The 60948-nt window shown below is 43.3% G+C and overlaps 1 protein-coding gene and 1 long non-coding RNA gene across 2 annotated transcripts; both read left to right on the top strand.

Annotated features, from left to right (window-relative positions):
- Positions 1-19224: 19224 nt before the first annotated feature.
- MUC21 (mucin 21, cell surface associated) lies at positions 19225-27941 on the top strand. Its single transcript, XM_041748336.1, has 3 exons — positions 19225-19306; positions 26172-27172; positions 27753-27941. The coding sequence occupies exons 1-3, from the start codon at positions 19225-19227 to the stop codon at positions 27939-27941; spliced, it is 1272 nt and encodes a 423-aa protein (XP_041604270.1).
- Positions 27942-57887: 29946 nt separating this feature from the next.
- Positions 57888-60340, top strand: LOC121484602. Its single transcript, XR_005986078.1, has 3 exons — positions 57888-58023; positions 60054-60145; positions 60254-60340. It is a non-coding gene; the product is annotated as an uncharacterized LOC121484602 (long non-coding RNA).
- Positions 60341-60948: the final 608 nt, after the last annotated feature.

The following is a 60948-nucleotide window of genomic DNA, read 5'->3' as shown; positions in this document are numbered from 1 at the left end:
GACCACCAGTGCCACAGAAGGGCCCCCAGACCATGGGAGGAAGACCACTGCAGCGAGCGGGAAGACCACGAGAGCCCTGGGAGGACTCAAGAATCCTGGGGAGAAGACCACCACCGTCAGCGGGAAGACCACCAGTGCCACAGAAGGGCCCCCAGACCATGGGAGGAAGACCACTGCAGTGAGCGGGAAGACCACGAGAGCCCTGGGAGGACTCAAGAATCCTGGGGAGAAGACCACCACCGTCAGCGGGAAGACCACCAGTGCCGCAGACGGGCCCCCAGACCATGGGAGAAGATCACTGCAGTGAGCGGGAAGACCACGAGAGCCCTGGGAGGACTCAAGAATCCTGGGGAGAAGACCACCACCGTCAGCGGGAAGACCACCAGTGCCACAGAAGGGCCCCCAGACCATGGGAGAAGACCACTGCAGTGAGCGGGAAGACCACGAGAGCCCTGGGAGGACTCAAGAATCCTGGGGAGAAGATCACCACCATCAGCGGGAAGACCACCAGTGCCACAGAAGGGCCCCCAGACCATGGGAGGAAGACCACTGCAGCGAGCGGGAAGACCACGAGAGCCCTGGGAGGACTCAAGAATCCTGGGGAGAAGACCACCACCGTCAGCGGGAAGACCACCAGTGCCACAGAAGGGCCCCCAGACCATGGGAGGAAGACCACTGCAGTGAGCGGGAAGACCACGAGAGCCCTGGGAGGACTCAAGAATCCTGGGGAGAAGACCACCACCCTCAGCGGGAAGACCACCAGTGCCACAGAAGGGCCCCCAGACCATGGGAGGAAGACCACTGCAGTGAGCGTGAAGACCACGAGAGCCCTGGGAGGACTCAAGAATCCTGGGGAGAAGACCACCACCCTCAGCGGGAAGACCACCAGTGCCACAGAAGGGCCCCCAGACCATGGGAGGAAGACCACTGCAGCGAGCGGGAAGACCACGAGAGCCCTGGGAGGACTCAAGAATCCTGGGGAGAAGACCACCACCCTCAGCGGGAAGACCACCAGTGCCACAGAAGGGCCCCCAGACCATGGGAGGAAGACCACTGCAGCGAGCGGGAAGACCACGAGAGCCCTGGGAGGACTCAAGAATCCTGGAGAGAAGATCACCACCATCAGCGGGAAGACCACCAGTGCCGCAGAAGGGCCCCCAGACCATGGGAAGAAGACCACTGCAGCGAGCGGGAAGACCACGAGAGCCCTGGGAGGACTCAAGAATCCTGGGGAGAAGACCACCACCGTCAGCGGGAAGACCACCAGTGCCACAGAAGGGCCCCCAGACCATGGGAGGAAGACCACTGCAGTGAGTGGGAAGACCACGAGAGCCCTGGGAGGACTCAAGAATCCTGGGGAGAAGACCACCACCGTCAGCGGGAAGACCACCAGTGCTGCAGAAGGGCCCCCAGACCATGGGAGGAAGACCACTGCAGCGAGCAGGAAGACCACGAGAGCCCTGGGAGGACTCAAGAATCCTGGGGAGAAGACCACCACCGTCAGCGGGAAGACCACCAGTGCCACAGAAGGGCCCCCAGACCATGGGAGGAAGACCACTGCAGCGAGCGGGAAGACCACGAGAGCCCTGGGAGGACTCAAGAATCCTGGGGAGAAGACCACCACCATCAGCGGGAAGACCACCAGTACCTCTCACATGAAGCTGAGTTCCACCATGTCAGAGATCCCAGGCAATGAAAGCCATCCATATCAGAATGAAGATGGCTCACACAGAGGTGTTAATGCTGGAGGAAGGAGGGAGAATGATTCATTCCCTGCCTGGGCCATAGTTATTGTGGTCCTGGTGGCTGTGATTCTATTCCTGATGTTCCTTAGCCTTATCTTCTTGGTAAGGGACAGGGATGCTACAAGGAAGTGAATCCATCAGATAGGAAGTTGATGAGAGATTATAGATCTGAACCAGAGGGTGTAATAAGCTCAGAAAAAGAGACATTGTGGTGTGGAGGGGATGGTAATATAGGGGTAGTGGTGGCGAAAACGATGGGGAAAGACAGTGATGCATGGGGCATGAATAGTGGCATGAGAATAAAGGATGTAGAATAGGGAAGAACTGTGTATTTGAGATAGAATCTGGGATGTGAGAATAGGGGATATAAAGGTAAGGAAAACTGGACAGAAGAGGGAATTGGAGATGAAATCTGGAGCTTAGCGCATGGGATCTGGGGCTGGAATAAGGATCAAGGTTTGGATGGAATCTTGGGAAAGGAGGAAGCTAAACATCGAGTATCAGGAATAATAGAATCAAAGGGTTATGGGTGTGGAGGAAGCAAGTGACATAGCAGATGGAGCCCATTTCTCCTTTCTCCTAATCACAGGTCTCCTACATGACAAAAACACGCCAGGCACTGATCCAGAACAAGGAGGACAATGACCCAGAAGATGATGGAGGCCCTAACTCCTACCCAGTCCACCTGATGGAGCAGCAGACTCTTGGCATGGGCCAGATCACTTCCCCACGGTGATCCCTCAGAAAGTGCCCAGCTCTTCCATGCTCTTCCATGAGGAGTTAGACTCACAGTTTGTATTTCCTAGACTCCGGGAAGGGCAAAGTATGGAAAGTTAACGGCATTCACCCTTCATCTGCTGTGTTCTTATTGAAACTGGTCTAGGGATGAGATGATAAGCAAGAAGATGTGAGTCTGGGAGATATAAAAGAAGGAATGAATAATATGAGCATGTGTAGAAGATGATGGTTTCAGAATGAAAAGCTGTTTGATGGACATATGGGATGGGCACCAAAATAGGACACCAAGTCTTGGGAAGAGCAGCATAGCTAAGGGAAGTTTGGGGGCAATGCCCCAGATCTGATTGGAAGTTGGGTTTCAGGACCAATCTATATTTCTATCTACTATTACTCAGACTGTGTGTGTAGTAAGCAGGCTTGTCTCTCAGTTCCCAGGACACTTAACCCCCTCCTTTTTAAAATGAATAAGTAAGATCTGAGAAAAAAGGAGGACTTATTTCTTTTTTATCTTTTTTTTTTTTTTACATTTTTAAAATTTAAATTCAATTTGCCAACCTATAACACCCAGTGCTCATCCCATCAAGTGCCTAAGCAGACTTATTTCCTTCACCATCTTCCATACCTGGGAGAAAGGAAAAATTCAGAAAATATCATAAATATCTCTCATCTAGATAATTCTTCCCTCATCCCCCTGAATCCTTTTGCTTTTCTAAATGTCTACAGTAGGCATCTTGCCTGTTTGGCTTGCTGGGTTGTAGGTGGCATGCAGGGAGGGATTTTTGTTTGGCCTACAGTCTTACCCATTTATCCCCATCAGGACTTCCATGATGGTGTTCCCCACTCATCATTTATTTTCCTATCTGTTTTACCAAAAGCCAGTTCAGGCTTTTCCCTTTCCCTTTTCACCTTCTCCATTGCCCCCATTCTCTCTCTTCCTCACACATTCACCCCAGATTCTGATTTTCCTCTTTGTAGGTATCTCATCTGGATTTTCTCTCCTATTCATTAAAGCCCTTTTACCTATTAGTGTTTGGCAGAGGGGGAAAGAATAGACAGATAATAGATAGCTTCCTATCTATTGGTCTTTTTATAATAAGGTATAAAATATTTGTAAAGTAAGGACATCATAATTTCTGGACTATCAGTTGGGAGAAGTCCTGACTGGTGTTCCTGACTCTGGCTGTGACCTTACAGATGATCTTAAGCAGGAGTGGCTAGAGAACAGGAATTCTTTAGAGGGTCATGGAAGAGGAGGCTGAATTTCTATTGCTTCTAAGAGGAGTCACTCCTGAGTTCCTGCTGGGCTTAATTGCATGGTGACAAAACAGGGAGAAAATGTGTTAATTAATTAGCAAGTATTTCTAAGCACCTATTATAAATTCTGTTGAGGATTATAAAGAAGTATAAGACAAGGTTGCCAATCAGGAATATAGGAAATATTAATTTTCCTAATATAGGAAAATTAAAATTAAATACATAATAAGAGATATCACAAGGCAATACTAGAATAAAACAGAATAAAACAGCACTCTAATGAATTAAACCTGATATTTATGGGCAACTACTATATCCCAAGTTTATGTTAGGACACTAGCCCTGCTCTAAAACCGTTCCATGCCCAAATGTCAGTCCCAGCAGAACCATCGCTCATCATCCACGTAGCCTTGGCTCTCACTTATACAAAAGGAGGATCAGCAACCTCCCTGACCAGAAAGACATTTCAGTTTGTCACAGGCCTTCCAGTTTGAACTTCATTTGGAATCAAAACATAGTGGTTGGGATGCCTGGGTAGCTCAGTGGTTGAGCATCTGCCTTGGGCTCAGGGCATGATCCCGGGAAGGGGATCGAGTCCCACATTGGGCTCCCTGCATGGAGCCTGCTTCTCCCTCTGCCTCTGTCTCTACCTCTCTCTGTGTGTCTCTCATAAATAAATAAAAACTTTTAAAAAATGCAGTGCTTTTTGCTACTTTTGGCATTCTCATTTGCAGGAAGCTAGAAGTCTATCATGAACGGTGGTCCTAACACGGACACTCCTTGTCACTGAGTTATTTACCAGGGTCCACTCCAGGCTGGGTGGATACCTCTGAATCTCCCACCAGAGTTCTGCTCTGCTAAAGGCAGAATTGTATCTTGAATCAGAATGGTGGCATTCCAGATGTCAGAGGGGCCCCAGACTTAGGTCCCTGGAAGGAGCCTTGAGGCAGAGGGGGACACCTGGTTCTGGAAGAGGGCTGGGGTGCCTGAGAAAAAAGGACAAGGATGCCAGGTTTTTAGTCATCTGGGCAAATGTGACTGAGCATGTGTCAGCTGCCAGGACAGGAGTGTCACTGGTTCTCAGAAGAAGGCAGATACCGCCCATCCCTAGTTTCTAATCATTGAATTTCTGCAGCCTGGACCTAATTTAAAAAACAAAACCAAACTAAGCAAGAATACCTCTGAGCGCCCCCCACCAGAGTGTCAAACATCCAACCTAATGCCTTTCCACCAAGGCACCCAACTGGAGCATTGGGGGTCAAAGGGTATATGTTCTGGGAGTGTGGAAGTTTCTCCAAATGTAACAGGAAGTATGAGCCCAAACACAGTGGCTAACAGTCTCCCTTCTCCCTTCTTTCTCCCTGATGCTCACTTGGAAATCTAGGGAGAAACCCTCTGACAAGCTCCAGCGATGGGCTCACATTAGAGAAAAGTGAATGGTTGAGGGGTAAGGAGGGAATGGCTCCTTCCTTACAAGCTAAACGCCACACCCCACCCAGACCCCCTCAGGAGAGATCAATGCCCAAGACCCCTGGAGCCGAGGTGGGCGCCCAGCGTGAGGGCAGAGAGGTGAGGAGGTGAGCTCTGGGCCCTCGAAGCCTCGGCCCTCCCTTCCCTCTAGGCTCCACTTGGCCTAGGGGAGCCCCCAGCACTGCCCCGGGTGCCCCCCGCCGCCCCAGCACCGGAAGGAGCCTGGGCGCACCTGCCCATGCGGGCACAGCCTCAGACTCTGGCGGTGCGCGCCCCCCACCCGCAAACCTCCGGACTAAAGGGAAGTTTTCACCGCAGCATGGGTTTCAATCCTCCAAGAACTCTCCTTTAGTACACTTGTGTGACAGGTGGCAAAGCCAAGACTCAGGGAAGTACCTTGTTCAAACCCATACTCTGGGCTCTGGGATCAGAGTTCTCCTCCCAACTCCATTTCACTTCACTTTCAATTACACTTTGTTCCTTAGTGTAACGTGGCAGCGGGACCTGGATGGGTGGGATGTTATAGGGACCATCTAAGGAACAAAGTGTATTGAGGTTTGTGCAAGACAGCATCCAGCTCCTTCTTCCAGAGGCCAGGTCTCCCCTTTCAGCCCCTTGGACTTCCCAGAGTTCCGTTCTTCTGGCCCCACTGGGCCAGGGTCTGTCCTGACAGCCTCTGTTACTCTCTGAGACTCATTCACTGGACTCAGTCACAGTGCTCTGCCCTCTGTGCCAGCACCAGTGCCCCTTGCAGCTGACTGTGCCAGCACAACTGTTTCTGGACAGTGACTGCTGGTGTGGTAAGAAGATCCAATGACCTGGGGCCCAGTCATCCTCATTTTTCTCACTTCTGCCTCCTACAAAGGCCTCTGTTCCAGAAATAAGACATCCCCAGAGAAAACAGGTTTTTGCTGACTTCTGGTCCCAATGATGGGTCTCCTTTCCTCTGACAGGTTTGAGTCTCTTGCTCTCTCTCCTTCCCTGTTCCTACCTGTCTAAATTGTCAGAGATGCCCCTCCCTGGAGAGAAGGGGCCCAAAAGTTATGTACCTCCCCTGCCCCCAGCCGCCCCCAGCAGCAACTATAAAGCCCACAGCAATGGCCAAGTGAGACAGCAAAGTGAGCCGGGCATATTGTACAGAAAGTGTTGGAACCCAAGAGTCCAGCTGTTCCAGTCCCTGGCTTCCTTTACCATGTAACTTATCCCAACTGATTTTACTGATCCCACAACCCTGGCCCTAGTAAGCTTTTAATTCTTCTTGAAACTTCATGTCCTAATGAGAGTCCAGACATCAACTTGTCCTCTGCAGCCCAATCCTGCTGTAGAACCCAGGCATTCTGGATAACAATTCCCTTTTTTTTTTTTTTTAAGATTTTATTCATTTATTCATGAAGACACCCAGAGAGGCAGAGACACAGGCAGAGGGAGAAGCAGGCTTCCTGCCAAGAGCCCAATGCGGGACTCAATCCCAGGACCCCAGGATCACGCCCTGAGCCAAAGGCAGACACTCAACCACCGAGCCGCCCAGGTGCCTTCCCCTTTTTAATTATTAAAACCAATGCCAGAGGCACCTGGGCGGCTCGGTGGTTGAGTGTCTGCCTTTGGCTCAGGGCGTGATCCTGGGGTCCTGGGATTGAGTCCCGCATTGGGCTCTTGGCAGGAAGCCTGCTTCTCCCTCTGCCTGTGTCTCTGCCTCTCTGGGTGTCTTCATGAATAAATGAATAAAATCTTAAAAAAAAATAAAATAAGAAATAAAACCAATGCCAAATAACTTATAAAGGCTCTTCATTTCCACTGTAGGATGGAAAGCCTGAAAAGGGAGTAGGCCAGGTAGGTGTGGATTTGATAGGAACAGGCCTGGGTTAAATGAACAAAAGGACTTTTGGATGGTGTTTTTTTCTTTTTCCTTTGATATTTGTTTCTTTTTTAAAATTTAAATTCGATTAGCCAACATGAAGTACATACTTAGTTTCATATGTAGTGTGCAATCACTGATATTTTATTTTTCTTGTGCCCTCTCTCTGGTGTCTCCCAGTGACTGCCCTGGAGACTGTTGTCTTGCACATTCTATTCTCTTCCTCCTCCCGGTCTCTCTGCGAACTCCTTCAGCTTGAACCATTATTACTGCAGATAGCTTCCAGACTCATCTCCAGCCTGTATTTGCTCTGAAATCCAGTCCTGTATTTCCAGGCCTATTTTTCCCATAACAACTTCACTTAGATGTCATGTCATATTGAACATGTTTGTCCAGCAAACATTTTTGGAGCATTTCTTCCATGCTAGATCTGAAGATATATCAGTGAACAAAGCAACAACAGGTCCTGCCTTTAGGGATCTCACAGTCCACTGGGAAAGGCAGATATCACACAAAGAATGACACATAAATACAGAAGAGTTACAAGTGTGCAAAAATGCTAACAGGCACCGCCTCATCTTCCCACCATCAGGTCTCTACAATTTCCCTCATCTGCATCCATTCTCTCCCTCCCTGATCCCTCTTAACATTGGAGGAGTCCTTCTAACCTGTCTTGCCTTTCCGTAGGTTTCTAACCCCCTCCCCAACACTCTGTCTACTTCCCCTTCTTCTCCAGGTCCTTCCCATTGGCATCCACGCTCTAGAACAGTGAGTGTGCACAAGAATCACCAGTAAGAGATTCTATTTGTCTACTTATTTATTTATTAAAAATTCTTTTTTATTGAGGTACAATTGATATATAACATTATATTAGTTTCAAGTGTATAACAAAATGATTAGATATTTGTATACATTGAGACATGATCACCACAATAAGCCTAGTTAACATCCATCACCACATATAATTACAATTTTTGCATGTGTGTGTTGAAAACTTAAGATCTACACTCTGTGTAACTTTGAAATATACAACACAGTATTTTTTAAGAAGTTTTTTAAAATATTTTTTTAAATTTTTTAAATTTATTTATGATAGTCACAGAGAGAGAGAGAGGCAGAGACATAGGCAGAGGGAGAAGCAGGCTCCATGCACCGGGAGCCTGACGTGGGATTCGATCCCGGGTCTCCAGGATCACGCCCTGGGCGAAAGGCAGGCGCCAAACCGCTGCGCCACCCAGGGATCCCTACAACACAGTATTATTAACTATAGTCACCATGCTGTACATTACATCCCCAAGACTTACTTATCTTATAACTGGAAGTTGTACCTTCTGATCCTTTTTACTCATTTTGCCCACTCCCACCCCCTGCCTCTGGTAACCACCAATCTGTTCTCTGTATCTATGAGCTGTTTTGTTATAGCATCCACATATAAGTGAGATCATACAGTATTTGTCTTTCTTTCTTTGACTTACTTCACTTAGCATAATGCCTTCAAGGTCCATCCATGTTGTCACAAATGGCAGGATTTCCTTTTTTATGGCTAAACAATATTTCATTGCATATATGCGATATTATTTCTAAAATGTAGGTTTTGGCCCCTGTCCCTTGGGGTTCCTGAGTCAGTAAGTTTGGGGTTGGGGCTGGGATCTGCATTTTAACAAGCTCCCAACCAATCTTGAAGCCTCTGGGCCAGGGGCCACACTTTGAAAAGTTCTGTTCTTCCAGCATCCACTTAACAAGCCCATATTTTTCCCAATTCTGCCCTCTGTCATTGCCAAGTTTCTTGAAATCATTCCTAAAAACACAATCTCTATTTTCTCATCTTCTACTCACTGTATATATATTTCCTTTGCAAATTTTATCAGAGTAATTCATGTGAATAGTTTTAAAGTCCAGTTGTCCTATAGATTCATTACAAAAAAATAGCTATCTCTGATGCACCCGCCCCCTTCACATCTGATGTTTGCTATCCAGAGGTGGCAACTCTTAACTTTTAGTTTTTCTCCTGATATTTACACCTAAGATCAAGAGGGCCTCTCCCTTTTGGGCCCTGAAAGAGCCCTAGTTAGAGTTTTACAGATTTTTGTTTCTTTGTTTCTGATGTTACCTATTTACTTATTCATTGCCTTTCTCCCTTACTTGGGAGAGCTTCCTACCTAATTTTTTACCACTATGTCCCATGCCTGAAATACCACATGCCTTATGGAAGCTTCTTAAGGAATATTTTCGAATGAATGAATGAGAAGTTCTAGACACAGAGAATGCCTATCAGAGAGGAACTTAGAGCAATCAAGAATCTCCTAGATTCTTCTCTAATCCATTCCCACTGCTACTACTTGTTCTAGCACTTTATACTTTTTAAAAAGTAAATAAAGGAAAGAAAGAAACCATCCCAAGTATCTCCCCCTACCATTTTCTTGTGTCTCTTTACTAAGAGAACTTTTATTACTGCCTAACACATCAGTTCTGACCTTGACTGCCTCAAGAGACCCAGCAACATCTGGCCTTATCCAATTTGCAGCCTGACTGCCTTCCTTTCATGCATAACAACCCATAAGCTCTCCTCAGGCAGGGACAGTATAAGAGTCCCAGAGAGTGAAGGGGGTCTCTGCTCAAGTGCCCTCCCTTTTTGGTGTGACGTCTCCTTACTTCCACCTAGCTTAGGGAGTGCTTCTGAGATCTGTCCACATGACCTCTATGTTTTTGAACAACACATTTTCTCCTTTATCTGAGCTCCAAAAATCCTTAGTGTTAGAGAGATGATATGCAGTTTCTGTTTGTGTTGCCTCCTTAGCATGTGTTAAATGAGATGATTCACCTAGGCACATAGAGTGAGAAAAAACCCCACAAAAACCAAAACCTGAGGATTCTGATTAGTAAAATTCTTGAGGAAAGAGGAAAGCACAGAGATCAAATGATTCATTCATTCATTCAACAGCACAGTTGAGTCAGCAGTCATGCCCATGGCATCTGCATAAAAATAAAATTAAAAAAAAAGGAAGAGGAAAGAACTACCATAGCTTCACCCTATAAGGTGCATGCTTCCACATGCATGGGTAACATAGTTCTGCTGACTCAACAGACACAAGAATGACAAAGATGGGCAATGCTCCCAATTAAATAAAAAAAATGCACAAATTGGGGTGCCTGGGTGGCTTGGTCGGTCCAGCAGTCAGTGGAGAGTGCAACTTTTTTTTTTTAAGATTTTATTTATTTATATGAGAGACAGAGAGAGAGGGCACAAGCAAGAGGAGGGGCAGAGGGAGAGGGAAAAGCAGACTCCCTGTTGAGCACAGAGCCCACATGGGGCTCCATCCCAGGACTCTGAGGTCATGACCTGAGCTGAAGTCAGATGCTTAACCCACTGAGCCACCCAGGCGCCCCAGCATGTGACTCTTGATCTCGGTGTTGTGAGTTCAAGCCCTACATCAGGCATAGATATTACTTTTTTAAAAAATCTTTAAAATAAATGCAAAAGTGAGAATGATTCTTGAATAAAAATTAATATACTTTAAGGAGGACTATAGCTCCTGGGCCCAGCACAGCCTCTGAGCCCTCCGTGTCCCTTATCATAGCTTCTAGGCACACAACCAAGACCACTGCAGCCCCAGGGGCCACCACACAGTGGGTCTCCATGACGGACTCCTCCGTAGGCCTCAGAGCAACTCAGCCTGTCAGGCCATCGCTGTCTCCACCACAGTCTCTGTACCCACTATGACCTCTAACGCAGCCCCCGATACCACTGCAGTTTCCATTAAAACCCTTGTGACAAACACTAAGTCCGTGCCCTCCTTAGTCACCCCAATAACTGCCAAGCCCATCACAGGCTCTGAGAGCACCTCTTCCTCCATGATGACATATGTGCCCGCCACAGTATTCACTATGACCTCTGAAATCACCACAAGCCCTAGGGCCACCATAGATTCCACTGTAGCTTCAAATGCCACTGCAGAGTCTGTCCAGCATAGGCTCTGAGATCACCATGCCCTCCACAGCAATATGTGTGCCCACAATGGCATCCTCCTTCACCTCTGAAATCTCCATAAGCTTGGATGCCACCATAGCTTCTACCACAGCCCCTGAGATCATCCCACTTTCCACTACCATGTCTGTGTCAACCACTTTCTCCAACACTGCCTTTGAGATCACCTCAGCCTCTGAATGCACTGTGCTCTTCATCATGGTCTCTGGGACTACCATACCATGTCTTCCATAATAATGCCTGGGCCCATGGATACCCTTAAAATAAGCTCTAAGACCACAGCAGCCTCTAATACCACCATGGCCTCCACCACCAATGCTGAGAACACGTTGATTTCCATGGAAGCTTCTGAGAGCACTCTGGCCTCTACCACAGCCTCAGAGATGACTAGGGTCTTCACTAAAGCCTCTGTCACAGCTTCAGAGTCTGTGCCTCCCACAAGTGTGGCAAGACCTCCTGAAACCACTACAGCATCCATGCCCACCACATTCTCTGCCATAGCCTCTGAAACTACCACAGCCTCTGAGACCACCAAAGATTCTGACTTCACCATGGTCCCTCCCACCACCTCTAATACCACCAGATCCTCCACCATAGCATCTCCACCCATGATAGTCTTTACTACAGCTTTTGAGTCCACTGTGGCCTTCAGCATAGTCTCTGAGACCACCACATCTTCCACAATAATATCTCTGCTCCCCATAGCTTCTACTACCGGTGCTAAGAACACAACAGTCTCTGAGACCACCATGGTCTCCACCATTACTTCTGAGACCACTCTGGGTTCTTCCATAACATCTATGCCCATCATACTTATCACCACAGACTCTGAGACCACCAGTGCTCCCAGCACAGCTTTCAAGATAATTACTCCTCCACCACAAGGTCCATTCTAACCACAGCCTTCAGCATAGCCTCTGAAATCAACATAAGTTCTTCAAGTATCCTAGTCTCTCAAACAACTTCAGAGGCCCTCAGGTGCAGCATTACAGCATCCATGCCAATGACAGCCTCTATCCCAGACTTTGAGGCCTCTGGGGCCTCTACCAAGGTCTCTGAGACCACCATGGCCTCCACAATTATATGTGGGCCCATTACAGGCTCTAAGAACACAGTTTTTGAGATTACCATGGCCTCCACCACCACCACTGAGACCACTAAAGCATCAACTGATCTCTCTGACAACACTGTGGCCTCTACCATAGCCTCTGAGGCACTGACAGTATCCACTAAAATTTTTGTGATGCTTGGAGAGTTTGTGCTCTCCACAACAATTCCATCTGCAGAGACCCTGACTGTCTCAACCACAGAGTCTAAGAGCACCACACTTTCTGTCTCAGCATCTGGGCCCATCATATTTTCTTCCACAGATTCTGGGGACCAAAGCTTCCATATCACCTTCTGGACCCACCACAGCCTCAGAGGTCACCACATCTTTCGCTTTGGCCTCATCACCCACCCTAGCCTCTACTTCTGCCTCTGGGGTCCCCACAGTCTCCACAGTCCCCACCAGTGTCTCTGAACCTTTCACAGACTCTTCCATCACCTCAGTGCCCACCAAAGCCATTGACTTTTCTATTCAGTCCATCACCAACACAGCTATATCAGGTACTGACCACCATCTCTTCTCTAACCACACACATTTACCTCCAGTGTTAACCGTCATCTTTTTGCCCGTTTCTGTCATTTCTGCTCTAGACTCTAGTCAAGCTACCACTCTTATACTTCTGCTCCCTCTTCTTGAATCCTATTCATTTCTACTCTGTCTCACCTTCTTTTGTTCATCGTCCATTTCTAACCCAACCAGAAACACTTCTTTGCAAGTATCCCCCCTACACACACACACACACACACACACACACACACACACACACACACAAGCTCATTATATTCCATCACTTCTGCCTAGAGGGAACTCACCTCAACTCTGTGACAAACATCCCAATTTGTCAGATGCTGTCACTTCTGTGCCAAGCACAATCAGCTCTGTTCCATCCACCACCTGTGACACTGCCATCTCATCTTCCATATATTGAGCCCTGATCCAGGGACTGCAAACTATACTTCATGGGCCAAATCTGCCTGTTATCTGTTTTCCCAAATGAGATGTTATTGGAACACAGCCACTTGTACTCCTTTACGTCTATAGCTGCTTTCCAGCTACTTTGCATACTTGTGACAGAGACTTTGTGACCTAAACAACTTAAAAATTTGCCATATGATGACCCTTTACAGAAGGTGTTTGCCAACCTTTGTTCCAAGGGTGATTAAGACCAAAATTATTTTTTCATACTCTGGCACTTGCTCTGAATAAAAGCACCTCTGTGCTTGCCATCCGTACTGGTGTTGGATGTGACTCTACCACTTTGTTCTGAGCTACCCACTGCTGTTCCGGTGACTGACATGTTCTTGCATCAACACAACCACTTCCAGTCTAAGCACAGCCCTTGCTGCTGATGCCACCTGCTGTATGTATTATGTCCTCCCGTCTTTTTTTTTTTTTTTTTGTATTTTTTTTATTGAGGTTCGATTGCCAACATATAGTATAATCCCCAGTGCTCATCCCGTCCAGTGCCCCCCTCAGTGCCCATCACCCAGTCACCCCCACCCCCCACCCACCTCCCCTTCCACTACCCCTTGTTCGTTTCCCAGAGTTAGGAGTCTCTCATTACCCTCACTGATATTTCCCACTCATTTTCCCTCCTTTCTCCTTTATTCAATTTCACTATTTTTTATATTCCCCAAATGAATGAGACCATATAAAGTTTGTCCTTCTCTGAATGACTTACTTCACTTAGCATAATACCCTCCAGTTCCATCCACGTTGAAGCAAATGGTGGGTATTTGTTGTTTCTAATGGCTGAGGAATATTCCATTGTATACATAGACCACATCTTCTTTATCCATTCATCTTTCAATGGACACCGGGGCTCCTTCCACAGTTTGGCTATTGACTCCAGGATCAGGCCCTGGGCCGAAGGCAGGCGCTAAACCACTGAGTCACCCGGGCTGCCCAAGTCCATGGTATTTTGATAAGGATTGCATTGAATGTGTACATTGCCCTGGGGAGCATTGATATTTTCATAATATTAATTCTTCCAATGCATGAGTATGGAATATTTTTCCATCTCTTTGTGTTTTCCTCAATTTCTTTCAGAAGTGTTCTGTAGTTTTTAGGGTATAGATCCTTTCCCTCTTTGGTTAGGTTTATTCCTAGGTATCTTATGCTTTTGGGTGCAATTGTAAATGGGATTGACTCCTTAATTTCTCTTTCTTCAGTCTCATTGTTAGTGTATAGAAATGCCACTGTATGTTCTGAGCACACTCACCTCACCTTTGTTGACAACCACGATTATGGTGTCAGCTGTGCTCCAGTGATGGCCCCTGTCTCATTCTGAGTAAATCTGAATCCATAATTCCTTCCTCTAGCAACATCCTTATGCCCAGAGAGTACATCACAAGAATATCAGACCCTCTCCCTTTTATCCCAGCCCACACTCTCTATCTGGATGATTGCTGCATCAATCCCAGTCACATTTCCTCGGTTTTAGCCTCCACCATCACCAGCACCATCACCAGCACCAGCACCACCAGTGGACCTCTTCTGTAAGACATTCACCTCTACTCTGGGGACCTCATGGCTTCAGGTGAACCACTTTCTACCATCTCTTCTCCCACCATGCAGCTCTTCTCAAACAACCAACATGATTAGTGTGTTAGATCAACCCTTCTGCTCTCAGTACACCTGCCTCCTTCTCAATTATTGTCAGTATAAATGCATCATATCATGTGACTTGCTTCCTAGGCACCAGGACCACTGGAACAAGACCAACGGCCCCATCTCTGTCACCATGGCCCCTGCAATGGACTCCATGTCCCCTGCTACCAGGAATATTGAACCTGAGGAAGCCCAGATACCTCTGACTGGGTACATCCACTGTTGAGCACCATCTATCAGCTCTGTTCCAGGTACCAGGAACACCAGGATGAGATCTACCCAGGAGCCAACCACCACTCCTGGAAGCAGCACCACTTCGCATAAAATAGGCCCACTCACCACAGGCACGGACCCAGTTACTATGAGCCAAATGCCAACACATGGGACTAAGCCAAATGGATATTTGCAGTCCTGGGACAGCGTCCTCATCTCTCTATTTGACGTTGTGGTAGGTGTTGGACCATTATCAGGACTGAGCTTTTGCCTGGTGAGTTACCGTGGGTGGGGATGGAGGAACTACCTACATGATGGATCATGAGTGGGAAGAGAATAATGAGAATAGGACCACTAGGATGTTCAGGACAATAGAGCTGTGTGTGGAGAGTCACATACATCCTAGCGCAGTCAACATAAGAGCATCAGAAGCATACCTATTGGTCTCACAAATCAGCTTTATCACCTCACTGCAACAAGAGAGATGGCACACTGGAGGGACTAAGGAGCTTTATACTAAACCAAGGGAAAGAGTCATTATAGTGTTGAGGGAGTGCGGAGTTTTGGTGAAAGTTAAATGCAGCAAAGTGTTAGTAAGCTCACAACAAAGTAGAATGAATACTAGGGTCAACAGTAGCTCCAGAATGTGAAGCGGACTCAGTTTCCTTGGAGACAACAAAGTTACAACCAATGGGGAATGCTGTGTAGTTGACCCTTGAACAACATGGGGGTTAGGGGCACTGACATCCCTTATAGTCAAAAATCTGTGTAACTTTTGTGTCCCCCAGAATTTAACTACTAATAGCCTACTGTTGACTGGAAGTCTTTTTTTTTTTTTTTAAAGATTTTATTTATTTATTCATGAGAGACAGAAAGAGAGAGAGAGAGAGAGGCAGAGACACAGGCAGAGGGAGAAGCAGGATCCCTACAGGGAGCTGGATGTGGGACTCAACCCTGGGTCTTCAGGATCAGGCCCTGGGCTGAAAGCAGCGCTAAACCACTGAGCCAGCCGGGCTGCCCTGAAAGTCTTACCAACAACATAAACAGTTGGTTAACATGTACTTTGAATGTTATACATATCATACTGAACTCTTACGGTAATATAAGCTAGAGAAAAGAAAATGTCATTAAGAAAGTTCTAGGGAGGGACACCTGGGTGGCTCAGCAGCTGAGTGTCTGCCTTTGCCTCCAGAGTTCTGGGATGGGTCCCGCATTGGGCTCCTGCATGGAAGCCTGCTTCTCCTCCCTCTGCCTGTGTCTCTGCCTCTCTCTGTGTCTCTCATGAATAAATAAAAAAATAAATTTTTTTAAAAGAAAGTTCTAGGAAAAAACTGGGTGGCTCAGTTGGTTAAGAGTCTGCCTTCTGCTCAGATCATGATCCTACGGTCTTGGGATGGAGCCCCACATTGGGATCCCTGCTCAGAAGCCAGCTGCTTCTCCTTCTCCCTGTCTATACCTCTTGCTTGTGCTCTTTTGCTTGTTGTCTTTCTCTCTCAAATAAATAAAAAAAATTTTAAACTCTTTAAAAGGGGCACCTGGTGACTCAGTGGTTGAGCATCTGCCTTTTGCTCAGGTCATGGTCCCAGGGTCCTGCAATCGAGTCCTACATTGGGCTCCCCACAGGGAGCCTGCTTCTCCTTCTGCCTGTCTCTGCCTGTCTCTGCCTCTCTCTGCCTCTCTCATGAATAAATAAATAAAATCTTTAAAAAATCAAAAATAAAAAGTCTTAAAAAAAGAAAATTCTAAGGAAGAGAAAATACATCTACAGTATTATATTGCATTTCTCAAAAAATTCAGTGTAAAAGTGAACCAGTGGAGTTTGAAGCCATATTGTTCAAGGGTCAACTGTATTCAGAAACTCTTCTCTGCCCCTGGGATGGAAATTGAAGCTGATATTCTGTGTTAAAGTAACTTAGATTCTCCAGACAAGGGTAGGATATTTGCTTCTTACAAATATAATTTCAAACAGGAAACTTGTGATAGTCTATGCATTTAGAGAACCACATTTTTCATTGACAAAATCACTAAAAGTGACTAAGTCACTGAAACAAGGGGGCTGTTATGAAGGTTTACAACTGCAGTGTGTCCTTGGGGAAAACATTTTCCTGTGAACCTTGCAGCTGGCTTTACCCATATTGTCATCCCACCCTGAGGAATAGAAGTATGGACTGTTACTTTCTCAGTCTGGTTTTTACTTTCTCAGAGAATATGATATAAAGACCATGAAAGAGAGAAAGACAGAAAAGGTAAATGACAGATGTAATGAGAAGTAGGAAAAAGGAGAAGAAAGGTGAAATGGGATCCACCTATAAGTATATGAGTCAATGTGATGTGAATTGAAGACTGTTGAGAAAATAGGGACAAGCTTATTTTTTATAGAGTAGCTGAAAATAAGCACTGGAAAAAGGATCTCTAAAAAGTTCTAGAAAGATGAACATTTGAACTCCCAACAGGTTTTTCACCTTCATTATTAGACATTGCTTCCAAGGGCAAAAGAGTGAAGGTGGGTTCTTTTCCCCTCCTTCTATAATTTTACCCAAGTGAAAAGAAATTCACTTTTCTAGGTACCTCTTAGCACAGCTTAAACAGGTTGGAAGTTTCAGAATACTTCACTAAATACTAAAAAGGCAGATAACAAGGAAATGATCTTCACAAGGACAGAAGCCACAGAAACACTCACCCTCCTATAGGGGAAGCTTCTGACGCTCTGAGAACTGACATGTGTAGAGGCCCAGAAGCCCCTGAAGCTCTCTGTGGTGGATGATAGCCATGTGCCAGGCAGCAAAATGCATCTCTGCTTTCCATTCTTTATCCTGGTCTTCATCTTCTATTCTAATGCATTTTTCTTGTTCTATCTTTTAAAAATATATTTATTATTTCCTGTTTGGGCTGTATGTGTTCCTGTAAGTGGTCTTCAACATTTGTAGGTCTTCAACATTTGACCCACAAAAAATACATGAGAAATTTACACACTAGCCACAAATGGTTGGCATAATTTCCAATCAACTTACTTTAGTTTCTTACTTCAGAATCTTGAACCTTTCCCATGGCAGAAACAAAACGCAACTTTCTGGCCATGAGAAATTCTCTAAATGTTTAAGATAAAGATGTAATAATAAAAACTAGCACTTTATTCGTTGTTTACTAGGTGTGAGGTCCAGAGCCAAGAGTGTAAGAGAACCTTGTCTTTCTTTTACTCTGGATAACCACGTTGGGGGTACATACTCTTATGATCCCATTTCACAAACTACGGCATGAGAGTCAGAGACTAAAGTAACTTCCTGAAGATCACAGGGCAGGGCTCTAATCCAACTTGGCTTGATTGAAGAGCCATGTTCTTAGCTGCAGTTTAAAGCCTGTTCTTCAACTTTTAGCTCTTTATGGACTTTCTCTTGTCTTTTTAAAAATTGAAGTAAAATTAACAAGAGGTGCACAAATCTCAACTGTACAATTTGATTAATTTTAAAATGTGCACACACCCCTATAATCACCACTCAGTTTAAAATATGAAACATTTCTATCATATGAGTAGTTTCCGGTGTGTCCCCTCCCAGTCATCCCAATACCTGCCCAACCAAAAGTAAATACTATTCTAACTTCTATTTAATGAACTTTCATTTATTTTGTACCTGTCTTCACAGATATACAAATTTTTAGTTGAATAGCACAACAAAAGACTCCCTATTTCTGGGAGACTCTACTTCTTAGGTACAGGATATGGATTTACCTTTGTCTCGAAAGTTTAGTGGCATATAATCTTACCACGGTACAGAGAAAGATCACAATTTTCATACACAGAATATATAAGCACAATAACTAGAAGGCTGTTTTCACAGAGAAGTAAATAAATAAATAATAAGAAAACCAGTAATATCACACCTACCAAAAAAAGGATAAAAACAGAAAATAGACAATATTGAAAAGTGAAAATTTGTGATTTTTCACAATTTAAGAGGGTTTAATGATCTGGAATGGAAAGAATTTAACTCTAGTAATATATGTTTTTTATCTTTTAGGAGGACTTTTCTTTTCCTCTGATAAATAGAGGCATTTGTAACCTCCATGACCACAGAATTGACCTTGGTCCAGACCCAGACTCAGCACTGGGCTCTGGGATGTTCAACGGTCTGGAAAATAAACTGGTTCATGGAGGAGCACATCTTTGGACATGAAGTGGGCCATGGTATGGACTGCGAATTGAGCCACAGCCATAAGAGTGGTTATGTCATGAATCATGAGGGGAGTCATGGACATGGAAGAAGCCATAACAAGAGCCATGAAATGGATCCAAGAGGAGGCTGTCAAGGAAGTCATGGAGGATAAGGAGAGTATAGACAAAGACTGAACAATGGAAGATATTCTAGAAAAGAAAATATTGGGGAAGAAGGGAGTCATGGAGGAGAAGGCAGTGACCATAAAATGGATCAGGATGAACTTCCAAAAGGATTTCAGGGGATTGGCCTTAAAGATAGTCATGCTCAAGCCAAGAAAATAGAGAAAAGATCACTAAGAGTTTGACTAACAGGCCAGCCAGGGGGGATAAAAAGATTCTACAGGAGCCTTGCAGATTTATCAGGTTTAGATGTGAGCTCAAGTAAAAATATTCCCTGAGCTTAACCATAGTTGAGAACCTCTTAGGAAGCCACAATCTCAGAATGGTTTCTTTGATCTTCTGATGTGCAAGTGATAATGTATGCGCTTTTGGTTTTGGATTTCTACTCTTTCGTTTCCTCAGGATGTCCTGTGACCAATAAGAAAAATAAAAGAATTATTACAGCTGAAAAAAATACCTCGTAATATTTGTGGTAGCCAGATCACTTGCTTATTTGTTTAACCATGTGGACATTCCTTTCTCTTTTTTCCTTTGTTACTGAGTGATTAGTATGTGTTAAGCATTGTACTCAAGCAAGGGACTTTAAATGCACTATCATGTATGATTGTAAAATTGGTAATCTTAAAATAATCTTTTGAAAACTTTCACTTTTCTGGCAATATAGTGAGTAAGTGAGTGGTTACGTTAACCACTCCTCTTAACAAAAGCAACAAAAATTGCCAAAAAACAAATCTTTGTAACTGTATCAATTAGCTAGGTAGGTAGTAGGTAGTATTTAGATCAGCAACTGAGAGAAGGAAGAGACTGACAAAGACTCAAAGAAGCTCTGAACCAGGATTTGTATTGAGGGCACCTGCCAAATCTGGTTAACATAAGCTTATTTTCTCATAGCTTCTTAGCAGTTAGGTTACAGGAGACAAAGTCCAGGACTTGAACAAGGAGTGGAGTCTAATAGGCAACCCTAAATAAAGCTGAGGCATTAAGGGTTAAAGCCTCAGTGTATGGTTAAACTAGAATAAAACTACATTGCCCATCATGCGCATGGAGACTGAGAAAAATGTCTGTCTTGAAACTTAACACTGAACAGAGAGGGGTGAAAAAAATCTCCTCTGAGAATTTGTAATTGTATGACATTCTTCATTTGGTTTTATTTTCTTTTTAAGTCAGAGGAAGGCAAATTTATTGAATCATTTTGTAATGAAGCAAAGATTTAAAAAACATTAATAGAAAGCAATACTTCTTAAATAGAGGAAAATGGCAATCCTTTCATAGTCTGCTTAAATCAGCAGCCTAAGAGGACAGAAACAACACAGAAGTTTAAAAATATGAATGAGTTAATTTCTAAGGCTTTCGCGAGAGGAAAAAAAAAGACATAATAGCTATCATATTAGATGCTGAAAACAAGATTTTCACACCACGGACTTCTTCATTGAAAGATGGGTTCACATCAAGGATTATCTTGGCAAAACTCATGTTTTGTTCTTGTGTTACTGACTCCAGCTATGGAAATGATTTTTGTGGCTGTTTGAAAAGACAGATTCCAAAAGCAGTGGGAAGTCACCCTCTAATTTGATATAATTAGCCTAATATGGCTTGGATCCCCACTATGGAGTTGTTTGGTGAGAGATACACAGCAGGCATTCTGCAAGCGCAGGCTGGTAGCCTGATCTTCACTGATCTGATGTTTGTTCCTTCCTTCCTTCCTTCCTTCCTTCCTTCCTGCCTTCCTGCCTTCCTGCCTTCCTGCCTTCCTGCCTTCCTGCCTTCCTGCCTTCCTGCCTTCCTTGAAGTAAAATTGACATATAATATGATAGTAATTTCAAGTGTACAACATAAGGATTCAATATTTGTATACATTGGGAAACAATCACCACAGTAAGTGTAGTTAATATCTGTCTAGGTTTGTAGCATCAAATCATACAAACTAGGTGGACAGGAAGCTATTTTAGAACCATTCATTGTTTTCTAGATCTCCTTCATCTTTGGGAAGATTCTTCTTCCCTACTTCTTTGTCTCTTCCAAGTGCCATGTGACAATGAGAAAACCACAGGAATGTGCTACAAATTGAAATCTTAAAATACACTGGCTACTACATATATATGTTTTTCTTTTTGTTTTTCCTTTGCCCTTTATAATTACGTGTTTATTATGTGCCAAACACCATGCTAGTGCTTTTAAATACATTATCATTTTTTTTCTTTCAAAACCGTCCAGTGAGAACTTAAATTTGTAGCTCTGAAATGCTCTAGGTGCATTGACTTAAAATACCCTGAAAAACTTAAAATGGTGGGCTAAAATATCTCCTTAAACAAATCAGTGAATTGGCAGGAAAAGTAAGAAATGCTAGAATTAAAGACTAAGTTAAAGTAGGAACCCAAGGAGGTAAGGGGAGTAACTGAAGCCAGCATCTCCCAAACCCAGTGAAGTAGTTAGTATTACTACAGCCTCAGTCAGACCAGCCTGGGTGGGCACTCTTGCATAAATCTGAAACCTTCAGGGAGAGTGTAAGCTAAAATAAATCCACTCTTCCTCTAAGGAAATATAAGCAAAATTACCTGTCTCTAAACTTGGTGTACGGGAAGGGAGGAGAGATCTCTTGAGAAATAGCTTGTAATAATTTGAGAAATAACTTTGCATGGTTTGCGGTTCCAAATCATGGGTTATTCAAAAGACTTCAAGCCTATCGTTTAATTTGTGAGAATTGTCAAATGGTAATGCATCCATATGCTTGGCCAAAACATGCAAATTCTCTGTGGAAGATCATGCCTTCGTCTTAGGCTTCAAAGTACTTCTACAAATAATATTCCAAGAAAAATAAACTCAGTCATAACTCTCTAGTAAAACCATCTCAGTCATAAAGCATCAGTGAAAGCCAGCAAGAAACAAAACACAGAATAGCAGGATCAGGTATTGGAATTATTAAATACAGAATAGAAAGCAAGTAGGTTTAAATGTGTGTCATAGCATTATGACTGTCCACTAATATCTATGCTCCATCTTGAACAATCATATTCTTGTTGTATTTTTATTTATGTATTGTGGTTTTATACCTTTTTTTCTGACAATCAGTGATTTTCTCATCTACATTAACTGTCTGTAGATTTTTTAAAGTGGTGATACGTACATAGGTAACCAGTGTGTAGAGCTTGTTTGGTGAATCTTCATCCTCGTTACATTTTCTGGACAATGGATACAGTATGGAACATTCCTTATTCCTTTGGCCCAGACAACTTTGTTGAGCCTGGTGTCAATGTGCACATCTGGAGTTCACATCCCCTTCATAGCAAATTTCCAGATCTCTTTGAATGCCCCAGGGGCACGCTTCTTGAAACCCACTCCACGGATGCGCTTGTGAGCGTTGTTGGTGTATTCTCTGGTCACTACCTCGTTGATGGCAGAATGGCCCTTCTTCTTGCCACTCTTCTTTGTGGGAGCCATTCTACTGGGATTGGGAAGGAAAGCTCATAATCTCAAGTTTTAGTCAAGCACTTACCCACTCTGCTACTCACCGTAATCTCCAGTCTCTCAGCTTACTGTAGCTGTATGACTATGTTCTGGCTTACGGTGTGTAAGCAGATAACAATAATCTCTCATGAAGTTAAAAACCAAGACAGAATTAAAACACTTGATGACATTAGAATATGAGTTGGGAACTGGGTAGTAATAATTAAAGTTCCAAGATTCTTATATTGTTTTGAAGGAGAGTAAAGATACTAATTACATATAGAATCTGATAAGTATGCATGCAAAAAATTTTAGGGTTATGTCTAAAAGGTGGAATCTGGACTTGAATTCAGGACCTCTGCTTCCAAATAATTCTAGAAGAGAAAAAAAAAAAAGGATTTCTTAGACAGCTATAGCCTCTCAACCATAAAATGGGATTGCTAGGAGTCTCAACCCCAGCCAGTCATTAAATGGTTCCTCACACTTCAGCCTCAGGAAGTGCTTCAGCCTCACAGCTCTGAGGCAGATCTGCATCAGTCTTTTCCAGTACACTCTATCCCCTCCTGACTCTCAGACTCACTCATTCAAAGTTCTTCATGTCTCTGACCACCTCCTGCTCCTTTCAAACAGGTCTTACATGTTGAAAATACTTGTTCACCTACAAATAAGCTATCTGAAATGTTGCTTCTTCCACAGAGCTTCTCATTAACAGTAATGAAGTCAGCTGACTTTGGTCACACAGACTGTGCACTGAAACTCCCATCTATCCACCCCCCTGGTCCAGGCCACAAGATGCTTTCCACATGAACTCCCAAAACCCTCTGCTCATTTAAGTCTGTTCAATTATACTCATTTAGCTGACTGTGTGTCCTTTGCTGCTACATCTGTGTCCACACCAACATGAAATTTCTGGAGGACTCGGACTATGTATCTCCCTCCCCTGAAAGACTTGAAATCTCCTAATATCTTATCTGTGGTATACTCTACTGAGAGATGCTTCATTAGGTTGATGAGAAAGAATATCTGAAGGATTCCAGGGCAGAAAAGATCCTGCAGTTACCTCTGAAAACAAACAAGAGGGGAACTTCTTTGACAGAGGATGAGAAGCGGACACTATACCACCCCTTCATCTGCTATGAGCCTGACAGATGGCTTGTTCCGTACATTCAGCACTCCCCATGCCCTCAGCCCCCATGCCCCAGAGACCCCAAAGATGCCTTCATCAACCCCTGGATCTCTTTCCCCCTGTTTATTCAATATGTGTTGTTGAGTGTCTACTGCATACCCTGCAATGCTCTGTCTTCTGCCTATAACCCAGACCCCTGGTTATTATTCTGAGTCTCATATTTCCATTTCCTTCAGAGATGTAGGGTACCACCCCTTAGCTCACTTCATTAGGGCACACAGAACTTCTTGACCAGGAAACAAGGTCTTTCAGTAGAACAGGTTTCTGGCCCCATCCCTACCTTAGAAGGTGGATCCCTTCTACTCTGACAAATTTGATCTCCTCATACCATTCTACTTCCTGCTCTGACCCAGCCAGTCCAGTGCCCTGCCTAGTGTGATCATGTCATTCTCCTTTCTCACCTTCCTCTTGACCCCTAGTCTATTCCTTCTCAATCTCGGTATTGTTTTTTTAACTGCTCACAGCTGGCAGAAGAATAAATCAACTTCCCAACTCCTCCCCAACCCATATGAAGCTATAAAGGTCCTTGCAGCTCTTCTATAATAAAGAAAGAGGCAAGAACATTGCATGGAGGAAGCTTAAGGAACCCAGGCATCCAGTCTTCTACTCAAGTTCAAAGTTCTTCCCAAGAACAAGTACTTAGGAGACCCAAGCTCTTGGAAGCTCCAGCCTTCATCTCTTCACCTTGAACTCTCCTTTCCTAAGAATTCTGTTCTTTGCCTTCTAGATCTTGGCCACAGCTGGGACTCAGGCATCCTATTTTCTAACAACGAGACAGATCAAGATGCAGAAAGGAAACATTCTCCTTAAGTGTTGGTTACTACTGCATCTCCTACTTTTAGAAACTGGTGAGTGATTTCCTTTAAAAATGGGTAATCTGAGAAATTTTGAGGTGCTTTGGGAGGTGCTGACCACTGCTAGGACTAGCTCTGGTTCTCTTCCATAGAATGGGGATCATCATTTTACCCCAATCACTTCAATCTAATTAGGTATCACTCAGGAGACCGAACAAGTGGTTAAAACTATAGACTCTAGTCTCAGATTGCCTGTGCATGGATGATGGCTTCATTGTTGTTACCTGTGTACTTTGGATGAATTATTTAATTTCTTTGTCCTAAGTTTCTGCATCTATAAAATGGTAATAACCTGTGTGGTTCACTGGGGTTTCAACTACTAAGAACATGAAGAGTTGACTGTGGTATCATTCTTACTCTTGGTCATCTCAGTTTTTTTCTAGTTTTACTCAAGATTCGGATCTTAACCCCAATTTATAGCATGTTGCTGATACAGGGGGCCTTCCCAAAATAGAGCCCAAACTCTAATCCAATGTTAGTTCAATTAAGCCTGAGGAGAAAATTCACATGTGTGGAATGAAGTGATAGGCACCCATGTTCCAGTTAGTGGTAAAATGAGCCACTAATTAATTTTGATTATCTGGGGGAGGTTGAGGGACAACCTCCAGTGTTGTGAGGGACAAAAAAAAAAAAAAAAAAAGAAACAACTTTAACTCTGAGTCTCCAAGAAGGTTGAAAAGATTTTCTATACTTTGCAGCCCTTAATCCTGGGAGATCATATATTTTTAAGCTGTATATGTCTTGTGCTTCTCCAGCCTTCGCCATAGAGATCAGGAGCCCCTGGGAATTGATATATATATATATATATATCCTCACCAAGTCCCTTGTTGAAAGGCTACATCTCATTTAATCTAGAGTGGTTTGCCTATGAATCTTTATTATTAACAAGCTATTCAGACAATTATGATATAGATGTTTTCTTAAGAACACCGAAAAATATTTTCTCAGAAGGGAGCAATACTACTTTAAGAATGAATTAATCAATATATGCTAGTTTCACAGGGCTTCTACAATTCCTTTATAATACTAATTTGTATTGGATCTTGTACAGTGGAATATGGAATAAGTTTACCACCAGTGGAACTAAGTTATGTAACCCTGGTTGAGGCTGGGTAGGGAGGGCAATTTAGCATGGTAGCTGAAAGTGCAGATCCAATGCCCTAAGTACAAATTCCTGCTCTACTACTTACTATCTGTACAAACATGGGCAAACGTTAACATTTCTAAGCTTCAATTTCTTCATCTAAGCTGTTGATAATAGTGGTATCTAGTTCATAGGGCTATAGTGAATTATCAATGTAATGAATTTAACCAGGCATTTAACAGAAAGTATTTACACTCAATATGTGTTTATTGTTATTTACGATTATCAGCAGGTGTAACATACGCTGAGTTTAGCACACTAGGCAATACTGAAACCAGAATAACCTCTAATGGGACCAGTACAATCTCCAACACTAAATCCAGCACAATCTCTGGAGGAACCAGCACAGCTGTCAACACTGGATTCAGCACAACCTCTGGTAGAACAAGTATAGCCTCCAACACTGCATCTAGTGTGACCTCTAATGGAACCAGTACAGCCTTCAGTACTGGATCCAGCGCAACCTCTGGAGGGATTGGCATAGCTGCCAATACTAGTTCCAGCACAATATCTGATGGTACCAGTACAGCCTCCAACATTGAATCCAGTGTGATCTCCAGTGGGTTCAGCACAACCTTCAATACTGAATCTAGTACAATCTACAGTGACACACCTGTCAACACTGGATCTAGCACAACCTCTGACAGGACTGGTACAGCTGCCAAAACTGGAGCCAGTGTGACCTCCAGTGAGTCCAGCACAACCACCAGTACTCGATCCAGCATAACTTCCAGAGGGAGTAGCACACCTGTGAACACTAGATCCAATGAAGCCTCAGGTGAGACCAGTATAGCCTCCAGCACTAGACCCAGTATGACTTCTGGTGGGACCAGCATGCCTGCCAATAGTGGGTCTAGTACAACCTCCAATGGGACCAGCACAGCTGCCAACCCTGGATCCAGTGTGACCTCTAGCAGGACCAGTGTAGCTTCCAACACTGGATCTAGTGTGACTTCCAGAGGGACCAGTGTACCCTCTGACATTGGATCTAATGTGACTTCCAGTGGGACCAGCACAGCTGCCAACATTGCATCAGGTGCAACCACAGGAGCCTCTGGCACACTTTCTCCAACTGGAACACACACAACTTCCAATAAGATTAGCACAAGTGCTACTACTCCAGTGAATGAAGAGACACCCAATGGGTCCCTGAAACCATGGGAAATATTCCTCATTACTTTGGTCTCAGTTGTAGTGGCTGTGGGATTCTTTGCTGGGCTCTTCTTCTGTGTGGTGAGTGCCTAATATGTAGGAAAGTGTCTGGGGGAAGGAGTAGTAGAAACATAAGGAAATGGGATGTGAATAGTAGGGCCACCAAGTTTGGGGGTGGGTTGGAAGGAAAGAAAGATCAGGAGAGTGTTACTAAAAAGAGGTAGCAAGTTAGAACTGGAAGAGCTGGGGATCCCTGGGTGGCTCAGCGGTTTAGCGCCTGCCTTTGGCCCAGGGCACGATCCTGGAGTCCCAGGATGGAGTCCCGCATGGGGCTCCCAGTGTGGAGCCTGCTTCTCCCTCCTCCTGTGTCTCTGCCTCTCTCTCTCTATGTCTAAAATAAATAAATAAATAAATAAATAAATAAATAAATAAATAAATAAAATCTTAAAAAAAAAAAAAAAAGAACTGGAAGAGCCAATCAATGTGCAGAGGGAACTATTGAGTTGTGGGAAGAGAAGGCCAAAAGAAAGAATAAAGTCTAGAGGAAGGAGTACTAGGTGAAGGAAATGATATGAAGGGGGGGAAGATTCCAGAAGGAGTCCATGGTTAAGGCTTGGATAAGGGGATACAGTTCTGAAATGATTCACCCTTCTTTTTCTAGAGAAATTCCCTATCCCTGAGAAACGTCTTTGACACAGCTGTCTACTGCCCTCATGGGCCCAACCTTGGCTCAGGTCCTGGAGGGAATCACGGAGTCCACCACAGGCCTAGTTGGAGCCGTAACTGGTTCTGGAGGAGACCAGTATCCTCAATAGCCATGGAGATGAGTAGGGGATACAATAGGCCCTGAATGGCCCCCTGAAGTTAGAGTGCCCCTTTCTCCAAGGTGGAAGATGACCTGGGAGACCAGAGACCAGAGTCCTTTCATTTATCCCCAGAAGTCCCCTCTCAGCTTTGTTTGGGTCTCTGACAGCCTTGGCGAAGACACTCCCTAGTTCTTGCTTTTACCAGACTGTGGAAAGAGGAGACTCTATTGGTCATTTAGCTAAAAAATAAACACATCCAAAATATGTAACAGAATCTGTGTGTGCACATGAGTGGATGTCTATAGCGCCGAGTTGATTTTCCCAGTTGTATGAGAGAATCTCCATGCCGGAACCCGCTTGGCATTCAAAACCTTCACAGTAAAATGTCATTTTTGCCTGTCCCCTTTCTCTAATCCTTCTTGTCCCAAGCAGGACCAGTGTGTTTCTGAGACTCTCCAAACTGACAGGAGAATTGAATTGGGAGAGATGAGAAGGGAGGCAGGTGCCAGGATTCTCTGAGCTCACTGATTAGGCCTATGGTACACAGAGGCTACGTCATGGCACATAGAGAACCCAGAGAAAAAAAAAAGAGAGAGAGAACCCAGAGCATGATGAGGTGGACAAGTGCAATTACATGTGCTGTGGAGCAGGGCATGTTCACTCAAAATCATAGTTTCTTGGGCATTTACATTTGCTCTATACCTGGTCTACTTGTCAAAATAAAGGTGCAAGTTGACACTTTTCTCTCTCACAGTGAAGCAGGGAAAAACCAAGGGAACCAAGGGAAAAATTTTCTGGCTTTAACCCTTCTGGACAAGGTCTAATCTTTCAAGAGGCTCATAGCAGAGGCACCTGTGATAAAGCCTATGATTCTCATGAGTCCCCTTCCAGAAGGGCTGAACATATCTCTTTCATGGGTGCAGGGGAGAAGCCTCCCTGTTCCTATAGGTCTTGGAGGACAGAGAGGAGCTATTTTGGAAGGCTGAGTTGCTCCAAATCCACAAGGCAACAAGAGAAATCCCATCTGGGACAGAACCCTCAGATAGAATTAGTAGTTTGTTGGGAGATTCACCCTGACTTGTAGCAGTGGAAACTGCTCTGCCTTCCAATATTTACTGGGTTTACGGAACACCTGGGTGGCTCAGCAGTTAAGCGCCTGCCTTCAGCCAACATTTACTGGGTTTCTCCAGTGTGAGCATACCAGTTGATCCTAATCAATGAAGCCATGCTAAGCCCTATGCAGGCCCATCACCATCATCATCATCATCATCATCATCATCATCATCACAATTTCACTTAAAAGGATCCAGCAGCAGAAGGAGAAGCTGTGTTAAGCGCCCTGAAAATGTACCTCCCACCAGTGTGAACAGTGGAAAGCATACTATGAAGGTCAGGCAAAGGAAGCCGTTTAGATCATTAAAAAATGTAAACATGAATTTTCAAGTTTAAAATTGCAATAGAAAAATGGGAAGAGGCTGGCCACTGTTGTGAACAAAATTAGAAACCTGGAAGAGCAAGTGGAAAAAACAGCTTAATTATACACAACAATACAGAGATGAAAATCACCCAGAAAATAGAAGACACTTGCAGAATAGATTTAGGAAGACTAATATGCAAGTAATAAGGTTCAAAACAGAAAAAACAGAGGTGGAGGGACGCCTGGGTAGCTCCGTGGTTGAGCGTCTGCCTTTGGCTCAGGGCATGATCCCGGTGCCGAGATCGAGTCCCACATTGGGCTCTGTGCGAGGAGTCTGCTTCTCCTTGTCTGTCTCTGCCTCTCTCTGTGTGTGTCTCTCATGAATAAATAAATAAAATCTTAAAAAAACAACAACAACAACAAAAACACCCCCCCCCCCAAAAAAACAGAGGTGGATGAGAGGAAGTAAAAGAACAATAGAGAAGGTTTGAATCTGCATAGTGAAAGGGTTCACCAACTACAGCTCTGTAAATACAAAAATCATTGACATTTTTTTTTAAGATTTTATTTATTTATTTGAGAGAGAACAGAGTGAGAGAAAGAGCACGGGTAGGAGGAGGGGCAGAGGGAGAGGGAGAAGCAGATTCCCTAATGAGCAGGGAGCCCGTTGGCGCATGGTTGGGGGCCCGATCAAGGACCCTGGGATCATGACCTGAGCTGAAGGCAGGTGCTTACCTGACTGAGACACTCCCACTGACATCTATTTTAAACAAGTGAATCATATGGTATGTATATTCTATTTCAATAAAGTTATTAAAAGATTATTACTAAGCATATAATTTAAATAAAATTTTTGATTTCCAAAGATAAACAACAAATAACTCAAAGCAGTAGGCATTTCAGCACAGAGGAAAATGGAAAGGCAACAAAGTACAGTAAGCAATTTAGCTTATGATTAATTCACATGGTTAAGCTGTATCTCACTTCTCCCAGCAACTGGAGCGTGCATGTAGTTTGGAAGCATCATTACTTAACTTTCATCATGGAATACACTTACATGGACTACACATGTTTTAACTTGACAAAGCCACAGCTCACCAAGCATGTTTGATCCGAGTCTAAGAAGTGGAAAAAATTAGTGCTGCCCCTTCCAGGTCTCATGTTTTTGCCCTATTGATCTAACACAATGATCTTTGAATGGAATCTCTCCCATACACTTGGAGGTACATGAAGACTTCTAAAGAATATTATGCACGTATTGAATATTTTACAGAAATCATTTTTTAAAATCCTCATCTTTTCCCTAAACCTGATCTGTCTGAGAATACCTCAGGGTATCAGGCCAGTTAGACTTTTCTAACTCCCATTTTACAATCATCCACCTTTTTTCTTTCTAGCTCCCATATTATTATGGTGCATTTCTCTGGGGTGCAGAAAATTCTAGGGTGCAAATGAAGGTGCAAATAACTCAAAATTTCTAATTTAGGCATCATGTACACAATGTAGGGCTTCATGCTTCCCCCTACCACATGTAAAATCCTGTTAGGGACTAAATGGAATATAACAAACCTGGGAATTTCAATACGTGTTAGGATGTTATTCATTTAGATATATTATAGAGTGAGAGAGAAGTAATAAGAATTTGTTTTAACAGTCTCTTTTCTTGAATCTCCTGTCAAAGAATGCATCCCTCTTGAGAAAGTATCTCATGGAAGCAGAGCAAAGACAGTATCAGTATGAAATAATAAAGGTGGCAGTCCCTTATTTAACCTAGGCAAAACCCTATGGCAAGTCAACCCACCTTATCTGTGCTTCTGCCTATTTTTAAATATTCAAGATTTGGGGATCCCTGGGTGGCGCAGCGGTTTAGCGCCTGCCTTTGGCCCAGGGCGTGATCCTGGAGACCCTGGATCGAGTCCCACGTCGGGCTCCCGGTGCATGGAGCCTGCTTCTCCCTCTGCCTGTGTCTCTGCCTCTCTCTCTCTCTCTGTGCGACTATCATAAATATAAAAAATTAAAAAAAAAATTCAAGATTTGCAAAAAATTTGCTAGGAAACAGCAAATTATGTGAAGAACATCTCCCAGGCCTGTACACCATTCTCTGTCAGGGGAAAAAGCACCCTGTTCACCAATTTCTTGCTTAAATCATAGCTGTATATTTTGTATGATTTCAAGGAAGAGGATGTTACAAGTTCCGTGTTTACTTCCAAATGATTCATGTTATTCCTGAAGATGAAAGAAACAGAGAGAGGCTTTACAGTATGTCATCTAAGAATACAGATTGTGGAACTAGAATTTCTGATTTTTGGTTTGAGCTCAGTGTGACCTTGCACAAATTCTTTAACTCTTCTGGGTCTCAGTTTGTTCATCTGTAAAAAATGATGGTGATATAGTCCCCATTTCATGAGGATGCATGCATTTTAAGAGTGTATTAGCAGCACTACAAATTTTGTTATTGTTTTTTTATATTGGGTAGGTTAATGTTTCATATTTTCTTGAAAATATGGAAAATAATTGCATCAGAAAACCTTTTTCATTTACATTCCACCAAAGGGTTATTGGGGACTGTGAAATTTAAACTTTAGAGTCTTACACACCACAGGAAAATATTTAAAGTGTTTATCAACATATCTTCTGGTATAATCAGCAACCACAGAAATACAAACAATTAATAGAGAATATTATTAAAGATTATATGCCTCAGATTGGACAGCCTAGAAAAAAATGGATAAATTCCCAGAAAAATATAATCTACCAAAACTAAAGCAGGAAGAAATAGAAAACTTGAACATGCTGTTTACCAGCAATAAATTGGATCAGTAATCAAAAATCTCCCAACAAACAAAAGTCTAGGACCAGACATTTCACAGGCAAATTCTACCAAACATTAAAAAAGTTAATACTCATTCTTCTCACACTATTTCAAAAAATAGAAGAGGGAAAGCTTCCAAATTCATTCTATAGGGCCTACCGTTACCCTGATTACAAAACCAGATAAAGACATCACAAAAAAAGAGAGAGAAAGAGAGAGAGAGAGAGAACTATAGGTCAATATCGCCAATGGCCATAGATGCAAAAGTCCTTAACAAAATACTAGCAAACCAAATCCAACAATACATTTAAAAAAATCATTCACCACAGTCAAGTGGGATTTTTCTCCTAGGATGTAAGGGTAGTTCAATTTTTGCAAATCAATCAACATGATACATCACATTAATAAGAGAGGATAAAAACTATATGAGCATTTCAATAAATGCCAAAAAAAAACATTTGACAAAGTACAACATCCATTCATGTTAAAAAAAAAAACCCTCGACAAAGTAGGCTTGGATGGAACATATCTCAACATAATAAAGGCCTTATATGAAAAATCCACAGTAAACATCATACGCAATGGGTAAAAACTGAGAGCTTTTCCCCTAAGATCAGGAACAAAACAGGGATGCCCACTCTCACTACTTTTATTCAACATAGTACTGGAAGTCCTAGCCACAATGATCAGAAAATAAAAAGAAATAAAAGGTATCAAAATCAGTAAGGAAGAAATAAAACTTTTGCTATTTGTGGATGACATGATACTATATGTAGAAAACCCTAAAGACTCCACCAAAAAGCTACTGGAACTGACAAATGAATTCAATAAAGTCACAGGATACAAAATCAGTGTGCAGAAATCTGTTGCATTTCTATACACTAAGAATGAAACAGCAGGAAGAGAAATTAAGAAAAGAATCCCATTTACAATTACACCAAAAATAATAAGATACCTAAGAATATAAACTTAACCAAAGAAGTAGAAGACCTGTACTCTGAAAACCATAAAACATTGATGAGACAAACTGAAGATGACACAAAGAAATGGAAAGACATCTCATGTTTATGATTGGAAGAACAAATATTGTTAAGATGTCTATACTACCCAAAGCAATCTACACATTTAATGCAATCCCTATCAAAATACCAGTAGCATTTTTCACAGAAATAGAATAAAGAATTCCAAAATCTTGTATGAAACCACAGAAGACCCTGAATAGCCAAAACAACCTTGAAAAAGATATCACAATTCCAGACTTCAAGTTATATTGCAAAGCTGTAATAATCAAAATGGTATAGCATTGGCACAAAAATAGACACATAGATCAACATAACAGAGTAGAAAATCCAGAAATAAACCCACAATTACATGGTCAATTAATTTTCAACAAAGTAGGAAAGAATATCCAATGGGGAAAGGACAGTCTTTTCCACAAATTGTGCCAGGAAAACTGGTCAGCTACATGCAGAAGAATGAAACTAGACCACTTTTTTATACCATATACAAAAGTAAATTCAAAATGGATTAAAGACTTCAATGTGAGGCCTAAAACCACAAAAATCCTAGAACAAAGGGGACAGTAATTTCTTTGACATGGGCCATAGCAACATTTTTCTAGATATAGTCTCCTGAGGCAAGGGAACAAAAGCAAAAATAAACTATTGGGACTACATAAAAATAAAAAGCTTCTGCACAACGAAGGAAACAATCAACAAAAGTAAAAGGCAGCCTACTGACTGGGAGAAAATATTTGCAAATGACATATCTGATAAAGGGTCAGTATCCAAAATATATAAAGAAGGGATGCCTGGGTGGTTCAGCAGTGGAGTGTCTGCCTTTGGCTCAGATCTTGATCCTGGGATCCAGGATCGAGTCTCACATTAGGCTCCCTGCATGGAACCTGCTTCTCCCTCTTCCTTTGTCTCTGCCTCTCTCTCTCTCTCTCTCTCTCTCTCTCTCTCTCTCTCTGTCTCTCTCTGTGTCTCTCATGAATAAATAAATAAAATCTTAAAAAAAAACCCACAATATATAAAGAACTCATATACCTCCCAAAAAACAAATAATTCAACTTAAAAATGAGCAGAAGACATGAACAGACATTTCTCCAAAGAAGACATACAGATGGCCAACAGACACATGAAGACATGTTCAACATCACTCATCATAAGATAAATGCAAATCCAAACTACAATGGGATATTACCTCACATCTGTCAGGATGGCTAAAATCAAAACCACAAAAAAACAACAGGTGCTGGTGAGGATGTCAAGAAGGAACACTTAGCACTGTTGGTGGGATTGCAAATGATGCAGCCACTCTGGACAACAGTATGTTGGGTCCTCAAAAAGTTAAAAATAGAACTATCCTATGATCCAGTAATCATAGTACTCAGTATTTACCCCCAAAATACAAAAACTCGAATTCGAAGGGATAAATGCACCCCTATGTTTATTGCAGCATTATTTACAATAGCCAAATTACGGAAACAACCCAGATGTCCACCAATAGATGAATGAATAGAGAAGAGACAATATACATATGCGATAGAATATTATTCAGCCATAAAAAAGAATGAAACCTTGCCATTTGCAACAACATGGGTGGAGCTAGAGAGAAATATGCTAAGGGAAATAAGCCAGTCAGAGAGAGAAATACCATGTAATTTCACTCGTATGTGGAATTTAAGAAACAAAACAAGTAAAGGGGAAAAGTAACAAACTGAGAGACTCTTAACTATAGAGAACAGCTAATGGTTACTAGAGGGGAGATGGGTAGGGGGATGCATGAAACAGGTGATAGAGATTAAGAGTACACTTGTGATGAGCACAGGGTGTTGCATGAAAGTGGTTTTTTAAAAAAATATTTTATTTATTTATTCATGAGAGACACACACATAGAGAGAGAGAGAGAGAGAGAGAGGCAGAGACAAAGGCAGAGGGAGAAGTGGGCTCCATGCAGGGAACCCAGCGTGGGACTTCATCCCGGGACTCTAGGATCACACCCGGGGCCGAAGGCAGGCTCTAAACCGCTGAGCCACCCAGGGATCCCCATGAAAGTGTTTAATAACTATATTATGTACCTGAGACTAATATAACACTATATGTTAACTATATTGGAATTTAAATAAAAGCTTAAAATAAAAAATGCTATGCCAGGGCTCCTGGGTGGCTCAGTTGGTTGAGTGTTGAAGGAGAGTGAGTAAAGCGATAGAAGTTTATCAAGCAAGGATGCAGAAAAAGTTCTCAGGAGTGGCAACAGGGTTGCCAATGGGGGCCTCCACTGACAGTCTTTTATTGGCCAGGGAGCTTGTGGCCTTATCATTCTTGTGCTGTCTTGGTTTGAGTAAGGACTGGTGATAACATCTTTATGGCTTACTTCTTTTTAGGGTCACAGGTGACTGTCATAAAAAAGACACCCACCCCACCCACACCTAGGGCAGGGTGGTCATTGTTCCCTTATCTCTGGTTTCCTTAGACTTCAGCATTTTTGGGATTTCTGTGAGCCTGCTCCCAGAGCCCCCTCCCCATCTCTCCCTACCTAGCCCTGCCTGTCTCTTACTCAGAATGGCAGAGATCGTAAACTGAGAATAGATAGAAAACAAACAGGACAACATGAGAAAAAAAAAAAACACATAAAACATATCCTTTGGTGCATAGAAGCATGATAGCATGCCCAATAAAATCCCTTCAAGCAAAAAATATTACAATACAATATTACAATACAATAACGTGGGGCAAGGAAAATGTTCACAGTGCAGAAGGAACTATGTGAAATTTTGACTGTTGAGGAAGAACCTGCTTATCTGCTATTAAAAAGAATATTGGTGAGTATTGAGAGGCTGCAGAGTTGACATGCTACTCAGAGCTGAAACATTTTAAAGAGTAGTGAAACTGTTTCATTGCTTATATTTACAATATGGTAGAAATTATATTCTTTGTAATTATTAAATTTGTGATTTAAACATTAGATTACACATAAGCAGATGGGGGAATATACAGTTTTTCAAAATTCTTTTTCAAAGTATCTGAGTGAAAAAGTTGAAGACCATTGCTCAAGCACATAAAAACTTTCTACACAAACAGTGATTCAAGGTATTCATTCGATGAAGTCTAAACAACCCTATGAAAGAGCTTCACTTGCAAATCCAAGGCTAACTGCTGCCATCAGGGGGCCAGCTTGTGGGAAGATGGGTCAGAGACATGGACCATCTAGGTCTGTATTTCACAAAGGATTGTGCTTCTCTTTATGTTATTTTCTGATAAGCAACATGTCATAGGAAAAGGCAGTTTTGTGACTCCTTATACAGACGAGAACTCTCCTGGAATCGAGGATTCAGAAAGAGAATCCAGACTCTTGTCCAGCCAGTTTGGAGAAGGGCACAGTGAGGTTGGGAGACAGGGAGTGAACTCAGGAATTTCCTAAATAAAACTTTCAGCACCAGAGAAGGAAGGATTTCACATCTGTACTAGGTGTTTACAAATTGCCTATTTTACATAAGTGCTTGGTTCCAGAAATTCCTTACACTGTGATGTCTTACTCTGCAAAACAGACAAAAGTTCTAAGCCTTCAGCCTCTGTGTGTTCTTTCCTTCATAGTCCTCAGAACTGACTCTCCAAAAGGCCACTCAAAAATGACCTCTGGGGACGCCTGGGTGGCTCAGTGGTTGAGCGCTTGCCTTTGGCTCAGGTCATGATCCCGAGGTCCAGGATCGAGTCCCACATCAGGCTGCCTCATTTATAAAATGGAGACAACAGTAGCACTGTGTATTAGGGTTGTTGGACACCAGCACAGGCTCCAACTGACCAGATGGGATAAGAGGTGTTGTGCCCAGATTGCGAATCCGAGAAACCACCAAGGAGCTGACACCGATGCAAGCACACGAGGGTTTATTTACAAGCTCGAGCTTGGGTCCAAGTGCACCGACACAGCGGAGCAGGCACTTGGACCTCGAAGTGGGTTACAGCTGGGTTTTTTATAGGCTGGTCTAGGGGATTTTCAGAAGGGGGGGAGGAATTTCTCAAGTTCTGTTTACATTTTGATATGGGGCTTTCAAGGGCATTGAGCTCTGTTCTCATTCTAATATGGGGCTTTCTACCATGGGCGTGGGCTCTGTTGTCTTTCTGATATGGGATTCCCTGCCGAGGACATTGAGGACATTCACAGTTTTTCCTATAAAGTTCAGCTCTTATTCACAGGGGCCTAAGATGGCTGTACTTGTGCTAATGCTAAACTTTAGGTGGGATGGCTTTGATTTTTCTCTGCCTCCACAGAGGGAGCTCAAGAGAGACCTGCTTGAAGGACCTGAGTCCTTTCTCCACATGACCATTAGGAGATATGAATTCCCCTCAGAGAACAAATGGGAAAGAAGTGGAGGGGAGACTCCTTGAAATGAGAAAAACAACACTGGGGGTGGGGAGCCACTGCACTTCATTTGGGCTGAATATTAACCTAAAAGAGTCTTCTGAGAGTTTTTCTTTTTCTTTTTTTAACTTTTAAATTAAGGCTAACATATATGCAGTAAAATGTGCAAAGTGGCACAAGTATTCAAATTGTTGAATTTCGGGATCTCTGGGTGGCTCAGTGGTTGACAGTCTGCCTTTGGCCTAGGGTGTGATCCTGGGGTCCCGGACTGAGTCCCACATCGGGCTGCCTGCATGGACCCTGCTCTGCCTGTGTCTCTGTCTCTGTCTCTGTCTCTGTCTCTCTCTCTCTGTCTCTCATAAATAAATAAAATCTTAAAAAAAAAAGACCCACAAATTGTTGAATTTTAACCAATGCATGTACTTATATTTCCTCCATCCAGACCCAGCTGTGAAGTATTCCCATTATAAATGTAGTCACCATCTGTCAGCATACAATGTTCTTATAATATTATTGATCATATTCTCTCTGCTGTACTTTTCATCTCTGTCACTTGTTTTATTACTAGAAATTTGTATCTCTGAATCTTCCTTATCTAATTTCTTCTCTGACAACCATCAGTTTATTCTCCATATTCAAGAATGTTTTTGGGGTGACTGTCTGGCTCAGTCAGTTGAGCATCTGACTCTTGATTTCGGCTTAGGTCATGATCTCAGGTTTGTAATATCAAGCCCTGCGTCAGACTCTGTGCTCAATGCAGTCTGGTAAGATTCTCTCTCTCCCTCTCCCTCTGACCCTCCCCCACTTATGTTCTCTCTCTCTCTCAATAAATAAATAAAATCTTAAAATAAAAAGAATGTTTTTGTTTGTTCATTGTTTTTTTTTTTATATATATTCCACTTGAAATTGTATGGTATTTGTCTTTCTCTGTGTGACTTATTTTGCTTAGCATAATGCCCTCTAAGTCCATCCATGTTGTTACAAATGGCAAGATCTCATCGTTTATTACAGGTAAGTAATATTCATACACATATATACATATATATATATCTTCCTTATCCATTTATCTATGAATAGACACTTGAGTTGTTTCCATATCTTGGCTATTTTAAGTAATGCTGCAATAAACATAGGGGTGCACATATCTTTTGAAATTACTGTTTTCCTTTTCTTTGGATAAATATTCTGTATTGGAATTACTGGTAGTTCTATTTTTAATTTTTTGAAGAAACTTCAAACTATTTTCACAATGGCTGAACTAATTTACATTCCTACCAACAGTGCATGAGGGTTCCCTTTTCTCCACATCCTTGCAAACACTTGTTATTTCTTAACTTTTTGATACCAACCATTCTGACTGGTGTGAGGTGATATCTCATTATGATTTTTTTAAAGGATTTTATGTATTTATTCATGAGAGACACAGAGAGAGGCAGAGACACAGGCAGAGGGAGAAGCAGGCTCCCGGTAGGGAGCCTAATGTGGGACTCAATCCCTGGACCCCAGGATCACACCCTGAGCCGAAGGCAGACGCTCAACCACAGAGCCCCCCGGGCGTCCCTAGAAATCAGTATTAGGGAGAAAATCTCATCTTGAAGGTAAAGGCACCTTTATGCTTTCCAAACCCCCAGCTGTCATGCAACAGGGACTCACTGAGCTTAGACCAGGTAAGTTTCTTCCTCCTTCCTACTGCTCTAAAAATGAAACTTACCTGAGAAAACCATGATTCTGCTCCTCTCAGGCTCAGAGGACAGGTCTCCTCATATCTGAAAATTTTGCTGTCCCTGTTTTGCTTTCCTCCTTATCTCCTCCCGAAAGGAAGTGGGCCAACTATCCTCTTTCTTCCCCTAACACCACCACATGCCTTCCTCCAAGCAGAACTGCACTCTCCCACCTCTCTCAGTCCTAAATAACCACACTGATCCCCCAAACATTGCTCCTTCAAAGGGAGAAGAAGCCCAGAAACACTGGCCTCCTTTACCTAGTAGCAGCTGTAAACGCCACAGCTATACTCAGGTGGAGAAAAAGAAGACAGAATGTGGTTCCCAGGAGTCCAGCTCTCCCAGCTTCTGGCTTCCCACCATCCACTGCTCTCCTCCCAAGACTGGCTCCTGGCCAGCCTTCACCTCTAACCAAGAAACTTCATTTCCCATTGAGACCTGAAGCATCTGATCCTTAAATGTCCCCATCTGCAGCTCATTTTTTGCTTTGGGCCCCAGAAAATCTCCCAGGTGATTATTTCAAGATAAGGAGAAGAAAGCGCTCTTCCATCTTCTGGTTCCTTTGACTTCCTGGCATCTAGTAGCTGAATTACTGGTTTATCAAAAAGAACAATATGCAGACCACAGAGAGTCTAAAGGAGTTGGGGTCCTGTGTATTAGGCATCATGTCCCCAAATTCTTATTCCTTTTCTAGAAGCAATGATGATTACATTTTTTGCCCATTTCTATGAAATTCATTACTGGTTCCACTCTTCAGACCACAATGCTGATCCCACGTTTCTCTTGAAGCAAATCCATTTCATCTCCCCCAGACAAGTGCTTGATCAGGGGGCAGAGACTGAGTCTCATCTCCCTGAGTATCCTGGATTGAAGAAACTGATTAATGCATGTTTTATAATGAACCAGAAGATCCTAGTTTTAATTCATCCTCAAGTCCAAATCAGTACAAGGCCCACATCTAAAGGTAATGCAAGTGATGATATTTCCTCCACAAATGCTGTCTAATTTCAAATTGTTAGCCTTAATAATCCCTGAGGATGCCCCTCAAGATCTTGTACTATTCCTGGTCTCTCTAACTCCAGACTCTTCCTCCTCCCACACTGGCACTGAGACTGACCCCCAACACTGCCACCATGGCAGGCCCTTCCTTCCCCTCTCACACATTCTACTGTTAGAGTAGGAGCTACCACTGAAATGGAAACAACCACTTCCTCCCGAGGCATAGCCACCACTACCTCTGTTTTAGTTACCACTAACCCTAGAACAAAATCTAGTATTCCTGTGTCAGAGAAAATCAACACTGAAACAGAAACCATCTTGATTGGCCTACATGCCACTGCCACTGAAGTGGGCATTAGTACTTCTGTGCAAGGTACAAACACTTCTGAAACAGATACATCTACTCTCATCTCAGGAACCACTATCACTGGGATAGGCATCACTTCTTCCTTTGAAGTCTCACCCACAGGGGCGCCTGGCTGGCTCGGGCGGCAGGGCATGGGACTCTTGATCTCGAAGTCTCACCCACTAAGGAAAAAGGCACAACCACTACTGCTCAAATTCAGCCCCCACTGAAATACCATTAATCTTGTCCATCTCAATCACCATCAGCTCTAGAACAGAATCAGACACTCCTATTTCAGACAAGGCCAGCACTAGGACAAAAATGGTCACCTCTGACCGAGGCACAACTACCACGAAAACAAGTATAACTTTTGCCCAAAGCATAAGCATTTAAGTCCCAAATGCACCCACCCTCATCACAGGCACCATCATCATTGGAAAAGGAACACCCACCTCTGCTCAAGGATCAGCAACCATGGAGACAGGTGTAGCAACTTCTGCTTCAGGTGCGAGTCACCCTTGGAATAGGCACAACAATCTTCACAGTCCTAAGCACAACCACCATGGAAGCTGGCACAACTTTCATCCAAGGCACACCCACTCGTGTATCAGGCACATCATCCTCATCCCATATACCACCATTCCATTCACATTATTTTCGAAACAGGTACCATCACTTCTTCCCAAGAATCAGCTACTGCTGAAATAGGATCAGTCTCTCCAGTCCAATGTTTAACCATTACCAAAGTAGGCATAACTACCCCGATCCTGAACATAGCCATTGTGGGAGAAAGCATAACCACTTTGGTCCAGGACACAACCACCCTGGACTGGGTACCTCTCTCCTTACTGTATACAGCACTATGATCAGAACAGGAACCACGACCTTTGCCTTTTTAGCCTTTGATCATCTGGTACTGAACAAGGAACATCAGCCTCTGATTGAGCAGACAACTGTTGGAGCAAGCACATCCCTAAACCCAGATCCAACCATCATGAGAAAGGACAGCCTCCTCCAACTCAGTCACCACAAGCTCTGTCCCAGGTAATACCAGCTTTGGAAGATGAAAACCTTCCCTGGCTCAGGCAACAGCACCCATGGGAATAGTGTGGACACTGCTTTCTTAAGGACAATCTGTACTAGAACAGAGACTGCCACCTATGTCTAGGCACCAACTGTATTCCTATGGCTGGAATATCATACTCTGCCCTGGGCACAACTCCCACTGAGATTGGCACAACCGTTCCTGCTTCAGGCACCACAGCCAAAGGACCTGCCTCTATCTGTCATGACAATTGTAGAATAGGATCTATCCTCAAAATAATCACCACTGTTGGATTCACTGAGAGCACTCATGAAGCAGACCAAGTCCTTTCCAGTATACACACAGTACGAACCACACTCCAGTGGCTGTGGTAAAACCAAGATATTTATAGTCTTGGGCACATCCTCATTTCTCTGACTTCGGCTGCAGCTGCTGTCATTCTGGTAGAACTTGGATTTTACCTAGTGAGTATTTGTCACTGGTTAATGAGGAGGCTCTTGGTAGCAACAGATCATGGGTTAGAAGATATGTGTGGAATGCATGGACATTTAAAGTCTCATAGTTAGGGGCGCCTGGGTGGCTCAGCGGTTTGGTGCCTGCCTTTGGCCCAGAGCATGATCCTGGAGTCCCAGGATCAGGTCCCGCATCGGGCTCCCTGCATGGAGCCTGCTTCTCCCTCTTCCTATGTCTCTGCCTCTCTCTCTCTCTCTCTCTCTCTCTCTGTGTGTGTCTCTCATGAATAAATGAATAAAATCTTAAAAAAAAAATAAAGTCTCATAGTTAGAAATAATAAATGGTAAAGATTGTTAGAACAAAAAAAAGAAGGACATTCAGAGACAGAAAGCATTGTTTTTGTAGAGACAGGGTGGGAAGAGTAAAGCAGAAAACAAAAAGAGAGATGGAGAAAGGAGATAAAAATAGGGGAGGGGAGGGACACCTGAGTGGCTCAGTGGTTGAGCGCATGCCTTTGGCTCAGGTCATGATCCTGGGATCCTGGGATCAAGTCCCACATTGGGCTCCCCATGGAGCCTGCTTCTCTCTCTGCCTGTGTCTCTGCCTCTCTCTGTGTGTGTTCTCATGAATAAATAAATAAAATCTTTTTAAAAAATAGGGGAGAGGAGGTTGAAGGAGTCTAGAAGAATATAGAGACAAGGAATATAAAGACAAGGAATAGGGGGAACAAAACTCTAAAATTCCCAAAATTTAGCACCAAAAGGAGCCTTTTTCGATGCAAAGGAGAGGAGAATTAAGTGTCCTACACTGGCTTCCCTTTGGGTTCTACCCTTTAATCCAGTTGTGCTCTCCAAGAGCACAGTCCTTGCCCTTTAATGTTTCTATCCCACTGAGGGTGTATCTTCTTAAAAGAGTTGAACTAGGTTGGCACACAAAAACCTACGGCCCTTATCAAGGCAGACTAACAGGAGTAATCCAGAGAGGACAGGAGACAAAAGGCTAACAGTCTCCCTGATGAAGTGCTGAGTTTGCAGAGCTCAGCCAGGGCTCCCGGGCTCTCCAGCATTCCTCCTTAGGGCTGAGAGAGCCGCATTCAGTCCCAGATTGCATTCTGCATGCACATATTCATCAGGACTTTCTGTCTTGTTCCAGTGTATTTACTTCTCGTTTTGAATTTTTATGCCATATCTCTTGTTATAGAGAGATTATTTTCTACAACATGTGGAAAATAGCAGGGTGTAAACGATGAAGACAACTCAGACCATAAATGGTTTCTTTACTTTTAGACTCTTCCATCTGGACAGCATTATATACAGACTCACATCTACTAGTCTTCTCCTAAATGTGCTGACATGCTCTTATTTAAGACCAAGACATAATATCAATAATAATGGCAGGTAATGTTTACCAAGCACTTACTCTGTTCCAGGGACTGTGTGAGTATTTTCCATGTGCCATTTCATTTTCTTCTTTCAACAACCCTGTAGGGAAAAAAAATGTGCTATTATTATCTACATTTCATATACAAAGACACTATTCAAATCTCATATACAAGAAGGCATAGACAGGTAAGTCACTTACTGAAGGGCACACAGCAGACTTAGATCTCAACCCAGGATTTTTAAAATTCAGGAACCCATGCTTTTAACTGCAAGGTTATATGATGAATTTCAAGACTGTAGGTTTTCCAGATCAGTTAGTCTCCCAAACATACATTTCTTTAGTTAATATGATGACTGATTTCTGCACTTTGATGGGTCCATCCCCTGAATTTGGGAGATTGATTGTTTTTGTTTTCAGAATTCTACTATATCAATATGGCACAATAAGTGAGAATTTGTAGGCACAGTAAAGTCGTTATTTTATGTTATTTTTGCTATCCAATTTTGCTAAAGAATAAAACAGCAGTGATATGAAGAGACACAGAGAAAGTAAAAAGAGTTTTTTTTTAATTGTTTTCCTAAAAAGTTAAAGTCTGTGACTTTAGTCAACCAGGAGGCTATGAAATGGGAAAGAAAGATTAATTTCTTAAAGTATTTACCTTTTTTCCTTTTAGAGGGATACTCTTCTGTCCCTGAGAAACATTAGCACATATTACATCCATGACCTAGGCCTGGGTTAATTGTCCTGCAGCTTCAACAATAAAATGAGCTATGGAGGGCCTTGGTTTCGACCATGAGGAAGCTATAACGCAGGCCATGAATGGAGCTACAATCATGAATGTGAACACAAAATAAATCGTGAAGTACTCACAGAGGAAGTCAGGGTGGAAGCCACAGATATGGGACCATGATAGAAGTCATGTTAATGACAATCACATACAGACCTTAGAGGAAGTCTGTTAAGAGGACATTGCCATAGCCACTGAAAATGAGAGACATTCTAAAGGGTCACCTTATGAAAGGAGAGGGTCATGGAGGAGAAGAAGAAGAGTTATAATGGGGGAGTAAGTCAAGATGTGGGACCAGAATGTTCCCAGGGAATGGCCTTAGGTCATGGCAGAACTCAAGAACAGAACCAAGTAAAGTCAATATCTGACTGATGAGGCTACAGCTCAAGTAGAGTGTGCTTTTGAATGATGACATGGTTTACAAGGCTTAGAAACGACCTTAAGTAAATGCATTCTCTGCACTCTCCCCATAACTCAGAATCTCAAGATCAAAGAGGTTGCTGGCTCTTGATAGGGGTGAGAATGGGTACAGTGACTGCACAAAGCACAGCTGCTTTCCCATTCTCCCTCCACTCAGGTCATTCCAGTACCCTTCAGAGCTTAACTTTGTCTTTGAGAAGTCTTCTTTTCTTCTTTTGTGTCTTCCTCAGATGTTATATGACTGAGAGGAAAATGACTAGACACTCTAAGGAATAAAAACTCATTAATGCATGTGGTATCCAGATGAAATGCTTAGCTTTTAGTTTTTGTCTGTTTTGCTCTTGTCCTTTGTTTCTGAGTGATTGCCTGTGCCATGCTGTGTGCTAAGTGGTTTTACATACACCTACATGTAGTCCTCACAACAACCTATGAAGTCCAGATTATAATCCCCATTAAGAAGATGAGATAACTGAAACTCAGAAAAAGAGCTAATAAGTGAGCAAGATTTCACTGTAAGACAAATTCTCTAACTCCAATTGGTTCCAGAGGGAAAAAAATTTTCTATTTAGAAGTTTTGTAAGGATTCTTACTCTTAGAGCAGAGTGCTGAGATTCCAGAAGCAACTTGTTACTGACCACACCACTCATCCATCCTCTACATGCAACTTCCCATTGCAGACAATAGGCAGATGAACTTCCAAGACATCCTAGAATCTAGATTCCTGACCCCTCTCCACTCAACACCTCATTTTCTACCGCAGCTCATTCTCTTCCAGCTTCTAGGACGTAGTCATTCACCATTCTTTCATACCTGGGGTATAAACTCTCAACACAAATTTATTTGTTTTGTTTACTGGAGTACATAGTGGGCAATCACTAAATATTTGTGGGATGAATCCCCAACCATCTCTTGCTTCTCAGCTCACTTCCATCAAGCTTCATATGCCATAAATATTCTTTCACTCAAATGTCTAATGATCTGAAATGGTTCCTCTGCCAGGAAGCCTTGCCAGATTTTTGGAGGGAGTGGAGACAGCTTGTTTTGCTTACATAGAATATAAAGTTAAAATTTCCATAGGGTCTACTCCCAATTTGTTTGCCATGAACTGTGGATGAAGTAACTATCAATCCCCTTAGCTCACTACTGTCTGTTTTGTTCTCCTTGTTCAGCTGTCTTTGTGTCATTTCTGTTGGCCTCATCCAAGTGTCTAAACGAAATTGTACCACAAGGTCTCAGTTCTCCAGCATATTGGCAGTGTTTTCCTTTTTTTTTTTTTTGGCAGTGTTTTCCTTGATCATTCAGCTTATCCAGCATATAGCATTGATGGGAAGAAGCAGCTGAAGTTCACTAGGGTGTAAAATTTCCTATGAGCTCTTCAAAAATAAGGGAGGAAATCCCTATGAAGGGGGTTGGAAACAAGAACATTCTTCTCCAGTTGTCATTACCCCCTGTAAGTCCTATCCAGTGAAATTTAACAACCAGTTTTCTGTGGTGCAAATGCTCCCACCATGGCTGATTTCAAGCTAATCAATGTGGCATCACTGAGCATGAGGTTGAGAAGAGATGTGCACACACCATTATATACTATTATATATACAAATATGCTATTTCCACCAGACAGATACAATAAAGGTACATGACTTCATGGGTATAGTAATGTAGTATAATAATTGGGAAATAATGACTTTTGAGTATTTTTACCATTGCTTTAAATGTAATTTAGTTCATTGTAAGCTAATATAATGTTTAATGATGGCTGTGTTGCAAAAACTGCTGAAAATTTAACAATTTAGGGCCCTTGAAGACAGGTATGCACTGATGCCAGTATACTACTGGTCTCATCTTCCCAGCAGCCCACAGCCCTTCCACCCACTACCTCCCTTGCCCCAGACTTTCCAAGTCTATCCTTGAGTCTCTCATCCCCCTGGATTCAATGAATTTTACATGCCTACTATAGGCTCAGCAGCTCTCAGAGGTCCAGTCCCCAGTTTCCATTCACACTAAATCTCACTTTATGTGTCCTTCCTGCTAAGTGCTGTTCATGAAGGCTTCCTTCTAACAGCCGGCCTCACTCTTACCCAGGCACTCAGACTTCTCATCCAGGAAATAAGGTCTTGAATTAGGATAGGTTTTCAGCCCCATCTCTGCCTCAGAGGGTGGGTCCCCATCCACTTTGACTACTTGATCCTCTTGAACTGTCCTACTTCCTGCTCTTCCCCAGGCCCTGCCTAATGGGATCATGTCATTCTCCACTTTTTTGTACCTCCTGACCTCTGCTTTGTACCCTCCTTTCTGAGTTCAAGTATTCTGCCTACAGCTGGAAAAACAACAAGCCACATACCCTGCCCTTGCCCAGCCCAGATGATACTATAAAGACTTTCTCTTAAAGAGGCGACATCCTTTTTTTTTTTTTTTTTTTTTTAAGATTTTATTTATTTATCCATGAGATACACAGAGAGAGAGAGAGGCAGAGACTCCGGCAGAGGGAGAAGCAGGCTCCACGCCGGAGCCGGATGCAGGACAGGATCCCGGAACTCCAGGATCACGCCCTGGGCTGGAGGCTGGCACTAAACCGCTGAGCCACCCAGGGATCCCCAAGAGGCAACATTCTATGGAGGAAACCACCAGCAACTCCACCTGCAACCCAGGTCCTCCTTCCTGTGGTTTTCTTCAGATTAAGGACCCATTCTTTGGAGACTCAAACTCCCAGCACTCCAGCCTCAGATCTTCACTAATCTCTCAAGATCCTCCATTGTTTTGTTTTTTCCCCCTTTTCCTTCTAGGTCTTAGTTATATCTGGGACTTGAGAGCCCTCCTCTCTAGGCTTCACAGGCAGATTATCTCAAGATGAAGGAAAAGTATTTTCCTTGCATGCTGGCTGTTGTTTCACCTTCTACTTTTAGGAAATGGTGAGTGATTTTGTTTAAAAAAGGATATTCTTGGAGTTTGAATAGAATTTGGGGAAAATTTTGACAACTCTTGAGATGCACACTTTGTCTTGTTAGTTCCCATTTTCCAAAAAGGGGTAAAGGCCATTATTTTGCTCTCTTCTCTCCAAGTCAACTCAACATTTATTCTCTATTCTTTTCCCAGTAGCAGCTCTTCTGCACAGAAGCCTGGCCTATTTCCTCTGTCACAAGTTAATCTCAAATGGAGATACATTAGAGTTGGCAGAGATCTTAAAGTTAATATCTGACCACTCACAGTAGGCAGGGATCCATCTCCAATATCTATGACAGCAGTTGCCAAGCCTCTAATTGAATATGTCAGGAATAATGCTGTTCCACACTTGCATAGCTCTAATTTTTTCTAGAATTTGCTCCACCATAGCTTTGGCTCATTTGTTTTATGCCCTTGAATAACACAAAATAAATCTATTCTCTCTCTACAAGCCAGATTTGCATCTCGATGTCTCACTTAGTTTCTCTCTTAACTGGACATATAGGCATATGGGAGACCAAGTTGTTATTGGGATGGAAAATAAGAGATAGAGGTAGGCATGAGATAGGGGGGAAAAGCATGGCCTCATACTGACTTTAACTCACTAACCAAGGAGGTTTAGTCCCTTTCCTGCATCCTGGGATATCTTATCTATTTGAGCTACACGTGGCTAGTTCTTTGCTAGACTAAGTACTAAGTACATTTGGGAACCCTTAATGGGTGGGTCCCAAACTGTCATATGCATAAAAATTACCTGATAGTAGTAAAAATGCCCATTACTGTCCCTCCCCAAACTAATTACCTTTGACTATCTTTCTCCTAGAAAAAGGGTACAATTCTTTTTGGAGAGCACCTCAATATGTACACACAGTCCTACTTTCTCTTTTACATTCTTTATCTGGTGAGTATCATGAATAGTCAGAGGAGGAATAATACCAACCTCCTGGGACCCAGGTCACATGACTCCCCAATATCTTGGATGTGTAATAATATATGGGCTAAGGACTGACTGCGTCAGACTACCTTGGGTTTTTTTTTTTTTAAGATTTTATTTATTTATTCATGAAAGACACAGAGAAAGAGAGAGGCAGAGACACAGGCAGAGGGAGAAGCAGACTCCTTGCAGGGAGCCTGATGCAGGACTCAATCCCAGGACCCTGGGATCACAACCTAAGCTGAAGGCAGACACTCAATCACTGAGCCACCCAGGCATCCCCTGCTAGCTATTTTAACCTGGGACTACTTGTTTAACTTCTCTAAACAACCATCCATCCCAGAACAACTCCACAATCCAAGTGGATGACAGTTACAACCACTCATCCTGGAACAACCCCACCATCCACTGGGATGATTGCCACAACTATCTACTCTGAAACAACCCTACTATCCAATGGGATGACAGTCAGGGCCACCTGTCTTGGCACAAACCTATCATCCAGTGGAAAGACTGTCACCACCACCCATCCCAGCACGACCTCACTATCCATTGGATGACAGGGCATAACCACACATCCCAGCACAAATGCACTATCCAGTAGAGCAATTGTAACAACTACTCACCCCAGCACAACCCCACCATCCAGCGAGACCATCACAACCAACCCCCTGGAACTACCACACTATCCAGTGAGAACATCACAACCACCCAGCCTGGACCAACCACACTATCCGGTGGAACTAACACAATAGCCATGGCCTCTAATGTCACAAGTGCAAGCACTACCCCTCTGTGGAATGAGGAAAAATGTAATAGATACTTCAGGCCATGGGAAATTGCTCTAATCATTCTAGTCTCCATCGCAGTGGCTGTGATTCTCTTCACTTGGCTCCTTTTCTGTCTTGTGAGTGTCTGATGTACAGGAAACTCTTTTTTTTTTTTTAATTTTTATTTATTTATGATAGTCACACAGAGAGAGAGAGAGGCAGAGACACAGGCAGAGGGAGAAGCAGGCTCCATGCACCGGGAGCCCAATGTGGGATTCGATCCCAGGTCTTCAGGATCGCGCCCTGGGCCAAAGGCAGGCGCTAAACCGCTGCGCCACCCAGGGATCCCGGAAACTCTTTTTCTAAGAAAAAGAGAGCAGGAAAGTGATAAAGGAAGTATGGTAGAGAGAGCAGCGTCACTGTAGGGATAATAGAGAATGAGAAATCAGGAATTACAAAACAAGATCCAGAAATAGCATGTTAGAACCAGCAAGACAAACAGAAAAGTCAAGACATATTCAGAGGAAAATGATGAGAGGAAGATAGGATCTTAAAAAAAGCAATGGGAGGAGGAGTGCTGACAGGGAAAGAGGATGCTTGGGACTGGAGAGCCCTGGAGGAGGGGGTATAACTCAACCAATTCATCCTTTTGTTTACTAGAGAAACTCTCTGGGCCTAAGAAACCTCTTCAACACATCTCTACCACCCTCATGGCTCCAACCTTAGTCTACACTTCACAGCTATTATGGAGTCCATGCAGATCTGTGACTGAGTTCAAAGGAGACTACTCTTCCCCTGCAGTCATGGAACTGACTGGGAGACACCAATGGATCTGAGTAGCCCTGAAGGCAGAAGCATCACCAGGTGGAGGGAGGGAGCTGATCTGGATGTATGGGGGTCTGAGTGTCTTCCATAAGTCCCCAGGCTACTCCTACCGGCCCTGACCATCCTCCCTCCCCCTGGTTTTTCCTGACCATAAAACGGAGGCTGTAGATGTGACCGAATTATTGAATAAATGTGTCTAATACATGTGAAAGCCAGACTCTATGTGTTAGTGTTTATATGTTGCTGTGAATAGAGGTTCCCTGTATCTCAGACCCCTCTTTCCTGTATCCTTTCAGCTCTCAAATCCCTAGAGTGACATCCAGAGATTTTTATCTGTCCCATTTTCTTCCCTGTCCTACGTCCATCCCCTTGAGGCCTCTGGGTTGATGGAAGAATTCAATCAGGGAAAATGGGGGAAGGCAGGTATTGGACTTCACAGATTTATGTTGCACAATCAAAAAGTGAATGGACCTTAGAGCGTGAAGGGGTGGGGGCACTGCAAGGCAGAGAAGGACTTAGCTGTTAATGGGGCTATCCTTAGGCATGGCCACATTCGCTGGTCACTCATGTCTGCCCTGGGCTTGGACTCTACTGAAAAGACAGGTGTGAGTTGCCACCTTTTTCTTCTGTGGGCTTCCACCCCCAAGAGAGGTACCAGGTAAGGAGACCATGCTCCCAGTTTCTGCAAGGTGGGCCCAGCCTGCTTTGCCAGACCTTCCAGCAGGGACATGATGCCCAGGTGTCAGTGCCATGCTCTTAGTGAAGGACATAACCTTGTCAAGGCTTCTGGTGCAACTTGCTCCTAACACACATTCAACTAACCCTTCTCGGCTACAAAATCACTAGCCTTAACCCTGCTAACTCTCTTCAGCTTCTACAGTTCTCAATGCCTGGATCTTTGCCAGAGCCTTCTTAACAGAATCAAAGCTGTTCATGTACATTTTATAACACTGTTAACAAAACAGTTTTAAAAGGCTATATAGAAGCCAAATTCAAAAGAATACATACTGTATGATTCCATTTGTATGAAATTCAAGCATAAACAGAACTAATCTATAATGACAGAGATTAGATCACTGAGTTCCCATGGGTGTGAGAATTTTTAGAAAGGGAAAATTTCTGGGTGATAGAAATGTTTTATATCTTGGCTGGTCTTTTGATTACACAGATAAATATATCTATCAAAACTCATCTAACTTAATACTTAAGATCTGTGCATTTCACAGTCTGTAAATTTTATCTAAACAAAATGATATGATAGAGTTGGTTTTTTGCCACATAATAATTTAATACTACATAATTTTTAAATACATTATACTACATAAATACTTTAAAGTTTTATCAAATAATAGTTTTATACTTGAAGGTAGTAACTAGTCAGTTATTTCCTCTTCAGTTTTAATAGTCCCCAGTCTTTTGTTTTAAAATAATTATCACAGGGCAGCCCCGGTGGCCCAGCGTTTTAGCACTGCTTTCGGCCCAGGACATGATCCTGAGTCCCAGGATCGAGTTCCACTTTGGGCTCCCTGCATGGAGCCTGCTTCCCCCTCTGCCTGTGTCTCTGCTTCTCTCTCTCTCTCTCTGTGTGTGTGCCTCTCATGAATAAATAAATAAAATCTTTAAAATAAATAAATACATAAAAAAATAAAATAATTATCACATTTCTCATTCATTTCTTCATTTATTCATTCACCATATTTACTGAGCACCTGCTGGGTGCCTGGTTCAGAAAAGTTGGGGAGATGAGGATAAATATGTAGGTCACATTTAGTAGAGGAGAAAGACTTACAGACAGGTTAAGTTTAGGCCAATACATCAAGTACTACTAATTAAAGTAGCCCAGGAAAAAACATATAATTCAATCAAGGGAGGAAGAGCTGACTCACAGAAAATGGCTATGACTTGAATCATAAAGAGTTAGCAGGCATTTACAAGGAGGAAAAGGAGAAATGTCAAGCATGCAAGCACCTCATGCAAGAAGAGGTGTGGCACTGCCAGTGAATGATCAAAAGAGCTGTGGGCCCAGATAAGACAGCACAAGGGAAATGAAGCCAAATGGTTAACTGCGTGGTTTTAGAGGCCACACCAAGGAGGTGAGATTTCCTTCTATAACAATAGGAATTCAACAGATTGTTTTAAGGTATTGTGAGATGGAATATTTTTTCCAAGCAAGAACGCTCTGCCTGAGTGAGTAGGAAATAGAGGCTGGGAATCCAGTAAGGATTGGAATTCAAAGGCTCTTGTAATATACCAGCAAAGAAACAAACAGATCCAAGGCCACAAGAACATGGAAATGGGAATCAAGAAGAAAAGAGGTGGGCAGCCCAGGTGGCTCCGCAGTTTAGCTCCACCTTCAGCCCAGGGCATGATCCTGGAGACCCGGAATCCGGTCCCACGTCAGGCTCCCTGAATGGAGCCTGCTTCTCCTTCTGCCTGTGTCTCCGCCTCTCTCTCTCTGTGTGTCTCTCATGAATAAATAAATAAAATCTTTTTTTTTTTTTAAAGAGGCTTTTGCCTAGTAGTTTTTTAAAAATCCCCTTCTCCACACCCCATGGTGACTCTTGTCAAGAAGTCCTGTTTTAAGTAGGTCCTCCTCTAACAGCTATAGGCAATTTTCTTAAAATAATCAAATGATTAATTCTCTAAATTTTCTTTTTTCTTTAAAGATTTTATTTACTTTTTTTAAATTTTATTTACTTATTGAGAGAAAGAGAGCACAAGCAGGGACAGCAGCACAGGGAGAGGGAGAACCGGATGTCTGCTGAGCAGGGAGCATAACACAGGGCTTGATCCCAGGACCCTGAGATCATGACAGCCAAAGGCAGATGCTTAATTGACTGAACCACCCAGGTGCCCTAATTCTCTGAATTTTCTTATTGTCTTTAAACAATAATCAGGGGATCCCTGGGTGGTTCAGCTGTTTAGCGCCTGCCTTTGGCCCAGGGCGTGATCCTGGAGGCCCAGGATCAATTCCCGCATCGGGCTCCCTGCCTTGAGCCTGCTTCTCGTCCCTCTGTGCCTGTGCCTCTCTCTGTGTGTGTCTCTCATGAATGAATAAATAAAATCTTTAAAAAAAAAAAACAAAAACAAAAAACCCCAATAATCAACATGTCTCCCTCCTGCCATAGCTACAGACTAGGGGAAAGGCAGAGGGGAGACTGAAGAATATCTTGTTGCTGGAGCACCTAGGTGGCTCAGTTGGTTAAGCATCCAGCTCTTAATTTTGGCTCAGGCCAAGATCTCAGGGTCATGAGATGGAGCCCCGTGTCCAGCCCCTCAGTGAGCCCCATGTCAGGCTCCCCACTCAACAGGCAATCTGCTTGAGATTCTCTCTCTTTCTCTCTCTCTCTCCCTCTGCCTCTCCCCTAGGCTCTCTGTCTAAAATAAATAAATAAAAATTTTAAATAATATCCTTATAGTCAAGAATATACTCAAGAAAATATATTTATTTATAAAAACTTTCATTTAAAATACTATATTCAAGAACATATCCAAGAGGGAATATAAATAATAGTGTAAGGGAATAGAAGGGAAGGGAGAAGAAATGTGTGGGAAATATCAGAAAGGGAGACAGAACATGAAGACTCCTAGCTCTGGGAAACGAACTAGGGGTGGTAGAAGGGGAGGAGGGCAGGGGGTGGGGGTGAATGGGTGACGGGCACTGAGGGGGACACTTGACGGGATGAGCACTGGGTGTTATTCTGTATGTTGGCAAATTGAACACCAATAAAAAATAAATTTATTATTAAAAAAACATTATTGAAAACAAAACAAAACAAAAGAACATATCCAAGAAAAATATTTTATTCTTGACTGATAATTGCAAATATTATTTCTATGGATAATATATAGATTATAGTAAAAACAATAAGGCTACAGACCATGTAGTTCCATTCATTCAACATTCTGGATATTGCAAAATTATAGAGACAGAAACCAGGTCTATTTTGCCAAAATCTGGGAGTCAAGGTAATCAGGTAGGGTTGACTATTAAGGAACAGCCGGGAAGGGGTTGGGGGTGATGGAATGTTTCAGTGTGCTGAAGACATGATTCTATCATTTATCAAAATCTATACAACTGTACCCTACAGAGAGTGAATTTTACTGTGTGGAAATTTAGCAAATCATCCAGGGTATGTGGGGAGAGGTGGAATGCAGACTCTGACAAATGAATCACATCACCACATCAAATGGGATAAGGAAGGAGTTGATCTAAGTAACTTTGAAAAACAGTGTTATAGGGACACCTGGGTGACTCAGTGGGTTTAGCGCCTGCCTTAGGCCCAGGGTGTAATCCTGGAGTCCCAGGTTCGAGTCCCACATCGGGCTCTCTGTGTGGAGCCTGCTTCTTCCTCTGCCTATGTCTCTGCCTCTCTGTGTGTGTGTGTGTCTCTCATGAATAAATAAATAAAATCTTAAAAAAAGAAAAAGCGTTATGACTGTTAGGCCGAAGATAAAAAGAACTGCACAAACACTGCTCTCATTGACAAATTTGTTTCTCACATGGGTGTGGATTAGCAACTCTGAAACTACCATCTGTTCAATAGGGATGAATAAATAAGTACTAGAAATATTGCAGGGACACCTGGCTGGCTCAGTCAGTGGAGCATGCAACTCTTGATCTTGAGGTTGTGAGTTAGAGTCCCATGTTGGGTGTAGAGATTACTAAAAAATAAAATATGAAAAAAAAAAAAAGAAATTTTGCAGCCATGTCAGAGGAAGAAATTACAAATAAGGGAAGAGGAAAAGCTAGAATGAATTCTGTGTTGCTGGACTGCAGCTGTAGGATTCATACTTACGTTTAATATAAATACAGATAGATAATACAGAAATAAATACAGGTATGTGTTTATGCATGAGTTAGTATACATATTTCCTAGCTCTAACTTCTATTATGGACAAGAAGTAGCAACACCCAATTAACAATAAGCATACCTCAATGAGTGCCCAGATCTTGGTTTCTAAATACCATTCTCTAATAAATAGAATCAGGGTTACATGGAGAAATGGTTGATTCTAGGGCCTGGGCAGAGAAATTACAAAATGAGCATGGAACATCTTGTGATGCAAGAAAATACTTTGAGTATGGAGGGGGTGCCAGTGTGGCTCAGTCAGTCTGCCTCTGCTGGGGTCATGACCTCAGTGTGCTGTCCTGGGTCCTGGGACCGAGCCCCACCCCCACGTTGCGTTCCCGGCCAGCAGGGAGCCTGCTTCTCCCTCTCCCTCTGCCTCTCCCCCCAGCTTGTGCTTTCTCTCAAATAAATAAAGAAAATCTTTAAACCAAACAAACAAATAAAAACCAAAAATGTCATCATGAAAAACAAAGAAAGCCAGAAAGTGTCATGGACTGCAGGAGCCTGCGGAGCCCCACCCGGTGAGTGGAATTCTGGTGCAGGTGGGAGAAGGCGGCAAGACGGGCGGGCGGGCGTTCCCTCTCCAGGCCTCACCTGGGGACAGGAGCTACTTTCCGCTAGTAACTGAGGAGGTCCTGGTAGGGGCGGGCGCTCAAACAGCGGGAACAGGGCCGCGGGCCGTGGGCTGCAGATAAGCCAATGAGAAGGAGCTGGGTGACGACTGAGGCAAGAGAGCGCCCCTAAAACAGCGAGACTGGGCGTCGATGTCCCCTCGAGGCCCTAGGTCGGACACCTAGTTTTCCTAGAGAGTCGCCGCGCACCGTCCCCCGGGCCGCCCCGCACCACGGCGGGCGGGAAGGGAGCCCGCGGCCCTGGGAGGGCAGAGCAGCCCCCACCCCCGGGCTCTGCGCCGCAGCGCGACGCCCCCAGGCCGCCCCAGAGCAGGCCACAGGGTTGCGGTCTGGGCTCTGCGCCCTGCTTGCGCCTGGACACGCGTCTTCTCCGCTGCCGCTCGCTGCACCGGCGCCTCTTCCCTGGTGACCGACAGCGACGAGCAGGCGGCTGCGCCCGGAGGGAAGGAAGACGGGGGCTGGGGCCGCCCGGGCTCCCCGGGCTCCCCGGGCTCCCTGGGCCGCAGCACAGAAATCCGCGGCCCCCGGGGCTTGGGAACAGCAGAGGCGCGGCGGGAAGGACGGAGGAAAGCGCGCGGGCTTCCACCCCTGTGGGTTCTCCTGAGATGAGGGGAAGAGATTGCTCTGCGACATCCCTTCTCTTGCTGCGCCCGCTTCTGCTTCTGCTCGGGGGTTCAGAGTTGGGTGAGGAAACTAACTTTGGAGAAGATGCAAGCGCTGCTCCGGGCTCGCCGAAGTGGGGGTCGGACCCACGGAGGGAAAGCATCCTGGGACTCCGGCAAGGCCAGTTTTTTTTTTTTTTTTTTTTTTTTTTAATTTATGATAGTTACAGAGAGAGAGAGAGAGAGGCAGAGACACAGGCAGAGGGAGAAGCAGGCTCCATGCACCGGGAGCCCGACGTGGGATTAGATCCCGGGACCACGGGGTCACGGCCTGAGCCTTAAACAGAACTGAACGGCTGAGGCACCAGGGCGTCCCTAGGCAAGGCCAGTCGTAAGCAAAGCTGTGGAGTAAGGGAATGAACCTTGGCAAGCTCCGGACCCTGCTACCTGCCCCAAACCCCGGTCACAGGTGAGCAGGGCTGCCAGAGTCCCATTCATTCTCTCCCTCACATCCTCTTTAAAGGAAATTATCTTCTTTTGATCATTTATATTTATTTTTTTCTATCTCAATTTTCCTTAAAAATAAAGGATTTGAGTTTTATTAGAGGAATTTTGGGAATCAGCTGCAGATACAGAGGAATTCCTTTGAACAGAAGGATCCAAAACTCCAAAATTTATGCCACGTAGGCTGCATATATTCATAAGAATAAATATTCTCAGTCTCGATGTCCTGCAGGTGGGGACAGTGGGAGGCACAGAGGTTTCACATCTTCCTCTACTTACACCCAACTCAGTTTTGCTATCAACCTCAATGAGAGGTTGATTCCTCACGACTCATGCTACCCCCAAACCATCTTAAATTTTACCTGCCTCCAATCTTGCTACTTCAGCTTCAGAACAGAACCAGGAACTGTCTCATTCTAGATCATACACCAAGCCATGTCCTGAATTTAATCCAGTATGAATCACAGCTCCTGCCTCATTTGTTTACCCCAGACATAACTAGATGAGAGGTGACATACACAATTATGGAGTAAGAATACCCAATATGCTGAACTACTAGCTGGGGATGCAAGTGGGAGGGGCAGTGATGTTTAGAAAGAGTCAGTTTTAGTGTTTCACAGAAAGAGACCAGAACTGCAAAAAGTGGACTCAAAGCCTGGTGAGCCAGACCTCCTAAGGTTATGGCTTAGCTCTAGAGACTCCATATTGTAGTACAAGAGGATTCCTTGTGGAATAAGTTTTATCAGAATTAAATCCAAAATACCAGATGATCCTTAACTCGAATAAATCCAACCACATCATATGGGGAGACCCGTCATATAAATGGGAAGGATAACTATTGAAAATATTAAGCAGAGCAGATGATGACAGGCTACCAAAGATCCACATTAGTAGAGATTATTTTTGAATAGGAACAAGCCAAAATGTACCCACTAAAACCCATTGAGCAGCACTGATGACTCACAGACAAAACAAAACTATACCAGTGGTGGCCTTAGGATCACCAAAAATCAAGTAATTGACAACCTAGGCTCCACTGAGGACTACAGTACTGAACACCAGGTAACCTCTGCAGACCCGGCCACCTCTGAGGACGACGCCTCTGCAGACCCGGCCATCACCGAGGGCTCTTTTACTGCTGTCCTGGGAACCACCAAGAACTATATCACTAAACATCCAGACACTCGCCCTGAGAGAACAATTGCAATAACCTCAGTGAAACCCACTGGGCACCTGACACCTACGGTGTTGACATCCTCATTTCCCTGGCTGCCACCACAATGGCAGTTGCACTCCTTGTTGGACTTGGCTTCTTTGTGGTGAGTATTGGCCCAGAATGTAAAGGACATTATGGGCAAAGGGGTATCTGAGGAGGAAGATGTGGACATGAAGAGTTAAGCCATGATAAATTGTCAGAGGTGACGAAACCTACACAGAGAGAGCTTTAGAAAGACAGACAGAAGCAGATGTGGAAAAGGAGAGGAACAAGAAGCATAAAAAATGAGAGCAGCACTAAGGGAGAGAGGAAGGTGTTAGAGACAAAAGGGGATGGAGAGAAAGAGGGAAGGGGAAGAAAGTATGGAGAAAGATAAAGCAGACAGAAAGGAACATAAAAACACAAATACAGCAAGGCATGGAGAGTTATGGAGAAAGGCATAAACCATTAAGTATAGATAGATGTAAAAGTTCTGAAATTTTCATAAAAAGACAGGAAATTGGTGGTAAGAGGAAAAGAGGATGTAGAAACATTTTGGCCCACTTATGTCAAAAATGATATTTTGTATTGATTGCCAGCTCTGAAATTCTGCAAAAGTTTTTTTAAAACCAGGCTTGGGGGATCCCTGGGTGGCTCAGTGGTTTAGCACCTACCTTTGGCCCAGGGTGTGATCCTGGAGTCCCAGGATCAAGTCCTGCGTCAGGCTCCCGGCATGGAGCCTGCTTCTCCCTCTGCCTGTGTCTCTGCCTCTCTCTCTCTCTCTCTCTCTCTCTCTCTCTCTCTCTCTCTATGTCTATCATGAATAAATAAATAAAATATTTTTTTTAAATTTTTATTTATTTATGATAGTCACACACAGAGAGAGAGAGAGGCAGAGAGAGAAGCAGGCTCCATGCACCGGGAGCCCGACGTGGGATTCGATCCCGGGTCTCCAGGATCACGCCTTGGGCCAAAGGCAGGCGCTAAACCACTGCACCACCCAGGGATCCCAATAAATAAAATATTTAAAAAATAAAATAAAATAAAACCAGGCTTAGGTAGGTTTTTATGAACATGGCTACTCTATATTGGTGAGACAATTGGTAAGAGCTCTCAAAGCAGGGCTCTAGCTATTTTTCTGCCTCTAAGGGGCCCCATTGTTTCTACAAGAGGAGATAAAGAGACTCCATGCTAGCCTTGTGGCTTGCCTTTACTGACTTCTGGTCTAAGACCTATACCTTCAAGGTCTGACTTCTGCTGGATGGGGAAGGGCTGGTCCTTTTTGGTAGTCCTGACTAAAGATTAAGTTCTCATTGGAATCTTAACAAGTGACAGTTTACAGGACTAGCCAGCTCATGTAGATCATTAAAGCCTCATTAATTCTTATTGGTCATTGATGCCTCTATGCACGGACCTCTGCCCCAGGAGGCAAAGCCACAGCTTGAGATCAGTTTGTAAGTGTGATTTAAGCCAAAAGGAATGTATTATTCAGCTGAGGTGTTCATGTTTAATTCAAAAATCACACTATGAAACTAGAGCATTCTGATGGATAGTTGACAAGAGGAAAGTGGGAACAGTAGCCTCTATATGTACTTGACACACACACATGAGTCACATTCAGTATTCACTGGGAGAGGAAGGACCTCAGTATTACACAGACTAGTGGATTTCTACTTATGTGGATCACGATGAAAAATCGGACACTCTTGCTCCAGGTTGGTGGATACTTTCCTCCCTCCAAACCAGGCCTCTAAGTACTGATACAGAGCAGTCACTAGTAATCGCGCCTTCTTAATCTTTTATAAAGACTGAAAACAAGAGATGGCTCGAAAGCTCAGGAGTAAGAGGAAAGTTGTGTTTCCAACGTGCTAAATTTTTAACTTTTAAACATTTAACTGAAAATGTTGAAAACATAAAAATTATCTATATTTTCATCTTCCCCACTAATTCCATTTACCAAATAGTTTTCTTTTCCCTACATGACTTCAACATTTTGGAAATTTTGTATCTCTAGGGGTAAGTATCAAGATCTAAAGAAAATGGTGACATAGGAAGGAATCACAAAACTGGGAAGAGGAGCTGGATAGATCTTGATAACTCACCACAAGAGTTAAGAGAACTGTCTTAAAACCATACCACTTTTTTCTCCTCTAGAAAAGTTGTTTCCTGCATCCATTAAATCCATCCACCGGGATTTATTTTCCCCATGCCATGGATTGGAGTGCACCATGAAAAGGATTCCTGCAGTAAGTAACTGTAATGGGTTCTAGAGCCAATCGGTCCACCATCAGGCTCTGCAGGACCATGAATCATGACATGTATCCTAAGACCTCCACTTTTCTCCCCCACTCCAGAGCCCTGGAACCACCAGATGAGAAAGGTAGCTGGCCCTGGGAACAAGCATATCAGGAACACCCAAAAGGATGCCTGCCTGCTCCGAGTATCTCCTAATTCAGTCTGGCCATAGTTGCTTCCTCAGGAAAATTGCCTTTACCTATCTACCAGGTTTAGTCGTGAAAACTATTTGAAGGAGACAGACACAAATCAGGTGTAAGAGATATTCATTAATTCTGATCAAAGAAATAAAGCTGATGTTCATCTGCTTCCGTCTAGATGTCTTCATTCATTTAACAAAATGGAATGCCTAGCATGGGCCAAACACTCTATGTCTTTCTGTCTGACCAGTCCGAGTCAGTGTACCTGAAGGAGATAGCTTTCGCGTCTTTCAAGAACACTACACCCAAGTCCTCTCCACACCCTGGCCAAAGGATTATGTTTACAGGAAGTAGCTAACTGGTCATTCAACAAATATCTAGTGAGCATCTACAGTGGAAACAGGCCACTGTAGCAAATAACTGAGTTTCATCTCTGTCATGGTGTGAAATGAGGGACAAAGTCCTGATCTGACCTCTGACTTAGGGGAATATCTGTGCATATATGAATCACACAGGAAGGAATTTCCTTGGGCTGTGTGTTAGAAGACACTAAATTTCAAAGTCATAAAGAAACCAAAACTTACATGTATACAAAAATAAAATTGAATCCAGTG

The sequence above is a fragment of the Vulpes lagopus genome, chromosome 1, assembly GCF_018345385.1.
Source record: "Vulpes lagopus strain Blue_001 chromosome 1, ASM1834538v1, whole genome shotgun sequence".
Taxonomy (NCBI): domain Eukaryota; kingdom Metazoa; phylum Chordata; class Mammalia; order Carnivora; family Canidae; genus Vulpes; species Vulpes lagopus.
The sequence above is the reverse complement of the archived record's forward strand: the minus strand, read 5'-3'. Positions and strand labels throughout refer to the sequence as shown.

What these genes read in the sequence shown, in the direction of transcription:
- MUC21 (XM_041748336.1), top strand. Translation starts at nt 19,225, where the DNA reads ATGGACATGGAAGAAGCCATAACAAGAGCCATGAAATGGATCCAAGAG. An exon ending in AGTCATGGAGGATAAGGAGA is followed by an intron (nt 19,307 to 26,171) that starts GTATAGACAAAG and finishes GATTATCAGCAG; the next exon opens with GTGTAACATACGCTGAGTTT. An exon ending in CTGGGCTCTTCTTCTGTGTG is followed by an intron (nt 27,173 to 27,752) that starts GTGAGTGCCTAA and finishes TTCTTTTTCTAG; the next exon opens with AGAAATTCCCTATCCCTGAG.